General features: G+C 56.0%; 2 protein-coding genes across 3 annotated transcripts; one reads left to right on the top strand and one right to left on the bottom strand.

The window, feature by feature from the left end:
• Window positions 1-2981: 2981 nt before the first annotated feature.
• LOC111156550 (huntingtin interacting protein 1 related) lies at window positions 2982-32198 on the top strand. Of its 2 annotated transcripts, XM_022517525.1 has the most exons (32): window positions 2982-3155; window positions 16173-16236; window positions 16731-16873; window positions 17105-17161; window positions 18184-18264; window positions 18654-18730; window positions 18971-19032; window positions 20813-20953; window positions 21597-21654; window positions 21751-21826; window positions 21993-22133; window positions 22234-22295; window positions 22370-22442; window positions 22525-22708; window positions 22790-22878; window positions 22967-23083; window positions 23190-23291; window positions 23498-23692; window positions 24702-24849; window positions 24992-25078; window positions 25425-25532; window positions 25647-25783; window positions 25993-26103; window positions 26463-26521; window positions 26745-26775; window positions 26859-26921; window positions 27291-27391; window positions 27512-27617; window positions 27736-27859; window positions 27942-28003; window positions 28118-28324; window positions 28583-32198. In XM_022517525.1, the coding sequence occupies exons 1-32, from the start codon at window positions 3063-3065 to the stop codon at window positions 28628-28630; spliced, it is 3207 nt and encodes a 1068-aa protein (XP_022373233.1). In that variant the 5' UTR covers window positions 2982-3062; the 3' UTR covers window positions 28631-32198. The 2 variants fall into 2 exon arrangements, with proteins under 2 accessions (XP_022373233.1, XP_022373234.1); XM_022517526.1 differs by lacking the exons at window positions 27942-28003; window positions 28118-28324; window positions 28583-32198 and having other exon boundaries at window positions 27291-27405; window positions 27736-27802.
• LOC111156552 (VPS37B, ESCRT-I subunit) lies at window positions 31536-57230 on the bottom strand. The gene is made up of 4 exons (XM_022517527.1): window positions 57112-57230; window positions 35617-35788; window positions 34146-34228; window positions 31536-33352 (listed from the first exon to the last, which is right to left on the bottom strand). Exons 1-4 carry the CDS (start codon window positions 57220-57222, stop codon window positions 32855-32857), a joined length of 864 nt encoding a protein of 287 aa, XP_022373235.1. The 5' UTR covers window positions 57223-57230; the 3' UTR covers window positions 31536-32854.
• Between the last annotated feature and the right edge of the window lie 5881 nt (window positions 57231-63111).

Raw genomic sequence — 63111 nt, 5'->3', positions numbered from 1 at the left:
GAGTCAGCCCTCAGTCTGTCTGAAAGAGTTGCGAGATAAAACTGAGCTGCTATATTTTGTCATCGGCATTCTTCTGTCTTAAGAATGGTACTGTTGGGGCGCCTGGGTGGCTCAGTGGGTTGAAGCCTCTGCCTTCGGCTCAGGTCACGATCCCAGGGTCCTGGGATCGAGCCCCACATCGGGCTCTCTGCTCAACAGGGAGCCTGCTTCCTCCCTCTCTCTCTGCCTGCCTCTCTGCCTACTTGTGATCTCTGTCAAATAAATAAATAAAATCTTTAAAAAAAAAAAAGAATGGTACTGTAACTCCCCCACCAGAAATTATCTCAGCCATGGGAAGAGACTGGTGTAAGGGTGCTTTCAGAATTGGTAGACAGATCTTCTAAAGAGAAACAGAAATACCCCTAAAGAAAGAAATTCTGAATCCATATGTAAACACTGACAACAGTTTTACCTTAAAAGTTGTAGTAGAAAAGCCTGGTATTCGGAAGCTTTGTGGGGTAAGGTTTGTTCAGATGAAACCAGACGCATTAATCAGGACCACAGCAGACAAGGTAGGTTAAGAACCAGAGTGGTCTTTGAGAGGAGTTTATCAGATGAGGAGGGCACTTCAGTCAGTCCCATAAAGGATGATTTCTGGGTTCTCAGCCAAGTGCACACTTAGGACATCTAACAAAAAAAATAATTTGAGCCCACAGTAAGTACTGCTTTGCTGGCCACTGGAGACACAACAGTGAGCAAAGCAGACTGAATCCTTGTTTACAGTGAAGGAGACAGACCTTAATTAAATAATCACAAATAGGTCATGAAAAACTGGTTAAGTGCTATGAAATAAAGCTCGGAGCTACTGTGACAACATACATCAGGGGCATAGGTCAAAGGCGGAGGCTTCAGGGAAGGCTTCCCTGAACTAAAAGCTGAAAGATAAGTAGATGCTAACCAGCAAACAGGAAGAGGAAGAGCATTCCTCAGAATGGTAACAGCATACGCAAAGGCCCTGAGGTGGAAAGGAGCATGATACATTTTCAGACCTGATGGATGAGGATGGCGCAAGATGAAGCTGGACAGAGAGGTTGAGGCCAGTGATACACGTCAGCGAGGCAGTGTGGGCATGGCAGCTCCATCATCTAGTTAACCCAATGACGTAAATACTGTTCATCTTTCTTGGGTTTTCCTTTAAATGAGGTGTTCATAACCCAAATCCTCTGCCTTTGTAATAGCCTTTGGGAAGCATGAAACAGCCCCGGAGATAGACCAAAATGGCACCCTGATTCTGATGACATGGAGAATCTCAGCCCACCAGTGACAGAGTCAGTGCTAGAACTGGATCTCCTGCCTGGAGGTGGTACCAGCAGTGAACCTGGACAAATTCAGAGTGGGGAAGCTTACGTCCTCGTGTCCCGGCTGCTCGTTTTATAAAACTAAGCCATGTGTTGAAGTGTACTAAATTACAGCAGGTTATTTACTCACTTTTTCAACCTTGCATTTCACACATTTATTGAACATTGCTAATGTGCCAGGCACTCTGCTAGGCACGGAGATCATAAAACGGAGTAAGATGGTGTGGTCCTTGCCTCCAGGGGCTCAAAAGCTTCCATACAAGCAGATGCGTTCTAAGTCACTAGGGATATTTTAGCCAAGTGCTCTCGGACCCCAATAATCAACTATTATTAAAAAGAGAGGTAGTTGGTTGCTAATGTTAAGTCACCGGGGCAGATGTTCTCAACCCAGAGAGGTCGTTGCCTGGTTTGAATGAAGGTGCTGTGTTAAGTATGAAGTTCATGGGATAACTTGGTTTTGTTCAATATGGAAAAAGAGTCTGAGAAACAGCTGGTCTGGAGCCACCAAGCCACAGCTCTTGACCCGGGGGGCTGGGGATTAAAAATGAAACAATATATATGAAGGACTTAGCTCAGTGTCTGGCAAATAATAAGCAATCGATAAACATTAGCCATTGTTATTCTGGTAGAGAGATCTTTCGGGGATTGGAATTAGGTATAGCATGGTTAATTTCTTTTTGGTAGAGTCAAAAGAACCTGGTCAGATACAGCTTTTCAAGTATCCAGTGTCCATCTGGGGGCAAGACGAGATTAATCCATGAAGTTACAGAAGGGGAGACCATCTTCAGGCATCACACTTCCTCTTCAAGGGGGGTCTTTAGTACATGTATTGGGCAATTTCACACCTATATTTTGAGAGAAAAACTGAGGACAGCAAAAAAAATTATTTGATAGCATACATTTGGGAGAACTGTGATTATATATATATGTATATAAATATATAATATATAAAATATATAAAAATATATTTATATTTATAAATATAAAAAATATATAAAACATTATGTATTCTTTTCTTTTACTTCAGTCTTGTGACGGATAATTTAAAAAGGAAACCAATAATAACAATGTTTTTTAAAGACTCCCACGACCTCCTGCGGCGTCGTTAACGATACGCTTTGATGGCCCAGCCCTGTGTTGTGTTCAGCTGTGTGTGCAGGTTGTCCGGGCCCTGCCTGTCCTCTTTCCCCTCGCAGTGCCTCGGCTCTGGCAAGGTGTCCGCATGCGGAGCCTGCAGCCTCCGAAGATTCATCCCACCGCCCCGCGTGGAAGAGAGCTGCTGTTAGGTTAGAGATGCGCAAAGGGGACGGCTTACTTGTATTCATTTTCACACATAAACTAAGACTAAAAAGGAAAAAAAAAAAAGTCTAGTTGTGATTCTATTGTTCAAATTCATTGAGGCCAAGTTTTCTCCAGTTAGCCAGATCCTCCTCTGGTGTAGAAAGGACTTCGTGCGTCCGGGGTGTGGAGGTGGGCAAGAGACTTGGCCCAGGGAGGTAGGCAGAGGTGTGGAGGGGCTGGGAACCTCGGCCGGGGCTCCGCCCAGCGAGGGGCGGGCCCGGGGCGGGGGCGGGGCGGCCGAGGGGGAGGTTCCCCCCCGCCCCCGCGCGCAGGGGCGGGGCGGCCGGGCGCTGTGCGGCGGCCTCGCGGTGCCTAGGCTGGGGCGGGCAGCGGTGACGCTCAGTCGCGCGGAGCCGAGCCGGGAGCGCGAGCGGCTGCGGCAAGATGAACAGCATCAAGAGCGTGCCGGCGCGGGTGCTGAGCCGCAGGCCCGGCCATAGCCTGGAGGCCGAGCGCGAGCAGTTCGACAAGACCCAGGCGAGCGGCGGGGCCGCGGGCGGGCGGGGGGCGCCCCTCGGGGCCTGGCCGGCGCCCGCCTCCTCGGCTCCTGGGCTCCGGCCGCCACCGGCCACCTTGCGCCCGGGCCGCCGCCCCCCCGAGCCGCCCCGCGCGCAGGTGAACCGGAAGAGCGCGCGCGGGTGACGGGACCGAGAGGCCGCCGGGGGACTGAGGTGGCGGGGTGCCGGGGTGTGGGGGGAGGCGGGTGGCTTGGGAACGAGGCGACGGGCGACCCAGGTGGAGGGGACCGAGGTGACCCGGGAGCGAGGTGGAGGGGGAGCGAAGGTGGCCGGGAGGCCGAGGTGGATGGCGACCCAGGAGGAGGGGGCTGAGGTCGCCGGGAGGGGGCGAGGTGGCGGGCGACCCAGGCGGAGGGGACAGAGGTGGCCCGGGAGCGAGGTGGCGGGCGACCCAGGTGCGGGGCGGGGGAGGATGCAGTGATGAGCCAGGTGGGGTCAGGTGTGCCCGGGCCTAGGTGCGCCTCCCGGCGGGGCCTGCCTAGATTCCTCTGTCCCGGCCGCGCCGTCCCTCCCCGGCCCGAGCAGCCGGGCTCCTGCCACCACCTTCCAGGCCCTGCGAAAAACGCTCCCACCTCGGGGAAGCAGAGCGTTTCCTTGAAGGAAACTCCCAGTTTCCTCTTCGCCGGAGCTGTTTTCCAGGGCCGCACAATATCTTATTATACGCCGGGCGAAAAGTTTCACGTATGTAGCCAGACTCGTTTGCCTGAGCGCTGGCCCACGTATAAATAGGTTCACACCCCCTTATTAAACACGGGCGCTTGACAGACAGAAACTTCCTCGGGCTCCCTTCCTGCGCTTCCCACGCGCCTATCCTGGGAAGGTTATTTTGAAAATTCAGCAATGGCGCGGGTGTGTGTTGGTGCATGTGTTCCTGCCGAGAACACAGATCACAGTCGCCGCTCTGCCTCTAGTTTTCTGTTCCTTTTTATTTTACAACTATTAAGGTGTTCGTCTGCCTGGGGGGAGGGGAGAGCGCGCTCGGTTGTTTGCCAGAGTAGGTCACCCAAGACCGAAATAGCAGAACAATTTTACTTTAGAAATAAAGGAAGCCGAAAGGACCCCTCCTGTCTGAAGCGGAATGGTGGTGACATTTGTGGCGGCTTGCTGTAGCAAGTTCCTTCCCACCTGTCACTGCCCATAGCAGTGACTTCCGCGGTTGCTTTCAAACTGAGTTATCTACAATAGCTTTCATTTTGAAATAAGGAAAACTCAAGGGGACCTCTTAACCTTTGTACTTACCATTAGCAGTGAAAACGAAAATGAAATTTTGGAACACCGGGGCTTTATGAAAGCCAAGGGTTGGAACCAACCCACCTGAAAATTATTAATTTGTCCTCGTGATCCTCCTCATCTGGCCTATTTTCAGCTTGGATAGCCCATCATCAAAACAAATGTGGCATTTAATTTAAAGGCATTAATACATAATTAATTGTGGCAGGAGATTGCAAGGATGGAGAGGAAAATTTAGTTGGCAGAGAGAATCTGGGTGTTGTCAGAGCTTTATTCACTGTTTTTAGGGGGGGGTGTGTCCCTCCCCCCCCCCCCCCCCCCGCTTTTGAGGAGGTATAAAGAGGTCTGATTGATACATAGAGATGAAATTTAAAGGGCCCGTTTCACTAATCTTACTGTTCTATTATAAATCAAGGGCGACCTTCTTTAATATGAAAGACAAAGTATCTCTGATCTAGATCCATACATTTTAGTGGTTGGTTTGGTAAACAAACAGGTGTGGGGTTTTTTTTTTTTTGCTTGGTTTTGTTTTTCTAGTTGGGTTTTTCTACAGGGCTCAGAGGGTTACTTGATAATGAATAACTTTGTAACAGGTGAATCTCATAGGATTTACCATCCCTAACCGTCCCCCCCTTTTTTCTGGATAGATGGGGTTTGGGTTCAGCCTCTAGATTTGCTTGTCTTCAGAATGACTTATTGAGGGATGGAGGATAAAGATTTTGTACATCGTTAATATTTAATTAGCTCGCTCCCAGAAATATCTAGTGAGTTGCCAGTGAGGTCGCATTGGTGGAAAGGACCCAGAGAGCTGAGGCTGCTACTTACAGAAAATAGCACATCCAATTCTCGGACCCATCTTCCCTTCGGAATACACTGCTTCTGTCTTCACGTTGACTACTGTGCCCTGTGTTGCAGGCGGTGCACTTTGGCTTGCTTTAGAACTTGTCCTTGGTATCATTCAGCCTCGCCTTTCTCCTTGGGCTCCTGGATCCAGAGCTGGGGGAGTTGGGGGGGGGGAATACTTCCACATTAGTTTTCTCGGCAGGCCACACCCCGTTTTTGCAAAGGTCCATTCCTTACCCCAGTCAGGAGTGCTAAGGGAGAGCAGTCACGCTTCCTTTGTGTAACCGGTCCTTGGGATGGTTGCATGGTGTGTTTGTGTAATCCCAGAGGGGGCCTCTGGAAAGTTGGTCTGTTCTTCCCCACGACTTTGGTCCTTTTGGTGATAAAACCCCTTTTCAAAATGGAGATGACACAGTAGTGTTGACTTTTCATTGTTGTAACATTCTGAGTACAGAATGCTGTAGAATACATTATATTTGCATTTTGAACCCAAAACTAGCCATACCGTTAAAAAAAAGATGGTGTGTCATGGGAATGGCTTACAGGCAGGTGGACCTGAGTGCTGCTAGCCTGTGCCCTTGGGCAAGTTGCTTAACTCCTGAGTCTGTTTCCTCACCTGTAAAAACAGAGATTCATTCCACCTGCCCCCAATGGCTGCTCTGAGGTACAGAGAAACACTGTGTGACAGGCGGGCCCTCAAAGATGGCCCCATCCTAATTCCTGGAACCTGTGAATACTTTATCATACTTGGTAAGAAAATGCCAATCAGCTGACCTTAAAATAGGCCGATTCTCCTGGAAACGTCAGGTGGGCCCAGTGTATTCCTAGGGCCTTTAACCTGTGGTGAGGTCAGAGGAGTGGTCTGCAAGGAGGAACTGGCTTTGAGGTGGGAAAAGGGGCCCTTCAGCAAAGAAGGTGGACGTCCCGTAGACGGTGGAGAAGGCAAGGAATGGAGTTGTCCGTGGAGCCTCTAGAAAGACATGACGCACTGCTGGCACCTCCGGAAGACCGGTCTTGGGCTTCTGATCTCCGAACCGTAAGGTGATCGCAGTGTGTGTTGGTTGAAGGTGCTCAGTTTGAGGTGAGCTGTTGCAGCGGTCCTAGGCGGCTGATACACCCAGAGTACAAAACGCCCGGTCCGGTGCTCTGTGCTCTGCAGGTAGCCAGCCGTCGCTCTCCCTTCTTCCCCACCCCCCACAAGCTTTACCATCTGAGAGCTCTTTCCAGACTTCAACTAGAGCAGAGACCATCTTTGAGGCATATCACAGATGAGGACTCAGCAGATAGGAGTCGTGGAAATGCTGAATGTCAGACTTGCTTTTTCCTTATCTAGGAGTATTTGTGCTTCTCCGGCTCGGTTTCCTCTGCAAGATAGAGACACCGAACCCGAAAGCTTTTTTTTTTTTTTTTCAGGCCAGGACAGAGAGGGGGCTGCGCTGCTCAGGGAGCCAAGCCCAGTGGGCGGGCGCTCATTAGAGAGGCGAGACTACCCAGGTGTTAGGGGTTTTCCATTGAGGAGGACCCCCCCCCCCCCCCGTGCAGGGGTGAGGAGGGCAGAGCAGGTCGAAAACAGTTCATAGGGCCCGTTTTCCCGGTCAGTGACCCATCCCTTCAGCACCCTCCGGGGAATCGATATGTTCTGAAGAGTAATGTTTTTTGACGTCCGGGACTTGTCAGCGCTGGCTCACGTTAGAGCGACACTGGCCCGTAGAAACGGAACACACGGCTCATGTGTAATTTGAGATTTCCCTGTAGCCACAGGGCAAACACGCAGACACAGGTGGGGGTCATCCTAACCATGTATTTTGCTGACCCCAGCGTTCCCAAATTCTAACCCTTCAGTATGTAATCGCTGCAAAAATTAGTAATGGGATCTTCTACGTTTTTTTCCTCCTGAGTCTTCCATGTGTCATGTGTTTAACAAGCGTACATCTGTCTGGGCTCACGCATCAGGTGCGCGGAGCCCCGTGGCCCGCCTGGTGATAGAATCACCTGGGGGGTGTCTTTAACGTGTCCGAGTGAAGGTGCTGGAGATTAGGAGTGATTGGGCCTAGATAAGCCCCAGGCAGTGGTTTTTTGTTTGTTTTGTTGTTTGAGTCCCCTAACCAGGGAGTCTCCTTGAAGGCGCCCCACAGGACACAAACGTGTGTTTGGGACCTTGAGTTTGGGTTTGAGAACCATTCCCCCAAATTCAGTATTCCTTCCGACTCCCATATGTGACGTGCTGGCCCTTCTGCCCTGACTTCCTGTCCCGCGGGTGCCCGTCACCCTGTCCACAGAGTCTCCTCTGACCGGGTTTACCTACACCCACCTTTGTGTCTTCATTATTCCCTATAAACGCCGTGGTGTTCTAACACTCCCCAAGTCACCGACCCTTTCTGGGCATCCTGTAAATGTTTACCAAAAAAATTTCCCCTGGCCTCCGAGTTTGGGAAGAGACTGAAACCATGTGGTGGGCAGAGAGCACTCCCCACCCCCCAACCCCACTGGGTCCCCCCATGGTTGTGTGGGAGGGCATGAGGTCCCCACATTCAGGCATGGTACCTGGCACCTGGTACAGACCGGTTGGCTGAAGAACAGAGGTGAGCCAAGGCCCGAGTCACCTGGGGTGGGTCCTGGGTGGTGAGCTGTGCCCTTTCCACCGTGGTCACCGCCGTTTCCTGCCAGGGCACCAGACGCCCTTCACTTGGTGATGCCCAAGCAGGTGGCTGACTTCCTAACTCCCCAAGCCACCAGAATCCCCCAGAATCTTCCTCTGCTCTCTGGGTGTCAGGTGGCCGGTCGGCCTGGGTGGGGCTGGGGCTGCCAGTCCTGCCCTTCCCATCCTTGGTGTACGCTTGCCCCCCGGCACGTTCCTGAGGGTCGTTGGTTGCATGGCTGGCCTGGTGCTTTGGGCTGTGCCACAGGAAGGTAGAGACCACTCTTGTCCTCTCCAGGAGTTTCCGTCTCCATGAAGGAGATGAGAGAGGGGTGAGGGGGCCAGGGGTGCTGTGGCGGAGGAGGTCAGAGCCAGACTCCTGGGGAGGGGCTGTGAGGTTTTGCGGGACCGCCTAGTGCGGAGGAAACACTGGGTGTCGTTAGCTGTTGCCTTGTGTACGGAAAAGCAGGTTGGACGGAAAGAAATCGAAATCCTGTCCCTGTTGGATTCTGTCCCTGTGCGCCTAGTTTAGCTGTCTGTAAAGGGGAAGAAAGGGCGGTCTGGGAGAGAAGCAGGAAAGTGGGGGGACATCCCCTTCCTGGGAGGAGGAGCCCACAGGAGCTCATGCTCTCCAAGCACTCCCCCTTCTCCAGGGCTGCAGGCCCCTGCTTCCAGGGACACCCTAGGGAGGTTGGGGGGAAGCCAGCAGGTCACTTCTTGTCCCCAGCCCAGTGTCCCAGCCAGCCCCAGGCGGGTCCAGTTGTGAATGAAACCCAACTGGGCGCTCATTTGCTCCTTCCCACAGCTCGCAGTGGAAACTCTGGAGTCTAGGCCTGTTGGCCGAGGCTCAGGGAAACCCAGTCTGCTAACCTGAGACACTTGGCCCGAAGAGTAGAGATGCCTCTGCCAGCCGGGCCTCACTGTTGGCGGTGCCCTTCCCCTCCACTTGACTTCCAGGTGGACTCAGGTATCACCTCGTTTGTGAAGGCATCATCCCTTTCCCCCCGGTACACGGCAGCTGGTCCATTAGATGTGGCCATCTATGCGCTTGCGCATGGGGAAGGATGGCATTGCTTCTCGCTCTGAATCCCGAAGTCCTACTCCCTGAACCCCGAGATCCTCAGGATCTTGTTGGTCCTTCTGGTGCCTTAGCCCCTCGGAGCACATGGCTCGGGGGACACACTTTGTGGATGCCTTAGGGCTCGCGGCTCTCCCTCCTTGGACACAGCCACCTGGTGAGGCCTGGGAGACCCCCCCCCCCCACCAGCACCCACTGCAGAGAAGACTGAGCTCGTGAACAGAAGTTCAGGCCAGGCAGGATTGGTTTGTTTCTCTTTTTGAAATAATCACAATCCTCAGGCGGCAGTAGGTCCGTCTGCCCCGGGGGTGACTCAGCCCCTGACTTGTGGGACAGACAGGTCTGTGGAGTGATATCACCAGAGGGCCCCACTGGCTCCCTGTCTGTCCAGAAGCAGCCTGTGGAGGCGGGACTCGGGGGTGCGTCATCTTTGTCTCCGTGTGTCACCTGCAGAGGCCCGGGGAGAAGTGGCTTTGGGTCCGGCTGCCACGCGTTAGCTGCATCCTGGGGAAAGGCGGGATCCTTCCCTGGCTCCCGCCTGCCCTGCCACTGGACGGGGTGTAGGCGTCGACCAGTCCCCCCAGTTTCATAAACAGGATGGTGGCGGAGCCCAGGCTGAGTGTGGACTGGGGCGCACGCGTGGGGAGAGACGGCTGTGGAAGGAATTGGGGTAGGACCAGCCCTGCTCCGCTGACTTCCCGTCTGCGGAATCCGGGAGCTGCAGGGCACCTCCCCGCTTTGCATGTGACCGCATCCCAGCACCTCCTCAGCTTTAGAAATCCTGTGTTTGCTTCCAGCAGGGGCTGGCGAGATGGCAGCCGCTTTTGAGCGAGGTCTCTCTGTCCTTCACACATTGCTTTGGAAACGCTGCCTGTCGCTGTACCTCGGCTCTTTGAAGGACGTTTTTGTCCCCGTTGGGTGCCTCTGTTAAGTGTCCTGATAACGGCACAAGGAAGCTTAAGTCTGATTCACTTCAGGATTTTCAGAATAAAAAAATGTTTTATAGTTGCTTTTACTAGGTAACTAGTGGTTAAATTATTAGCTGGAAAAAAAGACACTCACGGCCTTGAATTTAACCAGAACGTATGTGTGAAAGAGCTTTTGTTCATTCAAGTGTTCACTCTGACTCATCCAATAAAGATTTATTGACTGCCAGGCACAGTTTGGGGACTGGAGACGCAGTGGGGAGCAGAAGACTCATAGGGTCCCTTGTACTGCGCACATCTGTTTGGGGGTCAAAGGTAGAAGCCGAGAGTAAGTGGCAAACAGATGGTTTTGGATCCTAAACGTTCTGGGAGGAGTGAACAGAGGATGCTCTCCGTCCTCCTGGGCGGGTGGGAAGACCCTCCGGGAGGGAACATTTCAGTTCAGAGCTGGGTGATGGGAGATGTGCCTGGAGGTGGGACCTGACTTGCCCTGTGAGGAAGGAAAGGGAGGAACATGTGGCTGGAACCCAGCGAGGTGTTGTGGACACGCGGCGTGCATGTTTGCGTTCTGGAGGACCCAGGGTTTTTCATTCCTGCTTCCCACACGAGGAAGCCTCTGTCTGGAAGGGGGAAGTTTCTGCAGCAGAGGCCGCCCGTGATCCGGGACGAGGCGCCTGGTGTCCGCAGGCTGGCGTGTGTGCTGTAACCTCGCTGATGGGGGATGGGTGAGAGGACCTGTCCTTGAGCCCCCGTGCAGGGACTCCTAACAGAGGGGTTTTTCGAATGTCTGGTCACCCAGAGGACAGCCGCTCACTTAGCTCCTTGCCAAGGGCTGTGGGTTTCCAGAACCATATACCGGGTGTTGGTGAGCATTGGGCTGAGAACCAGTGACTCCATGAGATGCCCATACTCTCGCTCTGTCCTCTCTGTCCTCCTCCCCCCTGCCCTGCCTGACTATGGGGCTCTTCCCAAACTTCCCAGGGCCCCCTTTGCTTTCTGTGAAGGCCCATGGCCGCCGGGGCAGGCACTGTGTTGCAGTGAGCAGCTGCCAAAGGCAACTTCCAGACTTGGTCGTCCGGCTTCGCTGACCAGGCCTGCGCCCTGAGGCCCTGCTCCTGCAGTCTGCACGGGGCACCCAGCCTCTTGGGTACCACCTGCTGTGGATCCAGCTGGGCCCGGCTGCCCTACGGGCCTTCTCTAGCCCACATCGGCACCTGCTGGGATGCCTTCAGGTGTGTGTCCCTGCCAGTTGCTCCTCCGGGGACGGTGCCATTGGTGGCTCTGGCCAGCCTGGTCCTTGGATGGTCTCCTCATGCTTCACTTTTCCTGGCTGCAGGACAGAAGCTGCCCTGGGAGAGAGCCAGGGTAAGTGGAGATGAAGGTCAGTCCAGAGTTGGATGCCCTTGTTCAGGGGAGTGGGGAGCCATGCCGAGGCCCATGAGCTTTGCCTCGCTGCCCCGGTGCTGTTCTTACCTGAGGTCAGAACGAATCCCTGATCCACAATGTGCTTCCTGACCTGGAGCCGGGCCAGGTCCTCCTGGAGCGGGGGCGGCCGAGGGGCTGATGGGTTCCTGCGGCAGGGCAAAGGAGGATGACCCAGCCTCCCTCCTCCCGGCCCCAGTGGTGGCGGAGAGGATGGCGTCCTGCGCAGGGCAGCTTCCCTGTCCTCGTGCTTGGGGGAGGGTGGAGTCAATATGCAAAGCACTTAGACCGGTGTCTGAGGGAGCAAGGCCTTGGTCAGCGTTTCATCATTATGACCTTGGGCGAGTGATTACCTTCCCTGAGCCTCCATTTCCTCATCTGCCTCCCCCTAGGGAGACTTTGGGGATTAAATGAGCAGTAGTGATGGAGTGCTTGACGTGCTGCTTGACCCGTGGCTGAACTTGATAGAAATCCTTTTATAATCAGGTTATGGAGCCCCGTTTGCCGCGGTTGTGGCTCGAAGCTTCCCCGTGCCTCCAATTCGGATGGTGTCTCCAGACCCTGCTGGAGCCTTCCATCCCTTGGCCTCTGGCCAACCCCAGCGCCTTTCTCACCTCTGTCCTTCAGAAAGTCAGGCCACTCCCCATCCGGGCACCGGGTGAAACAAAGTACAGACTCTTGGAGGTAGGGAGGTGGCTGCCCAGGGCCTGGGGTGTGGCCTTGTCGGCTTTTTCCAGTGCAGAAGGGGCGGCAGTGGCCCAAATGCCGTGAAGTGGTTTATTGTCTCACGCTCGCCACGTAGAGACCCGTCTCTGCAGACCCTCTGGCTCACATCGAAGTCCCCCTGGGCATTTCTGGGGTCTCACAGCTGCCCTGGCACTCCCCATTGTTGTTCTTGTCCTGTTTTCCTGCAGCGGGAGGAGCTGCCCCCCCCATCCTGACCATGGGAAGGTCCAGTGGGAACTGCCTCCCCTCTTCCCCAGGAGTCCCAAACTGGTCACCACCTGTCCTTCCTCCCACCCAGGACCCTTCTCTCCAGCTCTGGGTTTTCCACCCAGACACACAGGCCCGTCATCAGTCCATTCCACTCAGAGCTGCCTCTCTCCCTAGCGACTGAGCCTGCCAGCGGGGAGGGATTAATGGGCTGTTGTCAGAGCTGCTGGGGTAGTTCTGGCCTGGGGAGCTGTCCCAGGGCAGAAAGAAGCCTTTTTTCAGTCCGGCAGGCTGGAAAGCACCCTGATGGTGGTACTGGGCTCCCCTCTGACTCCCCCTTATCCTTCAGTAATGCCCCTGCCCCCGCCAGCCACCTGTCAGCCTGTTGTAAGGGCACCATGCTGTGTGGACCCAATCTGTGTTGCTGACTATCAGAGCTGCCTCAAGACTGTCCACTCTCAGTGCCGAGCTGTGTCACAGTCGCCCAGCATCGGTTCATCCCAGCACCAAAGAGAAGAACACTGACGCTCTCCCCACTCCTGCAGCCCACTCAGGACAAGCTAGAGCGTCCCCGGGGCCTGACATCCCCTCCTGGGACGAGGCTTGGCTGCCGAGCCTGGTAGGAAGAGCAGGGCCCTGTGGAGTGTGCACAGACGCCCTGTGTGTGAACACTGTGCCTCCTTGTGAGGCTTCCCGACCCACACATCTGCTGCCCTGCACACAACGGGGCCGTGTTCCCGCCCCAGGGGGGACCCTGTTCCTGCAGCCATCACGGGGAGCAGGCAGCCCGGGGAGGAAGGAGCTGCTGCTCAGATCCTGCCACAGACCCAAGTCCCCACATCTCACTGGGGCCCCGGAGCCTGCTCTCCATGTGCCAGGCACCATTTAGGGGCTGCGGGGTACAGCAGCTACCGGAGTCACCAGGGCCCTTCCCCCACGTTGTTGACCTTGGGGGTAGGGTGGATGACAGAACAGGGGCTGCCAAGTTGCCAAGTCCACGGAGAAGTTTTAATCAGGGAAGACTGCTCTAGGGTGGTAGCAGAGAGGGGGCCGAGGAGCAGAGACCCAGAGGGGGTAGCGGGGGAGGGGGCCGGTGCTTCTCTGCCTTTGGACCAGCGATGAAGTAGAGGCTGTGTTTAGTGACCTGTAGGTAAGGCTGGGGGCGGATGGCCTCACCCAGGCACCCCACCTTCAGCTCGGCCACACACTCTTGGCTCCTGCTGCCAGAGCTGCTTGTGGCCTCCTTCCTGCGCTCTCCTCTCGGCCTCCTCCCTGCTCAGAGGAAAAGGCGCCTTCCCCGCCACTCCCCTCCCTCCCTTACTGGGCCCTAGCCAGCCCATTCCTTTAGGGTGTGTCTTTGCATCTGCTCTCCAGCGGCAAGGCCCCGGAGGAGGAAGGGGGGCCTCCAGGAGGCAGAGCAGTAAATACCGAACCCCCTTGCTGGGGTCCGCTGCAGGACTCAGGCAGAAGACACCGCATGGGCCTCCCCATCCTGTTCTGCATGGGTAGCTTGGGCTCTTCTCTCGCCCGGAATCTTCCGGATCAGGCTGGACCAGGTGGCCGTCATCAGAAGAGCCAGCTCAGGTGTCAGGGCAGCTGGGGGATGGAGTTACATACCCCAGAGACAGTTCTCTCTGGCTGCTGGCTGCGGGGGAGGCCTGGCCCCCTCTGCCTGCCCCTCCCGGCTCTGTGCCTGCAGGGAAGGGAGTTGCCTGGGGCGCCGACGGCAGACTCGCTAATGACAGCAGTCTGCCGGACCTGGCCTAGCCCTTAGGAGCTGCTAGGACAGGACACCTAACCTCTCTGTACCTCGGTTTTCTCATCAGGAGAGTGGGCTTGTGGCCACTTCCTAGGGCTGCTGCTGGGGGCGTGTTGCCTGTGCCTGGCACGGGGTAGTCACCCAGGAAATGACAGTTGGGGATCATCACCGTCATCACTGCTGTTGGGGATGAGCTCTGCCCGCCAGGGGCGTGGTTATTACAGGGGGTGGGGACAAGTGAGGTCTGGGCTCCACCCCTCTCCCGCGGCTGCTCAGGGAGGCTGTGCTGGCGGAGGGTTGGCAAACATGGCCAAGGGAGCCTCCCTTGCTGAGCCTTCGGGAATAAAGAAGCCAGAGCCTGTCTGAGGTTCTCTGTGGACCGTGGGATGGGATGGCAGGAGTGGCCCCCAGGGGTCCGCTGTGGGGTCTGCTGCAGCCCCGGTACTCCTGTATCCCTGCGATGGGGCTACTGTGGGCGAGTGGGGGCGGAGGGGAGGGGGCGCTGTGCGGGGTTCCGAAGCCGCATGTCTGCTCAGAGAGGACTGCTTTCACTCCTGTAGGGTTGCTTTCTTCCTGACAGAGGAAGTCTCCCAGCCTTGCCAAGTAGCCCCAAGGTCGGCTCATAGTAGACCTGTTCGTGAGTGACATTGCCTCCTCACCAGGCCGGGCAGTTACACTGTGTAGGTGCTGGGGGCAGATTGCATGGCGGCTTCCAGGCTAAGAAGAGAGCATCAGGGCTGCTCCTTGGGGCTCCCTCTGCCCTGCCCCCTCCCCACTCCTGCCCCAGTCGGGCCAACATACACATGCGTGCTGTTGACCAGGCCCTGACCTGTAGGCTGGGGTCCTGGGCTGCAGGGTGGGTGCACACGGCACCCCCGACCCTTGCTCAGCCTGTCGCAGGTGTTGCATGGCCAGGGGGGCAGGCTGGGGTGGGCCCCAGTGATAGGACCCATGGGGGATGGGAGTGCCGGCTGGGCTGGAATTGCGTCTGCCTTTGCCAAGAACCTACTCTCCCTTCCACCAGTGGCCCGGGCAGCTCCCCTCCATCCACACAGGCTTGTGTCCCCGCCCCATGCCAGGCAGGTGCCCAGAGGCTTATCTGCTTGCCCACAGGTGGAGAAATAAAATAAAAATAAAAAAATAAAAACACAGCCTCGGGTCAGCCCAGGGCCGGCTCTGGTTCCTGGGTGAGTAGGGCCAGAGAGGGCAGTGGGCGCCGGGGACCTTTGGCGAGGGAGCAGCCCCATCCAGGAAGCCATTTAGCTGAGGGGGAGGAGACGGGACCCGGCAGGTGGAGGTGGGTGAGGACCTCTGCTGGGAATGAGTTGGCTGCCTGCTCAGGGCCCAGGTGGGGCCTGTAAGTATGGTAGTGGATGCCCCCGCTTCCCGCCGCCCCCAGTCGGGCCTCCGTCGCTGTCTGCTTCAGGGCGCGTGCTGAGTCCTCACCCAGGAGGGAGGTGGCCTGTGTGGCAGACGGGCCGCAGGACTTGGGTTTGGCCTGGTTCTCCATGGGGTGGTTATGTGGCCTTGCCCCCCAGTAATGTGGGGGGTGGGAGTCTGACACCTGTCTTCATGGAGTGTCCTAAGGGCTCGGGAGGGACCGGGTGGAGGCTGACTGGATGCTGCCCTGGGGCCGCAAGGGGTGGGGGGCGCTCACCTTCTGGGAGGAGCTAAACGCACGCAGGTGCCCTCCCAAGTGAGCCTCCTGCGGCTACCAGCTGGCTTCTGTCCTTGCTTCCCAGCCCCCTGGAGGCTCCTAATGGCTTTTTGGCACCAGCTCTTGGCTCCCTTTGAGCTGCACATAACAAATGAAAGAAAAGTCTTCCGGGGAGCCTGGGTGGCTCAGTCGGTTAAATGTCCGCCTTCAGCTCAGGTCATGATCCAGGGGTCCTGGGATCGAGTCTGTGCTCCTTGCTCAGCCGGGAGCCTGCTTCTCCCTCTCCCTCTGCCCCTCCCCCTGCTTATACTCATTCTTTCTCAGTAAATACATAAGTTCACAAAAATAAGTCTTCTGAGCTCTGGTTACCTTAGGTTGAGAGAATGGCCATTTCCTCTGCTTTCCACTGGCCGAAGAATCTGTCCTATGTGCCTTCTGGGGAAGTCATCCTGGTGGGTCTCTGACCTCTGCCTCCTCTGTCCCCTCCCAGGCCATCAGCATCAGCAAAGCCATCAACACCCAGGAGGCCCCCGTGAAGGAGAAGCATGCCCGGCGTATCCTTCCCTGCCTCCAGCGGCCGTTGTCCCTCTGGCCGGGGGAGGGGCGGACAGTGTGAGGCAGGCGTGGGTCCACCCTGCATGGTCTCTGGACTTGGTGGGAAGTGAGTTGGGGGCAGGGGGCGCTGCCGGTGGCCGGCCCCCAGAGCTTTGTCTGGTGTGCTCTCGTGGAGACAGAGGCCTGGACCAGACTTGCTCTGCTTCCTGCACATTCTGAATCCCATCTGGGAAACACCATTTATCGTGGGCTGTAGGGCCTGGTTAAATTCCTGAGGCTTGACCTTGCCCATTTTCTTGACCTTGGCAGAAAACCATAGCTTTCGGTGAACTCTGGCAGACACGCAAAGAGGCAGATGTGGGGAGAAGCTGCCGAGTGGCTGTGGTGAGGGGCTAGCCTTCCTCCTGCATCACCGAGCTGTGCTCGCTGGGCATCCCCCAGCCTTCCCCACACTTGAGTCTCTGCCTCCTGCACTTGACCTTAACCCTGGTAGGCATCATTCTGGGCACTCACCATGAGAAGGGGGCCTTCACCTTCTGGTCCTACGCCATTGGTCTGCCACTCCCCAGTAGCTCCATCCTCAGCTGGAAGTTCTGCCACGTCCTCCACAAGGTGCTCCGAGACGGACACCCGAATGTGAGTAGCCACTGTCCGCTGGTCCCGGGGCGGTGGGGCGCGGGGGTCAGGTCTCCTGGGCCCCCCATCTGCTGCTGCCTGAACAGGCCGGCACTCCAGGGAGGCGGAACAGTGTCCCTTTGAAGGCCCGTCCTTCCCCGCTCTCAGAGGGCCAGCTAGCATGGGGTGGGGGGGTTCCTCTGTCGGGACCCCGCCCGTGCAGGACTGGCCTCCTCCTCCCTCGTGCCGCAGGTGCTGCAAGACTGCCAGCGTCATCGGAGCAACATTCGGGAGATCGGCGATCTGTGGGTAGGTGGGGGAGCGCGCGGGGGCCTGAGCACCTTCCCTGGGGCACCGTCCAGAGAGTCCGGCCTCCATCCTGCTTGGGGTTCCGTCCCCTGCACGTGGGGCCAAGCGAATGGACGCTCCCCGCAGATGGGCGTCCCTTCCCTCCTGTCCCTTGAGCGGCAGTTACGGTGCCCCTGGGGCGACCGTGTGAAAGGGAAATGTCGTAGGGGGAGCCTCGCCTACCTGCCGGGCCCTCCTGCCACACACACACACTCACCAGCCCTGCGGCCCCCCGGAGCTGGGAAATGTGGCGACGCCCGAGTCTGAGTGTCTGACTGGCGGTTACGGCCAGCGCCGGGGGTGCAGACTCCTTGTCCCCCACCAAGACTGGCTGTGTTAGAGTCTCAGGATTGGGAATTGGGTTCAGAAAAACCCCCAGGAGAGTCCTCACAGTAACTGAGAGCCCAGGAGCTCGCACCGTAAGATCCACTCCCAGACCCTCAGGGAATCGGGACCGGGTGTGAATGGCCATGTTCCATGATGTCCCTTGAGGTAAAGAAAACAGTGTCTGTGGTGCTGTTTGCGGACACGGGCCCAGCCGGTGTGAACACAGGAAACACGGTGTGGGAGGTGACGGGGAGGCAGCCGGGAGGATATGTGCATGGCCCCGGCAGAATGGGCCTCCCTGACCGCCACCAGTGTTTTAATGAAGTGTCCCAGCTCAGAGCTGGCCTGCTGCCCTGGACAGAGAGCCCTCCTCAACGAGAGTTTCTTTGGCAAGAAGGACTAGGAGTAAGATTTCTTAAAAAAATTAAAGAGCTGGAGACAAAGAGGAGGGTCGGTGGAGGTCCTTAGGCGGGGCGGGCCGTACCCGCGCGGGCATGTCCCGTCTGTGCGGTGGGTGAAGGAAGGACACCAAGCCGGCTCCCTTTCCCCTCCCACCTCCACAGTCTCGCTTGCCCCAAAGCGTGTCCAGGTCCTGTAGGATTTGTGGGCACATTCTGGGGGCAACAGGGCCTCACCCTGGCTTCCTCCCTCTGCAGGGACATTTGCATGACCGCTACGGGCAGCTGGTGAATGTTTACACTAAACTCCTGCTGACCAAAATCTCCTTCCACCTCAAGGTAGTTTCCTCGGGAGTTGTGGGGCTGGAGGGGGGGACCCTGGGCTTTGATCTCTGAGATGTCCCTGGAAGCAGGATCCCCTACATCCCGGTCTTGACCTGAGGAGAAACATGGGGTGCCCGGGGTGCCGCGAGAGTCCGCACACCTTGGGGCATTTCCCACCGATGCTGGAGGTGTCAGCCTTGCCCTGGGCTCTGGACAGTCTCCTGCCCTGGCTGGACGGCCCCTGCTTCCCTTCCTGGTCTCCCCAGTCACCCACGGCCCAGGGTGCCCTCAGCCAGTGCCCAGGGCAGATGGGGACCTCTCCGGCCTCCTGTCCTCGGAAGCCAGAACCAGCTCTGGGCTGGGCTCTGCCTGGGCCTCACCTGAGTGGGGTGTCCTCTTTGTAGCACCCCCAGTTTCCCGCAGGCCTGGAGGTGACAGACGAGGTGCTGGAGAAGACAGCTGGGACTGACGTTAACAACATGTGAGTCCCACGGGTGGGTGCTCCGCAGTGGGCAGCTGGGGCAGGGGTCCCGAGCCTCGGAGCTCTGAGGCTGAACCAGAGGCCTGGGGTTTCCTTGGAATCGGGCGTCCTGGGCTGAGGGATGGCTGTCCCTGCAGAGGTGTGTGGGTCAACTGTGCTCCCTCCTCCCACCTGGGGGGGCGGGTTTCATGGGGCGAGTCCCCAGCCCCTCCGTTCAGGCCCCCACTTTCCCCTTTGTAGCTTCCAGCTCACCGTGGAGATGTTTGACTATATGGACTGCGAGCTGCGGCTTTCTGAATCAGGTACGCCAGGCGAGGGGCACGCCCAGCCCGCCCAGGTCCAGTGTGCTTGCTCAGGGCCCACAGCCGGATGAGAACTGAGCCCCGCCAACTAGCCGTGCCCTAGGCTGGCCGCGCCCCTGCCAGGAGTGCGTAACGGGGCCCCCAGGAGCCCCCAGGACACAGAGGCAGTCAGTGCCCCTGCAGGGTGCGAGGCCCCAGGGTGTGTCTGGGTCACGTCACAGTGTGGCTTCCAGTTCCTGAGCCAGGCTCCCCCCTTCCCCCGGCCTCTGGCATCTGCAGAACCCACCCAGGAGAGAGCTGCTTTGGGTCATCTTGCCTGTTTGCTGCTATAAAAGGGCTGTGAGTCATGTCGGACTTCCCAGCCCAGGGACCCAGCCAGCGGACAGGAAACCTCCGAGGGCTCCCCCTCTCAGGGCCACAGACGCAGTTGTTCTGGGCGGCAGCGTCAGGATGGCCTGTTGGGTGACTCAGGGCTCTTTGTAGGAGAAGGAGGAGCACATGCCTTTTTAAGGGAAAATCAGGACTTAGAGATGGGTCTGGGCTCAGAGCTGCACCCAGGGGAGCCCAGGTCCTGCCGGGGAGCATGGCTGCCAGCCCGTGAGCGGCAGAGATGGGCCGTGCCTCTCACAGCCGTCCCCATGAGGGAAGGTAGAGAAAACCCCCAGGCAGGTCCCCCACCCCTGGGGACACTGATGTCTTGAGGAAGCTCCAAGGAAAGGGGTACCCCTAGTAGTCCACCGGCCGGCGTCTCCCCCAGGAAAGGGTGCCAGGGCGTTCCCCACCATGCCGTTTTAACGGAACCATCCTGAATGCCCCTCAGTGGAGAAATGGATGGCTTTGTCCTTATACGAACCCGAAATGGTATTTCAGGTGTGTCTCGGTTTTTACGGGAACGTGTATGTGACTTGACACACGAAGGTTTAGGAAGGAGAAGGACTGTCCTTCGCTGGTTGAAGAACTCCTCCCTTCCCTCCCGGGCATTCTTGTGTCACTGTGGAGGTTTGCAAATGGTCCCACTCTAGGCCAGGTGGGCAGAGGACCCCAGAGCTTGGGGCCCAGCATTCTGGAAGAGTCCTGGTGTCTGTGTCGTGTGTGGGCCTCCCTGGTGTGTGGTCTCTCCATTGTTGTTTCTCTCTGGGCTCTGGCGAAGAGACCGAGTGCGGTGGGGGCAGCTTCGTGTTTGTCCCTTTCCCTCCCACTTGGCTGATGCAATGAAAAGCTTGATTGTCCCGGGACGGGGGAGACTGACCCTGGGTGCAAATGAGGTTTTGGGGTCACTTGGGGTTTGTGGAACTGACCTCTCTCTCGACTGCCGTTAAGAGGAGGCACTTGGCCGTACAGCCTTCAGCCGCCTCCTTTCCCTGACCTTGAGGCCCATGGGCACACGATCACCTGAGTCCCCCGTCGCCCAAGCCCCTTGGCTAGGACACGCTATGTCGGCGCTGTCGGGGACATGCCAGCCACGCTGTGTTCTGTTTGCTCAAAGCTGCTGTCGCCCTAGGCAGTGGGGGCTCTGGGGCTCCCTCCGGGGCGGCCACAGCACCAGGGGCTCCCATACTAGCAGTGGAGAGCGTTTTGGTGTCCAAGGACCCCGGGCAGAGCCGTCCTGCCCAGCCAGGACTGGCGTGGCAGGAACCCGGGCTGCCGCCCGCCGGGTGGTTCTGACGATGCGCGGAGACGATGGCGTGCGGCCCGCACTCTGCCGCCGTTTCCACCGTGGCCGTCCCGGCATCTGCACGGCTCCCCACGCGCACGCTCCTCCCTCCACCTCTGTTGGCAGTGTTCCGGCAGCTCAACACGGCCATTGCTGTGTCCCAGATGTCCTCGGGCCAGTGCCGCCTGGCGCCCCTCATCCAGGTCATCCAGGACTGCAGCCACCTCTACCACTACACCGTGAAGCTCCTGTTCAAGCTGCACGCCTGTGAGTCCCCCCCGCCCCCCCGCAGCCGACCGGGAGCCTCCCCTGCCCCCCAGGTTCAGCCAGGGGCACACAGGGCTGCGCTTGGGCAGCTTAGGCAGCGGACGTGTATTGCAGCAGAGACGAAAATCGAGACATGTTAGACATATTTACTAATTAAGTGTAGCAATAATACATTCATTATCCGTGAACAGAACAGCACAGCTGTGACAGGAAATCACTGTTTTCCAGCACAAGGATTTAGCGCAGAGAGGGGCGCGCTTCTCCGCAGGGGCGGCCGCAAGTGGTGCCGCACGTCCTCTGGGGGCTGGCGTGGCAGGCCCAAGGGGGCCCGTGTCTCCCGCTTCATGTTCATAGGGGCTTGGCCCGGGTGGACCCTCCGAGGTGGTCTCGGTCCCCACATCCCACTCAGAACCCCCGGCCCCGGGGGTGTGAGCTCTCGGCGCGCTCTCCGCCCAGGCTCGAGTCCCGAAGCGACCCTGCGGCGCGCCCGCCGGCCAGCCCGGTCAGAATGCCGACGGTCACGCGCCCCTTGCCTCTGTCGGAGTTCACGTTCCTCTCTGCCGGGTTCTAGAAGGTGGCGGAACAGGGTGGGCACGGGAACAGGGGGTCGAGGGGAAGTCCCGTCAAACATCACTGCCCTCAGGTCTCCCGGCTGACACCCTGCAAGGCCACAGGGACCGGTTCCACGAGCAGTTTCACAGGTACAGCCCGGGCAGGGGGAGGCTCTGGGGCCTCGGGAGTCGGGGCTGCCCAGCCAGGCCTGGCTCCACCGTGACCTCCCTTCCCCTGCCTCACAGCCTCAGAAACTTCTTCCGCAGAGCCTCGGACATGCTCTACTTCAAGCGGCTCATCCAGATCCCGCGGCTGCCTGAGGTACCCGCGCTCCCCCAGGCTGCAGCCTTGCTCCCTCCCTGGGCGCTCGGAGGACCCCGGGTACCTGGTGGGGCCCCGTGGGCTCTGGGGACAACCGAGGGGGCTTTCTGCGGGGCCTCCTGCGGGGCTGCGAGCAGCTCCCGCACATCGACCCCCCACACACCAGGGACCGCCCAACTTCCTGCGGGCCTCGGCCCTGGCTGAGCACATCAAGCCGGTGGTGGTGATCCCCGAGGAGGCCCCCGAGGACGAGGAGCCGGAGAATCTCATCGAGATCAGCATGGGGCCCCCGGCTGGGGAGCCTGCGGTGAGGCCCCCTCTGTCTAATGCCCTCTGCCCCTGCCCTTGCCTCCCCTGGCCTGGTGGGCCTCGGGGGCTGGCAGTGCGTCACCGTGTTTGTGTGGCAGGTGGTGGCTGACCTCTTCGACCAGACGTTTGGACCCCCCAATGGCTCCTTGAAGGACGATCGGTGAGGGCCCTGGCGCCGCCTGCGGTGGGGGCCCGGCGGGGTCAGGGCTGAGCTTGAAGGCCGTCTGTCCCCAGGGACGTGCAGATCGAGAGCCTGAAGAGGGAGGTGGAGATGCTCCGCGGGGAGCTGGAGAAGATCAAGCTGGAGGTGAGCGCGCGGCTGGCGGTGTGCCCCCCCTTCCCTGCCCCCGCCGGCAGCGCCCCCACGAGGCCGGCCCTCTGCTGTGCAGGCCCAGCGCTACGTCTCGCAGCTGAAGGGCCAGGTGAACGCGTTGGAGGCCGAGCTGGAGGAGCAGCGGAAGCAGAAGCAGAAGGCGCTGGTGGACAACGAGCAGCTCCGCCACGAGCTGGCCCAGCTGCGGGCCGCCCAGCGGGAAGGCGAGCGCAACCAGGGCCTGCGCGAGGAGGCCGAGAGTGCGTGAGCGGCGCGGGGCTCGGGGCGCCGGCGGGGGGCGGCGGGGGGGCGGGGACCACAGCCTCTCGTGTCCCCTGCAGAGAAGGCCAGCACCATCGAGGCGCGCTACCACAAGCTCAAGGAGAAGCACAGCGAGCTCATCGGCACGCACGCCGAGCTGCTCAGGAAGGTCGGTGGGGGCGTGGGCGGGGCGGGTCACAGGACTGCGTGCGGCCCCCAGCGGTGCCCGAGCAGGCGTCTGTCCCCTGCCCCTGCAGAACGCGGACACGGCCAAGCAGCTGACGGTGACGCAGCAGAGCCAGGAGGAGGTGGCACGGGTGAAGGAGCAGCTGGCTTTCCAGATGGAGCAAGTGAAACGGGAGTCAGAGATGAAGGTGTGCGCGTGTGTGAGCAGGCGCCCCCCGCCCCCCATCACCCCCATGCGCCCCCCATCACCCCCATGCGCCCCCCTGCCCCCCGTGACCCGCTGTTCTGTCCCAGCTGGAGGAGCAGAGTGACCTGCTGGAGAAGCTCAAGGAGGAGCTGGAGGCCAAGGCCAGAGAGCTGGTGCGCGCGCAGGAGGCGCTGACCCGCACGGAGCAGGTATGGCTGCTGGCGGGGGGGCCTGGCGGGAGCCGGCAAGACAGGGTTAGGGTCCTCCTTCCCGTGAACGGGGCCCTTGGCAGTCGTGGGGTGCAGCTCTGACCCAGCCCCGGGGGCACGCAGGAGTTCTCCGCCTGGGAGAGCCGTCTGTGGGGACGCGGGGCAGGGGAGCCCCGGGAGCCCCGCCCACGTGCCGGTGCTCGCAGAGCGGGTCGGAGCTGAGCTCGAGGCTGGACGCGCTGAGCGCGGAGAAGGCGGCTCTGAGCAGCGTAGTGCGGCAGCGGGACGCGGACCTGCAGGCGGCCCAGGGCCTGGCGCGCGAGAAGGAGGCGGCGCTGAGCCGGGAGCAGCAGCGCAGCGCGCAGGAGACGGCTCAGCTGCGGGGACAGCTGGCGGATAAGGTAACGGCGCCCCTGAACTGCGGGGCTGAGGCCCCTCCGCCGGCTCCTGTCCCGCCCCTCCAGCAGGGGAGGGCACCGGTCCGTGGGTCCGCGGGTCCGCGGGTCCACCTGTCGTTGCAGAGCGCTCTGACTGCTCCACAAGGAAACTCTTGCCCGGAAGCAGTTAGTCCCCACCCGCCTGTGCCAGCCCTGCCCGGGTGCGCGCTGCCCTGCTGTCTCCAGAATGACCCATCCCAGACCTCACGCACAGATGCGCCCCCACAGTGGGGCCGGTCCCTCGCGCTGAGCACTGTTTGCCAGGTTCCCCCGAGAGTCGTGGCGCAGTAACATCCACCCCGGGGACAGACCGCATGCTGTCTGTCCATCCGTTGAGTATCTGGCTTGTTTCTGCTCTTTGGCTGTTGGTGATGTCACCAGGCTGTACTGTTCCCTTCCCGCTGGGAACGTGCGGTTTTCCATTTCCCTGTGTCCCTTGCAGCACGCGCTGCTCTGGTCTTCACTTTGGTGGCCCTAGCACTGTCCCTAAGGCTCAGTAACTGAATATCTTTGGTGTGTTCGTTGCCTTTTGTGTATCTTGGAAGAATGGTTTGTTCAGACCCTTTGCCTCTTTTTTTTTTTTTTTTTTTTTTTTATTTTTTTTTTTTACAGAGAGAAATCACAAGTAGGCAGAGAGGCAGGCAGAGAGAGAGGAGGAAGCAGGCTCCCCGCGGAGCAGAGTGCCCGATGCGGGGCTCCATCCCAGGACCCTGAGATCATGACCCGAGCCGAAGGCAGAGGCTTTAACCCAATGAGCCACCCAGGCGCCCCCTTTTGCCTCTTTTTTAATTGGGGCGTCTGTCCGTCTACTGCTGAGCTGTCCGTCCGGCTCCCGCAGGAGCCGCCCCAGCGCTGGGCCGAGCGTTGGCTCTCTGCAGGCCTCCCTCCCCAGGGCCGTCTGCCCGCACCCTGCCTGCTGCGTGGCGCACACCCTGCAGCGGGGGCTCTGAGCGGCCTCCCCCTCTGGCTCCAGGAAAGTCAGGAGCAGGAGCTGCAGCGGAGGCTCCTGGATGAGCAGTTCGCGGTGCTGCGGGGCACTGCGGCCGAGGCCGAGCGGATCCTGCAGGACGCCGTGGCCAAGCTGGATGACCCTCTGCACCTGCGCTGCACCAGCTCGCCAGGTGGGGCCGCGGGGCTGCCCTTGGGGCCGCCTTCCTTGCCTGGAAGGATGCTCGGCGACCCTGAGAGGCGAGAAGCAGAGCAGCAGGGCAGTGGGGGGCCCCAGGCAGGCTCTGCCCCTTATCGCTTCCCCTCTGCTTGCAGACTACCTGGTGAGCCGGGCCCAGGCCGCCCTGGACGCCGTGAGTGCCCTAGAGAAGGGCCATGCCCAGTACCTGGTCTCCAGGTCAGGTAAGCGTGGTGGTAGAGGACAGAGGTGGACAGAGGCTGCTGGCCCGGTGTGCCCATTCTGCTGGCCGCAGCTGCCCCTGCCACTGGGGAGTTTTCCAGAACCATGCCCCCACCGCGCCCACCAGGAGCCCGTCCTGCCCGCTCTACTGGCCTGGGGTCACTCGGCTGTGGCTGCTGTCTAGCTGCTTGACCTTGGTCCCTCCGAGCCTGCCTTGTCACATCCATAAACTGGGGGCCCTGGCGCCTGGTGGGCTTTGGGGCCGAAGACCCAAGCAGCCCGCCATGGGGTCCAGTCCCAGCTTCGCTCCACGGCGGTGGCATTAGCGTTTTGTCTCCCCTCCCCCAGACGCCTCTGTGCTGGTGGCAGCCCTGACCCAGTTCTCCTACCTGGCTGCGGACACCATTGTCAACGGCAGTGCCACCTCCCACCTGGCCCCTACTGACCCTGCAGACCGTAAGTGGGCCCCCCGGGACGTGGGGGCCTTCCCGGGGGTCCTGGCGTCAGACCCAGCGCAGGGGCTGCTACCAGGGCTCCCCAGTGCGGGCCCTGACGGACCTCTCTCCGCAGGCCTGGTGGACACGTGCAGGGAGTGCGGGGCCCGCGCTCTGGAGCTCCTGGGGCAGCTGCAGGAGCAGCAGACTCTGCACCAGGCCCAGCCGAGCCTGGTGCGACGCCCCCTGCAGGGCATCCTGCAGCTGGGCCAGGTGAGGGCTGCAGCCATGGCCCTGGGCCTGGGCTGGGGCCCCGATTTCCCTGCACTTCCCTTTAGTTTTGGTGCTCGTATGCAGAGCCGGCCGCTGGGGGACACCGGGCACGGACAGCGTCCCCGCCTCCCAGCCCGCTGCTGCCCCAGCCTCTTCCGGACTCCTCCGTGGGGCCTGCCCCCTTGACTCCTCCGCGCTCTCTTCCTCAGGAGCTGAAGCCCAAGAGCCTGGATGTGCGTCAGGAGGAGCTTGGGGCCATGGTGGACAAGGAGATGGCGGCCACGTCTACGGCCATCGAAGATGCTGTGCGGAGGATTGAGGTGACGCCTGGGGTGCAGGGGCTCCTCTGGGTCCTGCAGGAGCCTTGGGGGCTGGGCTGGGCTGAACGCAGGCTCTGCCCACCTCCGCGCCCCTCGCCTCTCTGCAAGGGGCAGATGGTGTCTGCACTCACAGCTGGGAGGGTGGGGAGGTCACCCCACTTTTCTGCCTCGATCCGCACCCTGCCCCCCACCCACACCCCCACCCTTGTACCCCTTGCCCTGTCTCCCTGTGGCCTCCCCGGCTCAGTGGCTTTTTGGCGGTGGTTGGGGATGAGGGGGTTGGCTTGTCCAGCACGGCATCCCCCTTCCTCCCGCACTGCCCTCTTCCCAGCGTGCTCACAGCTCTGTCACTGGTGTAGGACATGATGAACCAGGCCCGCCACGCCAGCTCCGGGGTGAAGCTGGAGGTGAATGAAAGGTGAGCCCTGCTCATGCCCCCCTCAGCCCCCCAGGTTCCCGGCTGTGCCGTCCAGCCTGCCCAGCTCTCTAGAAAGGCCTGGGAACAAGCAGGCACATCCCCCTGCCATGGGAGCCCCCCGGGGCTGAGCACCCATGTCGGGGCCCGGTAGTCGTTCACCAGAGGGCCGACTCCCTGGGGCCACACTGAAGATTCTTCTCTCCCCCCCATTTGTTCCCCTCAGGATCCTCAATTCCTGCACAGACCTGATGAAGGTGAGTGGCTGGCCGGGACCCCAGGCTGGACTGTGTGCCTGGGAAAGTCAGCGCAGCCATGAGCTGTGTTCTGGTCTTGGCAGGCCATCCGGCTCTTGGTGACAACATCCACCAGCCTGCAGAAGGAAATTGTGGAGAGCGGCCGGGTGAGTGAGGTCCCCCTCTGGTCTGCCCGTGCACCCCTGGATGGGCCAGGTGGGGTCCTTCCCTGTCAGGCCAGATTCCTGAAAGGGCCATGACCTCCGAGCCCTCTTCATCCCAGGCCACAACCCTCTTGGCTTCAGGGGATCTCTGGGCTCCTTTGGGCAGGAGCTCCTGGACCTGTGCAGTGATGAACCCCCCCCCCAAGAATGCACCCAGTGCCCCCCCCCCCCCCCCCCCCCCCCCCCCCCCCCCCGCCATGGCCCCTGGACGTCCTCTTGTGGTGGAGGTGAAGGCAGAGCGGCCGTGGGGATCCGTGGCCACCTGTGACATCGCTAACTGGTCCCTCTGCCCTGCCTTCCTGTCGCCACTAGGGGGCAGCCACGCAGCAGGAGTTTTATGCCAAGAACTCTAGGTGGACGGAAGGCCTCATCTCCGCCTCCAAGGCCGTGGGCTGGGGAGCCACGCAGCTGGTGTATGTCACCCCAGGTGGGGGGCAGCAGGGCGTGTGGTGCTCAGGGTCTGGGGAGGGAGTGTGGCGGTGGCCCGGTGGCTGCAGGGTCGGAGACCCAGGCCTGCCCGGCTCTGTCCGCAGGGAGTCGGCGGACAGGGTGGTGCTCCACACGGGCAAGTACGAAGAGCTCATCGTCTGCTCCCACGAGATCGCGGCCAGCACGGCCCAGCTCGTGGCAGCTTCCAAGGTGAGGCGCAGTGCGTGGCGGCCTCTCGCCTCTGGTCTGGGCTGTGGCCAACGTGTCCCCGTGTGCCAGAAAGCCTCTGTGCGGGGGCCTGAGCATGACCTGCCCCCCACGCCCCCAGGTGAAGGCAGACAAGCACAGCCCCCACCTGAGCCGCCTCCAGGAGTGCTCCCGCGCCGTCAACGAGATGGCCGCCAACGTGGTGGCCTCCAGCAAGTCTGGCCAGGAGCAGATCGAAGAGAGAGGTGCGTGTGGGCCCTGGTAGTAGCTGGGGTGGGGGCAGGCGCACAGACACTCACCCCTGCCCCCCGCCTGCTCTGACCACAGACACGATGGACTTCTCTGGCCTGTCCCTCATCAAGCTTAAGAAGCAGGAGATGGAGTCCCAGGTGAGTGTCTGCCCCTGTTCGGGGGCTGAACTCTGGGCAGGCGGGGGGCTGAACTCTGGGCAGGCGGGTGGCCCAGGCCGTGAGGCCATCCTGAGCGGGCTTGCGGGGCTGCAGGTCCGTGTCCTGGAGCTGGAGAAGACACTGGAGGCCGAGCGTGTGCGGCTGGGAGAGCTGCGGAAGCAGCACTACGTGTTGGCTGGTGCCGTGGGGACGCCCAGCGACGAGGATCCCGGCCGACCCAGTGCTGCCCCCCGCAGCGGGGCCTCCAAGAAGCCACCCCTGGCTCAGAAGCCCAGCGTGGCCCCCCGGCAGGACCACCAGGTGCCGGCGTCAGCGCCCGGGCAGGGCAGGGTCCTGGGCTGTGGTCTCTGTCTCTGCTCCCCAGTCTGCAGGGCACAGGGCCTTGGGGAAGTTGGGAACCTCTGACTGGGAGGAGCCAGTAACATGGGGAGGATGGTGGCAAGGGGAAGAGGGAGGCTGGGAGGCTGGTTCAAGGGACAGACGCAGGGGGCAAAGGGGAGGCAGGGTGTGTGGGGGCCTGGCCACGTCCACTGAGCCCCTCACCTCTGACTCCCGCAGCTCGACAAAAAGGACGGCGTCTACCCGGCTCAGCTCGTAAACTACTAGGCTCCCGAAGGATCCCGGTGGGGAGGCTAGCGGGCAGACCTGGGCCTTGTGTGGCCGCCCCGAATTGGCTCAGGAGCCTCCAAGGGGTGCAGCCCCCTGCCCCATGGCCAAGTTCAATGTCCCCGAGGCCCCCAGCCCTGGCTGAACCCACAGGATCAGAGATCGCGGCGGTTCTCTGGGACGTGAGTCTTCCAGCAGCGGGCACTCGTGGGACCAGCCGGAACCGAGCAGGCCTGAGCCACGGGCCTTCAGGAAATATATGGAACATTTGTAATTTTCAGAGTTAGAGCTTTCCTTCATGAGTCTGGATTCACTCTGGGGAGCAGGGCCCCTGGAGAGGGTGTCTGGGCAGGACCTCCCCTGCCTTTTGAACTCCAGGTCTGAGGTTACTAATGAATAACAAATCCCTGTTGGCTGCCGGGGCCTGGGCAAGATGTCACCTATCTGTGGCCTTCCTGGGGCACGGAGTCCTTGCAGACGGGCCCGGGGTGGTCTTGGACAAAGCAGCCCTGGTTCGGGGTGCCTCCCTGTGAGGCATCAGGGGCGGAGACAGAGGATGGCCCTTATCGGGGGTGGCCGGCCGGGCAGTGCAGCGCGGCACAGGTGCTGTGCTGCTGTCACTCCCGGAATCTCTTCTCCCACCTGTGGTGACCATCCTGTTCCTGGTTTTCATGCCCCTTCTTCTGCCCTAGAGGCCCTGTTCTGCGGGTTGCCCATCGCCTACCCCCTCCTCACCTCTACCCTCCTCTCAGTCTAGCCCGCCCTCCTGAAGGCCTCCCCAGCTCAGACACCAAAAGTCTGGGAACTAGGACGCCTGCGGGCCATTCTCTAAGCCAGAGGCACCTTGTGTCCCTAGGAAGCCTCCCCACCCCAACCCTCCACCCCCTGCTCCCAGCCGGGCTAGTGGCAGTCCCACTTGGAGGATTTGTAAGAATGTGTGTTCTTTGAGCCCCCACCCTGACTCCAGGGAGGCGCTGAGAGAAAAGGACCAGCACCGCGGGCCCCAGAAGCTTCCCTGTCCCCCCTGCCTCCCAGCGGTCCAATCCCAGCCATGTTCTGGAGGGGGGCACAAGGTCCAGCTTTTCTGCGTGCCTTTAGTATTTCCTTGTTGGAAGAGTCAGATGGGCAATAAAACGCACGTGGACCGTTGCCACCGCCCTCTGGTGAGGGGCCGCCACGCCTGGGCTGTTCATTTCTTTGGAGCCTGAATGTGTGACACGGGTTGGGAGACCATTAGCTTCTGCAGGGGACAGAGCGCCTGGAACCACGGAAGAGCTGCTTCTGGTTCTGCCAAGAAGTGCCCTGGCCTGCGTCCTGGGAGGTTTGGGACTTAAGGTCCCGGGACGGACGCCGGTGTGGTGAGTCGTTGGCTGGGGGCTTCCCGCTCCGGCCTCCCCGCCCCCTCAGCCCGCTCAGAAACCAGGCTGTTTTGTGAAGGGGAGGAGTGACCACGGAGTCCTGGCAGTTAAGAATGTCCCCCAGCTGGGGGCAGTGGCGGTGACCCTGAGTCCTCACTGGTCAGGGCTTGACCGGCGCAACCACACCGAGCCTTCCCCGAGAACCTACCTGGCCTCCGGGCTCCCAAGAGCACAGCTGGCTGTGCGGCCCCGCTTTCCCTGGGGATGCGGACGGCTCCCGGCCAGGCAGGCTGGCCTCGGCGCGCTGCCCGCAGAGTGCGCGCCCCCTTGCCCCGCAGGCCCCAGCCCTTGTGGAAGCGCCATCGTGCAGGTCGGGGAGACAAGAGCCCCACTCCCTGGGCCTGGCTTTCCCATGGGGTGAAGTGGGGCCCCGCCTCGCTCCAGCCTGGTTGGGAGGTCGGGGTGGGGCTGTCGAAGTGCTCTGAAACTCCCCGAACAGAACGGTGGGGCCGGAGCCTGGTTCTCATTGGTAAGGGAAAAGCGCTTCAGAACGACGTCAACGCAAGGGGCTCGGCTCCGCGGCACACAAACCGGTGCAGACAGCCCCGCGTGGACCACACTCGCTCCGGATCCGGAGAACTGCTAGCCCGACTCGACGCAAACCTGCCCCTGGAAGCCGTGGGGCCGGACCTCTGCAACCCCCACCCCCACCGTGCCCCCCGACCTCCTAAGCACAGGGGCCCCGAGTGGGGAGGTGAGGATCAAACAAAGCTGGGCTGGCGAGAAGCCACCGAGCACACAGCCCCGTCTAGCAAGTGCCCCCCACAGAAGGCTACAAATCGAGTTCGAAGCTTCCTAAGCAGCCACCAGGGAAAGAGCAACTGTCAGACACAAATTCCCAAAAGAGCAAACGGATTCCTCAGGCAGAGCCTTCCTCTTCCTCCCAGGACCACCCCAGCAGTGTCCCTCACATGTCCTCCTGGAGCATGGAGGAGCAGGGGCTGGCAGCACTCCTGTTCTGGGGGACGCAGTGAGGAAAGTCCCTCCCAGGGCACCACAGCCCCCAGGGGGGTGGGGGGGGGCGCTGAGGGGCTGGCGGGGTGCAGCCCTGGAGGCAGGGTCCCTCTCCCAGCCTCGAGAGGGAAGCAGCACCTACCTCCACCTGGGACCGTTGGGGGGGCTCTGGGCTCCAGAACAAAAGGTCCCCTATCCAATTCGGTCATTTGAAACAGTCAAGGGCCTGAGTGTCCCCGAGCAGTGCCGTCTGTGCTGGTGATCCGCAGGACAGGGCCTGAGAGACTGAACCCGGAAGCCCGGGGCAGAGTGCGGACCCTGTGGACCCGCTCTCCCCCCTTTCCTCCTGGCTGGGGGATTGCGCAGCAGCACAAAACGCACTCCGAGTGCTAGGGCCCAGTCCAAGCAGACACGCAAACCCTTGAGGCGGCTTCCCGGCTTTGACACAAAGTCCACCTCCCTCTCGGAACTGATCACGGAGCGTCTAGAACCAAATACACCACGAACAGCCCCAAGTAACGAAATGCCAGGACCGTTGTTGATTCTGTTTATTACGAGGGTCCTCCAGCCTTACAGCCCCGGCCCGGCAGCGCCGTCCCCACATCCACAGCGAGGTCACCGGGCAGGGCGGTAAACCGGCCCCTGGCGTTACAGTGACAATGTAGGGTGTCCCTGCCAGGGGAACCGAAGACCAAGCGTGGTGGCCTCACCCCAGGCCTGCCGGGACAGACCTGCGCCGCCGTTCCGCTACCTGGGCCGGTGAGACCCCAAAGGGCCGGGAAGAGCGTGGGGTGCGGCAGAGCGGGAATTTGTTGGCACCATCCGATGATCTGGGCGCAGCAGAGACGCTGCTGGGGTCCCTCTGTCCCCCTCCTGCCCGGAGGCCCCCGCCGAGGAAGAGATTGGCTACAGGACCCTGGTCCACCGTGGGACAGGCTGCTTCCGCCGGCAGTGCCCCGACCAAGCCTCTCGGGGAGCAAAGCCACTCGTGGGAGCTGCCCCTCCGCCTGCCCAGCCTGGGGGCCTGCAGGGGAGCCGGGGCCGGCCCCTCACTGGCACCAGGGGGAAACTAAGGCACAGCACAGGCACCCACAGGTGTGACCATACACTGCTCGTAAAAAAGGAAATGGCATTCACTTCTGTACTTCACTCTGCTCAAAACAATATGTGCATTTTTATAAAGTTTCCCTGAATGGTCTTGTGTCCAAAAAGTTTTCTTTGCCAATATAAAACAGGAAAATTACAGACATAGTAAAAATACCAGGGGAGTATTTCTTTGTAGAAACCGTCCGGGGTGGCCGCGGCAGGGGAGAGGGGGAGCAGGGCTCATCGCCGTGCAAGGCCCAGCTCAGACCCATCTCCTCCGGCCTGGCTGCCACACGGGGCTTCAAAGGACTGGCCACCCCTGCCCCCCAGATTCAGTAAGCACCTTCCAGGCAGCCCACCTGGCCCACCCTGACCAGGGACTGTGGCGTGTAGTGGGCGAGCCCGTGTGGCCCAGTCTTTCGCAAACGAAGCAGAAACGATGGAACATGCTCATTAAATGAACCCACGAGGGGAGGACCACGGTTCCAGGTGGGGAGGGAGGGCGCTCTTCCCCCAGACGGAGAAGTCCGTCAACGTTACAAGACTTAGAAATCACACCGAAAACAAACCCACGCGACCGCGGCGGAGGCCTTGCACACACAACCCCCGGGTACCAAACCGGGTCCTACGGCTACTTACCGCTGACCTACTAGTTCTAAAATCAAATGGGTGCGCTGGCCCAGGGCACCAGCACCCTGGTCCTCACAGCCTGTGCGTGCAGAGGCCCGGCCGGCAGGTGCGGCCTCCCAGGCAGGACGGGGGAGGCTCACTGGAGGATGAAGCCGGGCTGGTGTGGCGGCAGCCGCGGCGGGGGTCTCTGGGGGAGAGCGGGCGGGTATGGAGACACGAACTGCATGGAGAATCCTTGCTGGGGGGGCAGGCCCACGCGGGGGGGCAGGGGCGGGCACTGGGATCCCGGGTACGGGAGCGCCTGTCCTGAGCCCATGGCGGCGGTAAATGGCGTGGCCAAGCGTCCTGCAGGCACCGGAGGCGGAGGCGGGGGGATGCGCCGAGGTAACATGGAGGGGGGCCCACTGGCCTCTGAGGTAGGGTAGGGCAGGGGGGCGGCGGGCACCGGCTCGGGCACCCTGGGCAGCAGCGGGGCCGGCGCAGAGGCCTGCGGAAGTCTCTGCCCCTTCAGCACCAGCTCCTGGAGCTTCTCGATTTTCACTCTTCGCGTGTGGGCCAGTTTCCGCTGGCTCTGATAGACATCGATGAAGGAGTCCAAAGGAAGCTCTCCGTCCAGAAACTTCTCTGCCATGTTCTGAAAGTGGCAGGAGAACAGATTACGGGGACAGGTCAGCCCCCAGGGAAGGAAGCTCCCTTCACCGCCCAGGGAGAGGCAGCACCCAGCCTCCTTCCATCCCGTCCCCCACTTATCCCACCCGCCACGCGCTCCCCACTGCAGACCGCAGACCTCAGAGGAGGCCCCCACCCGCCGCAGAGAGAAGGGGAAAGAGGCAGCTGGTCCAGGCCGCCTGCCGCGCCCCATGAGCTGCACACGGCTGCAGGCCCAAGGGGGAGCCAGCCTCAGAGGAAGCGGGCTCAGCCCCGAGCTGCTGGGCTTCTGCTGGGCTTCGAGGCGCAGAGGAAACCACCCCACCCGCTTCCCACGCTCTCACCGAGCAGCCGGAGCCGCATCCTTCCTCCCGCCAGCTGCTCCCTCACAGACACGCCCCCAACGGGCTCAGGGGGCCAAAGCAGGCTCGTCCCCACCAGGGCCCCCACCCAAGCCCAGCGGTGAACTCGACCATGCGGCCGAACCTTGCTACGATTGTGCAACGTTTGACCCTTACTCAGGCCGTATCTCTTAGTGAGGCTCCAACCCTGAGCGCTCCACGGCCGCACAGACTCCGCCCCGCGCGCGGATCGGAGCCCCCGGTCCTTGGCAGCCCTGGCCAGCGCGGACTCGCAGGACGGTGCACACCCGCCGCTGGAGCACCGGACCCACTACCGCCCCCTGGCTGCGGAGCAACGGGCCGCCCACCGGCTCCCAAAGTGGCCCAGACCCTGGCAACTGTGCTCTGGGGCCCCGCGCCCACACTGGCTGGCTTTACCTCGGTGTCTTCCTCAATCTTGGCCCCTTCGGCCTGCAGGAGCGCCAGCAGCGTCTCCAGGGAAGCGCTGCTAGACTGCTGGTCTGGAAGAAGCAAGAGGCATGATGAGAGGAGGGGGCGGCCGGGCCACAGCCCCTCAAGCCGCTCTAGAACACCCCCAGACTCCGTGCCACCCTCCTCTCAAAGAGGGGCGCGTTTTAACTGGGAAGGTAGCAGCCGGCTTTCCAGGAAGCAAGGCCTTAAAATCCAGGAGGAAGGAGCACACAGGACAAAGCAGGACAGACTCAGGGCTGCGCCACGCATCCCACACCCCATGTCACCGTCACCGGCCCTACAGAGGCTTGTCACCCAACATGTGAGATGACCGGAACCGCCCCACACAGATCTCGGCTGTATTCATTTCTGAGTGGTAACGTACATCGACCAGGAGGAATTTAAGCCCAGGACCTCAGTTTTCTCAAGTGTATAAACCCCAAGCACCACCGCCCAGATCAGGATACAGAACACGCACAAAGGCTCCCCAGGCCCGCTCCCAGAGACCGCCCCTGAGGCAGCCCCGATGCCCGGCCCTGCCTGGCTGGGAGGCTCACGGGAGCACATCACCCAGGGCGAGCTCTGTGCTGGCTCCGGTCCCCCCCCACCGCAGACCTGACAGCCCCTCGCCTCCCTCAGTGTCCACTGTGCGGAGACCAGACTCACGGACCCAGCCTTCTGCACACGGACATGCAGGCGGTTTCCACACTCGGCCGTTACCAACAAAGCTACCACGAGCACCCTCGGGCCCATCCGTCTCTGCCGGCGGCACACCCGGGGCGGACTGGCTGGATCAGAGTGAGCACAGGGCGCCTTCAGGTAGGTCCTGCCAAACCACTTTTCCCAAGGTGCTTTTTACCGATCTACATCACAACGCACGTCCTCCAGCCAGGGAAGAACCCCTCTGTCGGGCCTGCCTCCGAGCTTGCACTGGGGTGGCACAGCGCTGGGGGCGACCCCGTACCAGGCCTCCCGTCCGCCTCACTGGAGGGCGGGCTTTTACCCCTCCTTCCCCGCAGCGGCCCGGAAAGCCACGCAGAGCCCGCGCGACCCCATACTCTGTTCCTACAGCTCCGTCATGACCGTCAATCGAAGTGTGACGTTACGATGACACGTCCCCACGAGGAGTACATCTGAACATTAACCCTGTGTTAGTGTTAGTGGGCCTGGCCCACAGGAGAGACCGCGCTCTCCTGATGATTCAGAACATGACTTTTCTGGGCTGTTTGCACAAGGTGAAATTTTGTCTGAAAAGTGGCTAAGTCTCTTCTCTAAGCAGGCAGAATGATTCTGTAAGTTAACTTTCTCTGTGGCATGACCCAGGGTCTCGACCTGGAACTTTCCCGCGGGGACGCTGCTCTCCCCGCGACCCAACAGCTTGCAAACGTGCCCTTCCCTCCACTCTTCATTCTTGCAAGGATCACCCTGGAAAAGTTACCTAATTTGGTCTTCTTTATCTGATAGGCTTCAAAGAGAACCTGGAGTTCCTGGTATTTTTGGGTCAAACGTGCTTTCAGGGCGTCGAGCTGGGGCTGGTACAGGAGGTTTTCTTCCGCCAGGCTCCGGTTGCCGGCGAGCGTCATTTCTTTGTTGAGCTGAACATTCTGCGTCTGCAAGGAACACGGCACGATGAGAACCAATGGGTGTCAGCTCACAGACCCGTCCCCCGGGGCTCCCCACACCCCCCCACCCCACACACAGCTGCCACATGCTTCCCGCGGCCTGGCGCCCGGCCAAGACCCTGAGACCGCATGCGGGCCACTCCGGGCCCAGACTCCAGCCCCTCTGGGTTTCCAGCATGGACGCAGCTCCCTGTTCTCAAGAGCAAAGCCACTTCCGTTCCGACAACTCGCAGACGGGCGGCCGTGTGACTTGCCCAGGCTCTCTGCTCCGCTAGCGGCGCGGGGGCTGGGATGCCTTCCTCCTCCCTGCGCTTGCAGGACTCAACAGCTGTGCACATTCAGGGCGAGATCAGTTCCAAACCCGCTTCTGCAGCTCCACAGGAAGTCAGGGAATCACGTTTAACAGCAGAGAACCAGCCGGCATGATGTCAATCCAGGCCCAGTCATCAGGCTCAGAGATCAAACACGAAAGCCTGACACCCCCGGGGATGAATTCCGCTTACAGTGACCCTGCTCGCTCTCCCACGCCCACCTCTGGCTCCTCCTCGACTGGGAGGACGGCGGGAGTCCTCCCGGCTCCAGATCCAAGGCTGGGGCGGATCTGCCTGTCCGGCGTGACTTGGGAGGAAGCCGTGGCGCCCCAGACCACAAGGGTGAGGGAAAGTGGACGGGTCTGAGACAAGGTGAAGCATTTCTAACAAAACTCAGCAACGCTATGCTCAAAGAAAACCCCAAACACAGGGTCCGCCACCCGTGCTGGCTGGCGACTGGCCTCCGCCACCACTGCCTGCCTCGGCAGCCGCACTGCGCGGACCTGAGGCCTCCACGGAGCACCGTCCTGCCCCGCTGTGCTCGTAGCTTCCCAGCAGCCCGAAGCCGTTACCTCGTTTCCCCCTGATATCTGCTGCCACCGCACCCAGGCTATTTTCGCCGACTTCCTTCCTCCTGAGAGTCTGGGTGCAGATTTCCCACTGCGTGGCCTCCCGCTCCCGCCAAGCCCACCCAGGGTGCCAGGCCTGCTCCCGAAGCGGTCTGCACCCGCGCACCCATTGCACACGCGCCCTGGCCCCCGGTCCCCACAGCAGACACGGGGTACCTTCCACACCCAGGAGCTGGGCCAGGGCCCTAAAAATTTGGCTTGCCTTAAAACGGGATTTAAATTAAGGATTTAAATTAAGACAGAAACTTGAGCCTCTAGCTCACCGCTACAACGTGAGTGCAGCAGAAACACCCTCCTCCTGCTGCTTCCAGCCGGCAGGGAGAGTCGGGGCCCTCGTGTAGCGCAGAGTGCCGGGAGCTGCTGCGCGAGAGGCTCTCCTTCTACTGTTAAGCCAGCTGGGAGAACAAACAAGCATAAACCTTGTCTAGTCCACTCAAGACCACAGCTCAGCAACTGCTTTTAAAACTAAACATGCAGGGGCGCCTGGGTGGCTCAGTGGGTTAAGCCGCTGCCTTCGGCTCAGGTCATGATCTCAGGGTCCTGGGATGGAGCCCCGCATCGGGCTCTCTGCTCAGCAGAGCCTGCATCACCCCTCTCTCTGTCAAATAAATAAAATCTTAAAAAAAAAAAAAAAACTAAAAACTAAACTAAACATGTAACTATCATGCGACCCAGAAACTGTACTCCTGGGCATTCACCCCTGGGGAAATGAAAACTTATGTTTACACAAAACCCTGCACGCAAATGTTCAACACGGCTTCATTTGTGACAGCCCAAACCCCGAAACCAGGCAGCCGTCGTCCACCGGGGGACAGACGGCAGCACCAAGCGCGCCCCATCCACGCCACGGAACACCGTCAGTCCTAAGGAAGGACGCCTGACACACATGGCAACTTGCAGGAGGCGCCAGGGAACCAAGCTGAGAGCGGAAAGCCAGCACGGGGGTCACACGCTCGAGGAGCCGGTGTACACCACGCTCCTGAGGGGGCAGTGGCAGAAATGGAGACAGCTGAGTGGTCGGGCAAGGACCTCAGGAAGAAGGCTCACGGGCACGGGATCTGCTCTCCCGGATCCGGACAGGGTCAATGCCACGGCTGTGAGGCTGTGGCACACGGGATCACTTTAGTTTCTTACAATCGCTTGTGAATCTACAACTACCTCAAAATTTAAATTCTAAATCAAGAAGCTGCTGAGTTTCTCTACAGCCCACCCCCTGGCACACCAGTCTCATCTGACAGCTGAGAAGGGGCAAGTTTTCAAGGCCACAGTCAGGCCCCAGCTGCCAGCACTCCAGCATTCAGACTCGATCTTCAGCCTTTGTTCAATAAACGCTGGCTGGGCAACAACTACTTGCCGAGCCGAAGGAGGCGCAGAGCACTGAGAGGAAGACGACGCTCCTACTGAGGCCTACAGACTCAGTCGTCACAACTGGAATGGACCTCAGCGGACCTTAGCCCGGTTAAACGGAACGGACCTTAGCACGCCCTCACTGCTGGGGTGCAGGGGACCTGGTCCCCACCTGCCCACCAGCCCTTCCCTCCACCGCCTCCGGAGCTCAGGTCTGCTCATCCCACAGGCTCCTTCTCGCGGGGCCCCACACCCATGTCGTCACTGCCACTGGCGACAATCGGCAAACAGGAAATTTGTGTCCCTGCTCACGGTCTCCCTCACCGAATGCTAACACAGGCAGGGTCTCGGTGTGCCAAACACCTCCCGGGGGTCACACAGTAGGGCTCTGCTGAGTCAGAGATCCTTCCCTAACCCCAAAGCTGGTCACTCAAGGCCAGGTCCGGCAAATAAGATGGACCATATACCGTGGAAGGGGGGACAAAGCTGTGTAGGACAAGCACCCAATGCCCCAAACCCTTGATGCAGACAGGCCCCCTGATCAAGGCCTCGAGACCGAGGCTGGGGCGGGGCGGTTCTCACACTGGATCTGAGGCTAATTCTGGAAGCAGGGTTTCCATCTTCAGCAGAGGCATGGCTGTGAGCAAAGATCTCTGTAGGGACCACGGAAAGGCGCTCGCATCCCAAAGCGCCTGCCTCCAACATGTGGTTAAAGGACTGCTCTTGCGCAGTGCTCCCCCGCGGCGGCCGGACCTGAGAACCACCGGAGGGGAGGGGTGCTGGCTGGCTCAGACCAACCCCGAGTCAGCCGAATCCTCCAGAAGGCCCAGGCCTGGGTCCGGCTATGCACGCCGCTCTGGTCTCCGTGTATAACACAGCTACAAAGAAATCTTATTCTCGTAGGGTCTCGAACAGGTCAAAAGCACATCTCCCGTGTGTTAGGAAGTCCTAGAAGAGAGCAGCCCAAAGCTGCACGGCTAGGATCGAAGGGCGCTCTGCTTGCACAGGACGCATGAAGGCTGGTGTAAGCCGCCAGCCAGCAAGGGCCCAATCAAAGGACAAGTGACACCCGTCACAGGCCATCATTTGTTTACAGCCTTTGGGTGTTCAGATATTTTTACGTCAGTAAATACCGGTAAGTTCTGAGTGGCTACCCAGAGCACATCCATGGCTCTCTCCAGGGGACAAGGCCAGGACAGCTTAGAAGCCCCTGCTAAAGCCAGCCCAGCCCCGAGAGCCTCAGAACACGCCCGGAATGCAGGATTCATGCAGAAACAGACTCTTTGCTCCGGAACACTCCTTTCTGCCGCTCAGATTGGAAATGGGGAGGAAAGAGCCAGTCTTGTTCCATCATTTGCAAAGCAAAGGCGACCTGGCTGGAACGGCCTTGGCCCTCTCCGTGGGGACGGCACAAGCACGCTCAGCAAGGCCAAGCGACAGCCGCCGTGGGCGACACCCAGCCCAGCCCCACACCTCCCATAAGACCGAGCCCAGCCTGGGCGCCTGACTGGATCCGGGCCGTGAACCTGAGAACGCCTGTGGGGTCACCACGGTGCAGGAGGCCGGTCACAGGGCCACCAGACCCCGGGGACAGAAAACCGTGCTGCTGACCTCTCCATGGTTCTCATGAGCCTTTTTGTCAACCACAGAGAAACCCTTTCAGGAAGCAGCCCCGCTGTGGTAAGGACACGTTTTTAAATCACGGACTCCAGTTTCCTTTTCTGCTCCTAATCCCAGAAAAACAAGATGCAGGATTGTAGCCGGCGGAGCAGCACCCCAGTTCTCTCCTCCCTTCCACCTCTCCCCCTCCACGAGCGGTCTGGACTGATGTTCACGCCAAGTTAACAACAGCAACCTCTCAACGATTTTCTTTTTTAAACTTTCCTATTTCTCCTTGTACATGGTGCCTAATTCACTACAAGCATGCATGAGTTTACAGGAAGAAAGCTGTTTTTAAAACAACCTGTTAGTACTAGAACCAGAAGAGCAGAGGCTCTAGAAAAATAAGCTGTTTCAAATTAAAAAAAAAAAAAGGGTGACACAGGTGAAGGGGATTAAGAGATACAGACTTGAGTTCCACATTTGTGTTGGAGGCAGAGAGTACAGCAGAGGGAACACAGTGATACTGTAACAACGCGGGAAGGGGACAGATGGGGACCACGCTTATCCTGGTGGCTGAATCATCTGCACACGCGTCCGAGCACTACGTGCTCCGCCTGAAACGGATGACGTTACAGGGCAGCAACAGACAAAAATAAGGACCGTCGACCACATATCACACACATCACACACACACACACACTCTCCCTCTCTCTCCCACTTCAGAAAAAGAAAACCGGGTGCCTGGTGGCTCAGTCGTTAGGCGGCTGCCTTCGGCTCAGGTCGTGATCCCAGGGTCCTGGGATCGAGTCCCACATCGGGCTCCCTGCTCGGTGGGAAGCCTGCTTCTCCCTGTCCCACTGCCCCTGCTTGTGTTCCCTCTCTCGCTGTGTCTCTCTGTCAAATACATAAATAAAATCTTTAAGAAAAAAGAAAGAAGGAGAAAGAAAACGAGGTATTTTAGACATGCTCGTCCAGGCAGAAACGTGAAGACCCCTTTGTCTCCGGCGATGCTCACGTTAATCCAGGAAGGTCCCGCAGCCCGCACGTGCTACCTCACACGCAGGCCGTTCTGTCTGAATCTGGGCTGGGGAAGTGTAGTCAGAAATAAAGTTGGTGTGGAAGAGACCGTATCAACCGTCCTCTGGGTCACACGCGCAACGGTCACCGCTGCGAGGCACAGGGACGGAAGCCGCCGGCGCCCTGCCAGCCGGCGCTGGGTCGGAGGTCTGAGCTCTGCGGAGGTCTCCCAAACCAGACGCTTCCACAGTGTACCGTGGTTTGGCAGCGAACTGTAGGAGGAGACTCAGGACGACGGCGACTGCTCTGAAGCAAGACTGCCCACCACTGCAGAGAAACCGGCGACACGGAACACACGCGGGGACACCTCAGCCGGGAGCTGGCTTCACACAGCGCCGGCCTCTGCAGTGGCAACTCAGCCCTCCCCCGCCGGGAAAGCAGGTGGGAACGGGCGGCCGAGGGCACCACGGGACTGCAGTTTTAAAACGCTCGCAACTAGCAGGACCTCGGGGACGGCTTGCAACGGCCACAGCAAGATGCTCCAGCACAGTGGTGCGCGGGCTGCGCGGGTTCATGCGTTCATTCGTCAGGAAATACCAGTGAAGCACCTGCTCCCAGGTTCTGGGGAGCCCCTTACCAGAACGGTCTGTCCTGACCCTGAGGGTAGGTGGGCCCTGAGCGTCACGCTGCCCAACTCCAGGGGGCGCCAGACCCTGCGCACTGCAGCCCTGAACACAGACTGCATTTGCTCTTCAAATAAAGGGCTCAAAAGAGAAAAGAACAACAAAAGTCCAAATAGATATGAACTCAAAGACTTAAGTTACTGGTGATGTGAAAACTTCATGTTTCAACAGCATTTGCTAACATTTATTGAGCACCTACTGCATGCCTGGCATTGTGCCACCTTCTTTCTCTTCATGCATTTAAGCCCCTCAGCGAAGGGAAGGCCGGTCTGCCCCCATTTTACCCAGGAAAGAAACACAATCTCAGGGAGGTCTGAGAGAGCGGCAGAGTCTGGCGCGCCCGTGGGTGAGCAGAGGCACGAGGTGCAGTGTCAGGACACTCTCCCAGGGACGTTTTCTGCAGATTATGCCCCACGTGACCCGTAGCATCTCCCAGCCACGCACAGAGCTGATGTACTCTCATTTCTCTATTTTCAAGTTCTCGGGTTCACTCATCTGAATATCTTTTTTTTTTTTTTTTAAAGATTTTATTTATTTGTCAGAGAGAGAGAGGGAGAGAGAGCGAGCACAGGCAGACAGAATGGCAGGCAGAGGCAGAGGGAGAAGCAGGCTCCCTGCAGAGCAAGGAGCCCGGTGTGGGACTCGATCCCAGGACGCTGGGATCATGACCTGAGCCGAAGGCAGCTGCTTAACCAACTGAGCCACCCAGGCGTCCCTCATCTGAATATCTTTTACTTACCTTTTTATTGAGGATATTTTCAAACACGAAGGGAAAGTAGAGAGAGGAGTGTAGCGAGCCTGTGAACCTCGTCCCGGGTATGACAGCTACTGACGTGCGCCCGCCTGCTTCACTGAGCTACTCCCCGCTTTAAGATTTTATTTACTTATTTGGCAGAGAGAGAGAGCACAAGTAGGGGGAGCAGCAGAGGGAGAGGGAGAAGCGGGTTCCCCGCTGAGCAGGGAGCCCGATGTGGGGCTCGATCCCAGGACCCCGGGATCATGACCTGAGCCACCAGGCGCCCCCCTACTTTTTTCCTCAAGTATTTTAAAGCAAATTTCAGGCATCTTATCATTTCACCCTAACTTCAGTGTGTATCTTTAATACGGAAGAACTTTCTAACGATAATGCCATAATCACACAAAAGTTAACAATAACTCTCTGATTTCAACTTATGCATGTGTTGCTTGGAGCCCTTGTGTAAGGAGCTTCTGCCTCATCTAGCTGACCATCTGAAACCGTTTCCACAGGAAAAGCAGGAGGACTGTTTATTTCCACCACAACCTCCCCCCAGCCTTAAAGCAACTTTTAGAAGCCTGAGTTAATGATGAAGCAACCTCTGATAATGACTAATAAGCTTTCCGGGGGAGGATCTTTATTAAGTAATAGGTTTGTATTTTTTACAGGTTTCAGTTAATTGCAGTTAGTGATCCTCCTGACGCTCGAACTGCACTGCCGGTGGGAGACACTCCAGCTGGGTCCCCAGGGGCTGGACAGCTGCCCCGCTCTCTAGCAGAACAAGGGGTCTCAGACCCGTGTGTACATTTGCTGCCCCCAATCTGGACCAGCCCCTCTCAAAGAAATGCTAGCTCCTTTTGGTGGGAAATTCATTTTGATTTTCGTATTTTCCTCTCCAGATAAAATTAAATCGAAAGCTATCCATAATATAAAGATAAGGGGGAAAACAAAACTTAACTTTTGTACTTCCTGCCAGGAGAAAACGTTCAGTTGCATTCAGACTACGCACAAGCTTACGGATCAGATGACCAAAAGGCTGGCGTGCGTTCAGCCAGGTTAATCTCTCCTTTTATTGTGCTACCCTTGATCTAGATCACCAATTAATCTCAGGGTAAAATCACCAAGATCACATGCAATTTCAGTGCGGGCTTTACTGTTAGAGCTTAGGTTATTAGAAAGCCCAGCTTCATCTTCCGATCATTCAGTGAAGACCTTGCCAGCGACAAAGTCCTCGCTCTCCCGTCTTCCAAATACATTCAGGCTTTCGAGAGCCCGTAATCCAAGCCCACAGGACCTCAGAGCTGTGCTGCGAACGTAGCTTAATTCAATCCGAAATTAAATGAGAAAACCTAACAGCTGAGAGCTGGACTGTTTAACATGTTAACAAAATTATAAAGATCTGAAAACTCAAAAATACAGTGAAAGGACTATAGAACATTATGAAAGTTCCCTAAAATACAACCACCTCGTGGGTTGTGTGAAACCATCTCCAAGGCTACAGCCTACTTGGGAGAGAAAATTTACTGGCTGCTTACCTAATGTTCCACCAAAACAACCCGCTCAACACCGCGAGTGTGCTAGATTAATAAAGGTTGCTATTTTTGATCGAAGGTGTCAAAATCCGTGAGATGAAACTTGCTGCCCTCAGAAAGTAGCATGCAACCAGACGGAGACAGGAATGATCCCTTCCATATGGACCCGGCTCTCCTCTTTAAAATTAGAATGTCACTGCCTTCGAGTGCAACTAACCATAGAAATGCAAAAGGCTATGTTGGAAAATAAATGGACTAGCCCCAGAGAAGAATTAGTTTTCCAGTTCTGGCAGGTTCAACATACCAGGGCGCTATTGTTTTCCTAGAAGACTTATTCCTAACATTCACAGGGGGCGGGACCTCCCTACTTCCTGGACTTCCTGGGTAATGATGTCAACAAGAAAGAAATATAGGTGTGACCAGTTCTGATAACTTGTCACCTGTCAGAATATGTTACTTTCTTAGGATCGTGACCTTGTAATTCCTGAGTACTCTGGGGAGAGGGAGGAACAGAAGGCAGGACAGGAACACCCAAACCAATCAACGTGTTAACTGCCTTTGTCCCTGTCTCCTAAAGGCAAGGGGCTTGTCACACTTGGTCCTACCGAATCAATGTCGGCTAGGGAGCCAGGGAAGCCATCCAGAAGCACTCAGTCCATATTTTCTTTTCAAAGATTTTATTTATTTATTTGACAGAGAGAAATCACAAGTAGGCAGAGAGAGAGGAAGGGAAGCAGGCTCCCTGCTGAGTGGACAGCCCAAGGCAGGGCTCCATTCCAGGACCCTGAGACCGTGACCTGAGCCGAAGGCAGAGGCTCTAACCCACTGAGCCCCCCAGGCGCCCCGCCCTCAGTCCATATTATCAGAACCAATCAGCTGTTGGTCAGCTGAGCGGTTTGGTTAAAGCCGTAAATCAGTAAACACACAAAATTTTAAAGATATATATCTGTCCACTTCTTCATTCAAGGCAAAGCTCTTTTCCTAGAGAAAGGGTCTACTAGCTCGAGTTCCAGAAATTCTTTTTCATCCAGACCACACCCTTTGATGTGGAGGGTTTAAGCACTGGCCATGCCAGACAAGTGCAGAATCCTGGAAATCCGTTTCCCCGCAGCCTGGTCCATCCTAAGTCACTAACAAGTCTGTCTCTAGGGCCTCGCTCTGTTAACTCTTCAAAGCACTCAACTCCACCTTCTCTCCCTGCCTTTTCATCTATGGCTCATCAGTTATCGCAGTATTTAATGAAATTAAGTTAATTACTGTAAGAAAACCAGAATAGAGGGGTGCCTGGGTGGCTCAGTGGGTTAAGCATCTGCCTTTGGCTCAGGTCATGATCTCAGGGTCCTGGGATCAAGCTCCGCATTGGGCTCTCTGCTCGGCGGGGAGCCTGCTTCCCCCTCTCTCTGCCTGCCTCTCTGCCTACTTGTGATCTCTGTGTGTCAAATAAATAAAATCTTAAAAAGAAAAGAAAAGAAAACCAGAATAGAAAGGTCCTCAACTCTCAATAAGCATACAGCCGCAGTGTGGGAGCAGAAATGTCCAGACAGCTGATCATGATCATGGGGGGGGCATCAATCACTATGTCCGATGGAGGGAAATGCCAATAACGGGGACGCTCTGGTTAAGTGAAGGGATTAATAGCTTCTACTGTAATTTTAAATCCAAATCACTCCTACCCTTCCCCAAAAGAAAGCCTATGAAAGACAGACCTAAGTTCTGGGGTTTTTTTGTGGGTTTCTTTGTGTTGTTATTTCTTAAGATTTTATGTGACAGGGAGAGAGAGAGAGGGAGAGAGAGCGCACACAAGCAGGGGGAGTGACAGACAGAGAGGGAGAAGCAGGCTCCTTGCTCAGCGGGAGCCTGATGGTACGGGATCTGCAGGGCTCCATCCCAGGACCCTGGGATCATGACCTGAGCCAAAGGCAGGCACTTAACCAACTGAGCCACCCAGGCGCCCTATAAATTCTGCTTTTCTTGTTAGCAGTTTCAGACCAGGGCAAACCACCAAAGCAATCATTCGTTTAGTAAGAGCTCAAGGGTTTTTTCCCTTTTCTCGATTTCTTTTTAACCACAATTTACAAGAAATGAATGTATGAGAATTTTCTAGGATAGTCTTTACGCAGGTGCAAATACAAAAATGCCTAACCAGGCAGAGCCTAGATTATGTGTATTAAGAATACATCATTTGACGATTTTTGCTTTTACACTTAAAATACATCATGATATAAACTTTCCAACACCTGAGTCAAGAATTCAGTTTAGTGGATAAAACTTACTCTCACATGACTAAAATTATTCATCTTCTCTTCAGTATGAGAAAATACTATTCTAATAGTGGGATTTTTTTTTTTTTTTTTAAGTCCAGGGGTAGAGAAAGGGATCAAAGAAGAATCAGTTACCCTGAAATTATTCTACTTAAATTTCATAACAAAAAAGACCTGCAATGTTATCTCCTGTAGGGAATTTGATGTTCTAACTAAAAACAAAAACAAAAAACAAAAAACAAAAAAAAAAACCCCAAAAAACTGCCTACTTAAGACTTAAAATATCAACTTAAAAAAATGATCGGGGCGCCTGGGTGGCTCAGTGGGTTAAAGCCTCTGCCTTCAGCTCAGGTCATGATCTCAGGGTCCTGGGATCCAGCCCCACATCAGGCTCTCTGCTCCGCAGGGCGCCTGCTTCCTCCTCTCTCTCTGCCTGCCTCTCTGCCTACTTGTGATCTCTGTCAAATAAATAAAAATCTTAAAAAAAAAAAAAAAAAATGATTAACAGATTTATGTTCAAAGAGGTTAATCACGGGGCGCCTGGGTGGCTCAGTGGGTTAAGCCGCTGCCTTCGGCTCAGGTCGTGATCTCAGAGTCCTGGGATCGAGCCCCGCATCGGGCTCTCTGCTCTCTAGGGGAGCCTGCTTCCTCCTCTCTCTCTGCCTGCTTCCTCCTCTCTCTCTGCCTGCTTGTGATCTCTCTGTCAAAAAAAAAAAAAAAAAAAAAAAATCTTCAAAGAGGTTAATCACAATATAATGTAGGATAGCAAAAAGAAAAGAAAGAAAGAGCACCTAATATCCAATAAGGGAATGGTCACATAAATTAGGACATATCCACATGATCAAGTATCAAGCAGCCATTAAACACACGGTCATGGGGACCTGGTGGCTCAGTCAGTTAAGTGTCTAACTTCGGCTCTGGCCATGGTCTCAGGGTCCTGGGATTACGTGTGCTCTCGCTCAAATAAAATCTTAAAAACAAAGCAAAACAAAACAACAACAACAAAAAAACAGTCATATAATATTCTGATAAAAAATAAGAAAATGAGGCCCCTGGCTGTCTCAGTTGGTAGAGCACGTAAGTCTTGACCTCAGGGTCATGAGTTCAAGCCCTACACTGGGTACTTAAAAAAACAATGAAAAAGAAAAAAGGGCATAAAAATAAGAAAATGCCCAGAGTATAACTTTAGGTTAAAACACACACATACCCCAAACAAAAAACTCTCTATACAGAATAATCCCAGTGGGAGAAAAGTAGGAAACAAAACAAAACCAAAAAACCCATATAAAATGTCAATAGTATTTCTCTCTGGGTGGTATTACACGTGATTATGTTTTTCTTCCTTATAATTTTCTGCATTTTAAAAATTTTCTGTAATAAACACAAAACACATTTTTAAAGATTTAATCACCTGGAATCAGAAACGTGAACGACTACATACTCAAGACAACTAAAATAAGCTCCCGTCTGCCGTACACCCCTGCGCTCTCCCGCGGGGTGTGTGAAAGCCCGCCCACCCGGAGGACACAGAGCCAGCGCTGTGAATACCAAGCAACTCCAGCTCCCGTGTGAAGCGGCAGTCCCCGTGGGCACTGGGAGCAGATGGCACACTTATCCCCTACAGAAGCACTTGCCACGGCGAGCCCCAGGGAAGCTGTCCCACGAAGTTCCACGAGCAAGTCTGGGAAACGCTGCGCGGTCTGGCCCTCTGGGGCTTCACCACACACCCGGGCAGTAAGGACCAAACAAAGCAAAGCAAAACCGAAACCTCTTAGCCCTGGTTTTCCAAACGGATTCACCATGGAACTCCTCTCCATGCAACCACCACGACGTGCACAGACTCGAGGACGGCCAAGGAAGTGCCACCCCGAAGCCAACAGCCGCAGCACCTTATGAAAACGGCCCCGGGGCCCCGGGCTGAGCAGCTTGCTCGTGGTTAATCCTCCTGCCGGACATTTAGGAAGGGTAACGGTGCCCAGGGTTTCCTAGCAACCCAAATCCCATCTTGAGCCAATAGGCTTAAGAACTGACCTTATATTTTTCATGAGGCTTTTTATAGCTTTTGCCTCCTCTTTACCATTTATTTCCGGAGGGTGTTACCGGCTCTGTTCGTTTTTCCCTATACCCTTCAAAAATCCGCCACTGACAGAGAAACCATATGACCAAATGTGTTCCTGTTTGAATTAGGTACAAAACAAGACTCCCAGGCCCTCCGAGGAGCCTGGTGTGAGCCCCCGAGTCGGTGATTTGGGCTGTCCCGAAGCGCTCTGGTATAAACCAGCTCTCAGCCTTCCAGCTGATCTCCCTGCTGTCTGGTCTTCTCCCCTCAAATCCACCCCCGCCTCCACCATCAGGGCTGCTGGAACCATCCATTTAAGTCCCAACTATGACCACAGCACTCCCGTGGCTCCCTCTGCCAAGAGGATCAAGCCACCTGGTCTCACAGGCCTCTCTGGCCTCTTCCCCGACCCTGACCTTCCAGCGCGGCTGGAATAGTCCTGTTGCGCACCCCTCTCCAGCCTTTTCCTCTGTCTGTGCCAGGTGTCTGCCCCCACGCCTGGAAGGCCTTCTCCCTCATTACCTGTTCACTCTCCCTCTGAGTCACAGCTCACGAGTCATCTCCTCCAGGAAACATTCTCTACGGATCCCCCCACCCCCACAAAGGCCCGTTGGGTCCCCTCCCACTAGTGTCCCATCACCACTGTTTCACCCACCCAATGTCTGGGAAGACTGACTTTTGCACGCTGCGCAATCCTAAAAGAGGAAAGTGAAGTGCCTTCGTGGCTTCCCATCCCCAAGGTGCTCCGTAAAGGCTGAGTAATGAGTGAACCGGCTCGGCGCAGCTGCGCTCACGCTAATGACAGCTGCGGTCTGATGGCAGGCGGCCATCCGCGCTCCCTCTGTCCCTCTGCCACCCCAGGCACCGGGCAACGGACAGGAATAGAACCTCGAGGTGCCACTCTTGGTGGCACCAGCTTTGGTGATAATGAAAGATCAGACTCGAAGGAAACATTAACCATGACACTGCTTGTACTACAACAAGCCAGTCCAATAGCTGCTTTTCACAGCAACTCCTCGGCAGAGTAATGAACAATATTCCTCATAATTCTGTGAGAAATGCTTTCTTTTGCAACACAATCTGTGACAACCCAGCCCCGTCCGCCTCCCTGCTCTCATCCTTTCCCTAGGAACCAACTCTACGAACAACTCTCCTGCCTTCCACCCCTCGGTAAGAGAGTTCTCCCTAATAATGACGGAATCTGAAAAACCCACACAGCAGAGGGGGAAACAAACCAACTCTCGTCTCGGCACGTTCAGAGTCCGTGATTACATACGTGAGCAGCGGCTGACACACAGCGCGTTTACAGAAAACCCTGCACTGCACATTGGGCATAATCCCCACAGCAACATTCTGCTACAAATACTGTGAAAAAGCCAAATACAGATCTTCCTTCATTGACAATGGAGTTATATCCTGATAAACCCATCATAAAAAATATTAAGTCATCCAAAGGGGCACGTGCACCTGAATGTTTATAGCAGCAATGTCCACGACAGCCAAACTATGGAAAGAACCTAGATGTCCATCAACAGATGAATGGATAAAGAAGATGTGGATACACACAATGGAATACTATGCAGCCATCAAAAGAAATGAAATCTTGCCATTTGCAATGACGTGGATGGAACTAGAGGGTATTATGCTTAGTGAAATAAGTCAATCAGAGAAAGACATTTATCATATGATCTCCCTGATATGAGGAAGTTGAGAGGCAACATGGGGGGTTTGGGGGGCAGGAAAAGAATAAATGAAGCAAGATGGGATCGGGAGGGAGACAAACCATAAGAGACTCTCAATGTCACAAAACAGACTGAGGGTTGCCAGTGGGAGGGGGGTAGGGAGAGGGTGGTTGCGTTATGGACAACGGGGAGGGTATGTGCTATGGTGAGTGCTGTGAAGTGTGTAAACCTGACGACTCACAGACCTGTACCCCTGGGGCTAATACATTATGTGTTAATAAAAAAATTTTTTAAATATATCACAAAGTCAAAAATGTATTTAATACGTCTAATCTAGCAAATACACCATACTTATCCTAGACCACCTTAATTGTGCTCAGAACGCTGACGTGAGCAAAACCACCTATGACAAAGCCTTTTTAAGATTTTATTATTTTTTAAATTTAAGTAAGCTCCACGCCCAACATGGGGCTTGAACTCACAACCCTGAGACCAAGAGTCGCATGCTCTACCGACTGACCCAAACAGGCACCCACACACGAGCCTGTTTTATAAGGAAGTGTTGGCGATCCCATGTAACTTCCTGACTACTGCGCTGAGAGTGACAGACAGAAGGCCGTGCAGGCGCGGTCAGCGTACTGGTAGTGGACCCCCGTGATCACGTGGCTGATGGGGGTGGGGCAGCCACTGCCCAGCATCACAGGAGAGGACGGGACAATGGATCGTGAGCCAGCAACAAGACAAACTCAAAATTCCAAGTACGGGGGCACCTGGGTGGCTCAGTGGGTTGAGCCTCTGCCTTCGGCTCAGGTCATGATCTCAGGGTCCTAGGTTCCGAGCCCCACATCGGGCTCTCTGCTGTGGGGAGCCTGCTTCCCCCTCTCTCTGCCTGCCTCTCTGCCTACTTGTGATCTGTCTGTCAAATTAATAAATAAAATCTTTAAAAAAAATTCCAATACGCTTCCTACCGAATGCATATCACTTTCATACCCTCGTCAAGTCCAGCAGTCGCCAGGCTGAGCCAGCGCGAGGCAGGGTTGTGTACAAACAACCGCGCTGACTTAGCTCGAGAGCACATCGGTTCTGCTTGACAGATGAGGCTCAAACAGTTCTGTCTGCTTCCAGGTTCCTCTTTCGACTGGTCTGATACGGTCGGTACAAACACTGTAACAGGATGCCCGCCTGCCCATAAAACACCAGCCTCGTTTCTCCCTGGGCTTCTCCCAGCCCGAAAGTTACTCCTGGTGGACTTTCAAACTTTTACATTCTTCCTGAAGGAAGCGGGCCCCAAACCCGTATGTCCGCTGGCCGCTCCCCAGCTCTAGAGCTGTATTTCCAGCTGCTGCCAGAGGCGACACGACCCGGTGCTCGAGCCCCGCACTCTCGGGCCGCAGGGTCTCAGGAAGCCCTTGCCCCTGACCCCCCCTTACTCGTGTCCACCTGCAGCCAGTTAGCTCCACTCACCGGGCAGCACCTACATGCCAAGGACACAAAGACACACAGGATGAAATGGAGCCCCCAGACCAGCCAGGGACATAAGGAAGTCAATGTGACAAAATGTGTGACGAGCGCCATGGAAGAGGCATACGAAGGAGCGAAGAGACGGTGCCATGCGTCTGTAACTGAGGAGGCAGGGGGAGCGCGTGGGGGGCAAAGCTGGTGAGGCAGGAATCCGGCCTTCCAGAGCCCCAGCTCCAACCCTGGCTTCTTCTTTCCTGAACTTCCACTTCCAAGCGGCCTTTCCCGAACCTTCCTGCACTCACCCCGCCCATACTCTACTGCCAAGCCAGCCTCCTGAAGTGCACGTCTGATCACAGCACTCTTGGGCTCCGCAAAGTCATGGAAACTCACTGCTACCAAACTACGGGCCTCCCACCCCCACCCCCCGCCGGCCCACCGCCCCCACCATCTCCCTGATGGCGGGAGACCTCATCTGGCAGAGGAGATGCAACTCACCACTTAGGAAGCCTGTCCCGTGCTTTCCTGCTGTCACTTCCTCCTGATCCCCCGTATTTCTCCCTCAGAACCCGACTTAGAGAAGTAAATACCTAACTCAAGACCCTGGCAGGGGTGGACGGGGCTGCCATGCCCGGGATGGAGCACAGAGGAGGCTTTCGCCGGGCTGACAGCGCCGACCCCCTACGCTGGCTGCCGGTACAGAGACGCCCCTTACGTTACTCTACGCCCGCGCAGAGGTGTTACTGGATCTGACCGTTTACCTTCTTAAATCTTACCCACCTATCGAAATCCATCTCTTGCACTAGGGAGCTAACTACTGGAGCCAGAGAACCTCTTCACTCGCCCTTCAATATCATCTACAATTCACATGGGACCCTTCTTCTTAGGCTTTTTAAAAAATTGTGATAAAATATAAAATATACCATTTTAGCCATTTTCAAGTGCCGCTTTTAGGTATGTCCACGCTGCTGGGCTGCCACCATCGTCGTCCATCGTCATCGCGCTTATCTTCTGGAACTCAAACTCCCCACCGCTCATTCTCTCTTGTGCTGTATCTGTGTACTCGGTTTCTTCCCCAAATTATAATACGGGGATTGTGATGCCCTACTCATGTTTCCATCTTTAAAATGCCTCCCATGCAGTAAGTGCCCCACAGCTGTGGAACTGAAGTGCGATCTTCTTGAAATGGCAGCAAGAATATGAAGCCTTTTCGTTTTAGCAGTAACAGCTGATAACAACTTCCTGAGAGCCCACTGTGCTGGGTGCCGTACTAAGCATCTTAAACACTCATTTCATCCACCCAACCAACCCGATAAAGTAGGTCACTGCTGCCATCCCTTTTATTTGCAATGCGGATACTCCACTTGGGAAGACAGTCCCTGCCCAAGGTCCGCAGCTAGTATTGAAAGTCAGTCCTGCACTATACCACACCCACAGTCCTTTCAATCTAGGCACAGGTAGGACAGAGCAATTACCTAAGTGATTTCACCTAAGCCAGCCAGTCTAAGAATTCTGAATCTTATTTGTTTTGTTTTTTTTATTTTTTTAAAAGAGGTTATTTATTTATTTGACAGAGAGAGACACAGAGAGAGAGGGAACATAAGCAGGGGGAGTGGGAGAGGGAGAAGCAGGCCTCCCGCCCAGCAGGGAGACCGATTCGGGGCTCATCCCAGGACCCTGGGATCATGACCTGAGCTGAAGGCAGACACTTAACGACTGAGCCACCCAGGCACCTCCTGAATCTCTCTCAAGAGGGCTAGCCTGTACAGATGCCCCCTCTGTGCCAAGTACTACCTTCACCTGCCATTCCACTGGGCCTCACAACACCCACATAGTTAATACCCTCACTTGACAGTGGAGGAACCAAGCACAGAGGGTTTAAGTAACTGAAAGATCATCACACAACTCTCAGCTATGCTGTTTCCATAAAACCTTTTTTTTTTTTTAGACTTTGTTTATTTGAGAGGGAGAGTGTACCCAAGTGGAGGGGAGGGGCAGAGAGAGAGGGAGAAGCAGGCTTCCCGCTGAGTGGGGGACCCTGGGATCACAACCTGAGCTGTAGGCAGACGCTTAACTGACTGAGACACCCAGGTGCCCCTCCACAAAATTGTAATGCCTCCTTTAAAAACACTGAATTTCAGAAAACAATCTCAGGCACAGTAATTTTTTACTCAAGAGTGAAAATAATAAGTCGATGGAAGAGAAGACTCAAATGTAAAAGTTGCAGCCTTTCCACACAATGACTGCACAACGTGAACAGAAACTCTAGTAGCAGATACTCCAAGAGTTTAAATCTTCACTTCCAAAAACCAGTCCCACCAGCGCTCGGTGTGTTGAGGAAACAGTCCCTGGGTTTAAAGCAAGGTCAGTACTTTTCAATGAGCCATTATGATTCACGCAGGAGCTTTGCAACCCCACACAAATCACACCAGAACACGCCTTAGGGAAACAGCTTCTCCCAGACCAGACTCTTTCCACAAAACAATCTGTTTTTCAGCCCCTCAGCGTTTCTGCATGTGGCATGTTCACTTGCCAAAGGAACACAGATCCTGGTTTTGAACCTTAGTTAGGTGGAATTATTAACGCCAACCAATCAACATTTCCTCAGAAGGCACACCGAGTGACCCAAGGAGGTGCGGTTTAGCTGCCTAATCCCCTAAACGACAGTTCCTTTTAAGGGAGTGCCCTGTAAGTCCAACTGGGTTAATGTGGACAGAGAGAGAAAGGCACATTCCACTGCCATGTAAAAATAACTTTAAATAAAAATAAAATGTGTGCATATGAAACGTCAGCCCACAGGAAAGGAAAGAGCAAAGATCACTGGGGATGGTATTACATTTAGGGAACTGCATAATGGACAGGAGGAACAGGAAAAGATAAACACAGGGACACTGGAAAGGAGACCGTCTATAGCTCCGACATGATTTTAATGTCTTGAGCTGTGCTAAAGTGCACACACCCCAATTAAAACAATGTAAGGGAAGTATAATGCCCAGCCGTGCTCAGACCTAACAGTGAATGCCTTCGAAACCCAGCCATGCTGCCAGTCGCCACAAAATATCCCCTCAGGCTTGAAGAAGTCTTACTCTACAATTTAAAACACTTCCTTCTGCCAATTAAAAAAAAAAAAAAAAAAAAGCCCTTGGTTCAGATTAAGAGATTGTACGCTTGAAAAAGGCCTGTTCCATTCACGGTCTCTTCCTAGACCTACTGGGATACATAACCATTTTGATGACAGAAAGGTAAGACGTTTCTTAAGCTACTGGCAAATAAAAATTTACTTAACATTCTTGAACTAAGACCCTATTAACTTGTCAGGATGATCTTCTATATTAATGGCTGTCAGCACCTTTCTAAAACAATGAATTAGCTGATTATTAGTGACTACAGTTACTCTTTATTGAGCACTAACTACATGCTGTGTTAACGTGCACTATCTCCCATAATCCCCACGTCAACTCTATTAGCCCTCTCCCAAAAGATGCTCAGAGAGATGGATTAACTTGCCTGAAATCACACAGCTGGGAAGTGGCCATGTCCAGCCTAGAATATTTGATTCCAAAGTCTGTAAATTCCCTTTGGTCAGGAGAGGACAGTTCACAGAGTATTTTCTTCTGTGTCTCACAACCACCCCGAAAAAAAAGCCAATAAGCCAATGCATAACGCTAATTCCTGAGTCAAAGTACCATGGCCAAAATTTTAGTTATTCATGTTATACCTGTTCCTTACAGGAACATGCCACATGTGACCACACGAACAGGATTTGCTAAGTGTGACCGTAGCTAGCTGAACTGCTTGGCTGACGTTTGGTCTTCTGGATCAGTTTCCTTGTTTTTAAAAGCACTACACCCCGAAGAAAAACTGCTGCTGCGTAAGTTAACTTGAATTATGTGATTATGAGGTCTGATCAAGTGCAGTTATTTATATAGGATATTCTGGTAGGATGGTTACCTCTACTTAAAAAAAAAAAAAGCCCATCAAAAATGTTCTGCTGGATTAATTTGCCTTTCCCTTTATATAATAATCTCCAGTTTCTTGAGTAGAGGAAACAAGTGATGCTCTCCCTAACAGCCTCGGAGTCAGGAGAATTACTCGACTCCCTCCACAATCTTCCCTCCGCTACAAGGCCGTTTATTTCTATTACGGTAGAATATAATCAATCTAACTACACCAATATAAATACAGTATTCTGTCCTTACTGAAACAGAAGAGTCCCACAGCAAAATAACTTGTAGGTGGTATTACACATTACAAAAACATACCTGTCATTTTATTATTAAACTAGAAAGATGCCTGCTGACATACAAAAAAAGGTCTCCCAGGAACTGAAAAGCAGAGAAACTAGGCAAAGACTTTACTTCTTTAGAGACATGAAACTCTTTCAGTCAAGAAAAATGGATTTTGTCACTTATTATTCTCTAAAATGGAAAGTGCCACATGGAGACCATAAATGAGGGAAACTGCATCTCGGAGCAATGTTCTATGTGCCAAGTTACAAAGCCCATGAATACAAGGGGTGTATTAATGGAGAGACTGATACCATCTTACTACAGTGGCCTCTCTGTAGCTCAGGACAATAATCTGTTGAGGGTTTTCCAGTGATTTTGAATGTGCAACCTCCATACAAGCCTCCTTTTAAGGAAGCTGGCTCAGTGCTGAACAATCCCTCTTCGGAAAGAAAGCCAAAAGCCCCCACTCAGGCTTCTGGGTGAGAGGCTCAGCCCTGTAGGCGTGGGAAGGCTCAGACTTTGTAGACAAAGAAGGAGGAGTGGTAAATGGGCTGGGGAGAGCTGGAATCAGCCTGTGTCCACCTGCCTGGACGAGAGCCCCAGACCCACAGGATGGGACATTCAGAGAAAGAGTCCAAAAGGGCTGGGAAAAGGAGAGACACACATTGCAAATCCAAGCGTGAAGCCAGTTGCCCTGGAGAGCAAACCACGCCGCAAGAGATGCAGTGAGATAACCAGAAACAGGGTGGCATATGCCTTTCGGAGGCTGGGAAGGACCTCCACTACTGAAGAGGCGGGGATTGGCTGTCAGCCCCCCAACCCCTGGTTTATCTTCTCCCAAAAAAATAGCTCCAGGAACTCTCATGGGCCCCAGCAGGGTAACACACTGGGGCAAAGCCACCACACTAGATTCCCATATTCACTTCTTTCACAGGAAGGGGCAACTTTATGGAGAAAGGGATTCCTGCTCCCAACCACCAGACCAAGGAGAACCACCTAGGACGGCTCTGCTAGGGCCACTTCCAAATGAAGGCGGACCCCATACGAACCCTCCAACACTCGGGAACTCTTAGATACCCGGACCCCTCAAATCTTAACCTAGCTAAGACCATGGCCTCGTGCCTCCCACAACCTCAGAGACCCTTCCCAATCCTAAAGTCCATCTCAGAACTACTGTCCAGACTCAGCTACAGAGCCTCAGCCCCCTCAAACCCATCCTGGAAATGGCAAGCCGGCTAGTCCGCTCACCCCCTGAAAACCTATTCACAGACCCCAGTTCCTGCTGCAGTCCGCCTGTACCTCTCAACCCTCTCGTCAAACCCCCGAACCCCTCCCCAGACCTAGTCCTCGGCCCCCTCCCTCCAGTCTCAGTCACCCCTTAGTCCTCCACGACAGTCCCCTCTACCTTCTATAACCCAGTCTCATCCCCCTAATTCCCTCCTCATCCCACCAGACTCAGCCACGGCCCCCTGAGTGCCCAAATGCCCGCTGCCGACTCTCCCAGCCTCGGCGCCTCAAAGCCTCGCCCCGAACCCGGTCAGCCCTCGAGCCCCGTCTCAGGACGCTTTCCCCCGCTCGGCCCCAGCTCCGTCCCCTCACCCCGACCCCGTCTCCAGCCCTCCCATTCCTCGTCGCAGACCCTTCGACCCAACTTGAGGCACTGCGATCGCCCCCCCCCCTCGGGCCACCTCCAGCCCGCCGCGGGCCCCCGACCCCGCACGCCCCTCCTTGAGGCGCCGCCGCCGCGCGCCCCTGCCCAGCTCACCTCCTCCATCTTCTGCACCATCTCCGTCAGCTGTCCCTCGTCCTCCAGCAGCTCGTTGAGCTGCATCAGCGACAGCCCGGCAAACCGGGCTTCGCTCCCAGCGCCCGCCATCCCCGCGTCTCAGCCGCCGCTGCAGCTCCGGCCGCCAGGCTCCGCCGACCGGAAGCGCCGCCCTCAAGGCCCGCCCCCGGCGGGGGGGCACGTGACGCCAGCTCAGGAGCATGACGTCATCACCGCGCGGGCGGGCGGACGTGACGTAAAGGCGGGGCCCGGGGCGAGACGCAAAGCTGGGCTGAGCCCAGAAAGGTTGGGGGTTTCTAGAGGGCGAGAAAGGAGCTGTGGATGAATTTGTGACGCAGCGAGAAGCAGTAATGATGTCACGGCGGCGCAGGAGAAGGCGTAGTGATGACATAGAGCCTTTTTCCTCAAGGAAAAGAACTGTCTAGATCCAAAGAAAGCAGGCAACGGGAAAGAAGTTACTGCAGCCTAAGCCTAGCCTGCCTTGGGGAATCCCAAAAGGGCATTTTTATGGGGAAGCAACTTTAGATGCCTTCGGTTCCTCAGAACTGTGCAGCTGCCACGTCATTTCTTGAGCAAAGATTGAGACCTTTTACGTGGATTAAGCTTTGGACATACAGTTCTGAACAAAACAAGAAACACCCCTGCCCAGTGGAGCCAACAGCCTGACAAGGGAAGCAAACGAGAAACAAGTCAAAAGGCTACCACCTGGGAGAGTGCGAAGAAGGACGTGGATGCTGAAGTAAGAAAATAGAAAACCTTAGAGATAGTAAAATATGGCGCACTCAGAAGGGGAGAGCCAAGGAGATCTAAAGGATGAGAAAGGAGGAACCAGCCACCATTCCTGTAGGAAGTCCAATGCGGCAAGAGAAGCATGTGCAAAGGCCCTGTCGGGACTAAGCTTAGTACACACAAGGAAGGAATCCTCAGAAAAGCAGTAGGACCAGAGCATCATGAGCAGAAATCTGTTCATGTGACCCCTTTGCACCAAGTCTGAGGAAGACACCTAGGCAACCAGATGGGCTAAGCTGTGCTCTTTCAGAAACAACACAATTTGGGGTACAATTATTCAGTCTCCCTAGCCATCTAGAAGTCTCTTGAGATCCAGGAGCCCGTGAACTCATTATCCTTCTTTAATCTCTGTGACCGTTCTAGTTGGAAGAAACCTAAAGTCTGAGGTTAACCACTACAGCCTCCTAATTTTACACATTAAGAAACTGAGGCTTTGGGAGAAGAACATTTTTGGGTTTTCCCAAAATCCAGTGATTGGCAGGCCTCCTGGCTCCCAGTCTGGCATGCACGAGGCTGGCATCACACCCCATTGACCTCACGCATAACTCAGTACTGAACACAGTTGAGGCATTCAGTAAATGCTTATTGGCCGACTGATGAGCTTTGTGTATGAAGATGATGCTTCTGCTCTAACATCTGTAGAACATAAGGTCTGAGTTGTCCGCCCATACATTAGGCTGGGCTCCACTGACCCTATTCTCACAGTCTCTCCAGCCCCTAGTGACACAGGGCACACCCTTTTAGAAAAGTTAGAAGTATTTCATATTATCTGTAAGCAAAAGGTTTTACTGAGTTCAAGAGGAGCACTCGATAGTTTTCTTCTTTTGAGCTTGTTATACTTGGTTCCAAAACGTGGCCTTGAGGAGGGAAGTCCACAGTAAAGAGGAAGGGAATGTAAAAAGTCAAGTTAGGGTCAGGGTACTAGCTCAGTGTTTTTTCTTTTCTCTCCAGGAAAAAAGAGTAGACCTGTCAAGTTGGCAATAACTGTTGTATTTCCAGGAAAGTCTCACCCATGAGGGTTAAGAGGTTACCCAGAAATTTCTCACAATCCTCACAGAAGGAGAGAATAAGGTTAAGCAACAGAGGCCTCCAGAATATAGAGGGATGAAGGGATTCCGTCAAGAACATACACCAAGGGGCGCCTGGGTGGCTCAGTTGTTAACCGTCTGCCTTCAGCTTGTGTGGTGATCCCAGGGTCCTGGGATCGAACCCTGCATGGGGCTCCCTGCTCAGCAGGAAGCCTGCTTCTCCCTCTCCCACTGACCCATGCTTGTGTTGTCCCTTTCGCTGTGTCTCTGTCAAATAAATAAAAATCTTTAAAGAAAAAAATACACTGAGAACACACCGACTTCTGAATGTCACTTTTTTATACTGTATCAAGATTAGAATGCTCAGCTGAAACATTCACATCTCAGCCCTGTTTTTTGTTTGTTGAAGGTTTAGAGAGAGCATGCACCTGTGGGTGGGGGTGGGGGGAGGGCCAAAGGGAGAGGGAGAGTGAATCTTAAGCAGGCTCCTTGCCCAGCCTGGAACCTGACATGGGGCTCGGTCTCACGACCCTGAGAACACGACCTGACCCAAATCAAGAGTCAAACCTTTAACTGACTGAGCCACCACAGCGCCCCTTCCCTGGTTCTTTTATAACTCTTCTCAAACCGGTTTTCTGCCACAGACCTATTTGAGTCAAAGATGATTTCCTTTGCCAAAGAGGGCAAACCATACAAACATCTGGTTTCCTGCTGCTCTAAAAACTTCTTGTCACTTTTAAAAATGGCTGAAAGGAGAAAAGGAACATCAGAAAATCCTTACATCACTGTCAAACCGGTCCATTTAATGTGTGGGTGGACTTGCCCATTTTCCTCCTTTTGGCGGACTGATATTTGGGTTTCTCTACACACCTACAACTGCCTACAGTATCCGTGGGTTAACTACGATTTTGTTCTAGCAAACCAAGAGCAATGTATGCGTGTGCCAGCGCCGCTCTCTCAATGGGAGCATTGTTACTGCCGGAGAAATGAATCTCCTGTTTCACAACATCAGGAGTCGTCTGGAAAGCAGAGTTAAAGTAACCTTCACATAGCTGGACCTTAGAATCGTCTAGCCTTGAGATGAGAAGGTTTTCTCTTCAACAGAGGTTAGTAGACTTCTACATATTTTCGGTTGGAAGAGCTGGAGAAAGACGCGCTGACCTGATGAGGGCACACATAGCATATTCTGGGCAGCTGTGTGTGAGCAGGGCAGGGACTACCCCCCAAGGCAACAGGTGATGGCTGTCACCCTCCTCAGGATGAGTGGCATGACATCACCGTGATCTACTAAGTGCCCAACGTGACCTCAGCACCAGTCAACGAGGAAAAAAAAAAAAAAATCACCCCAGACACAGCCCCTGCTTTGGTGAGAGATCTAAAGATATAAGCAGTATTTTTAAAGTTATTTTTAAAGGTTGATATTTTTGTGTGTTATAAAGGTGGAGGGTGAAAAGAGGTTGGTTATTTTGATGGGAGGTTTGGCTCTTCTGGTTTTTTATTTTCCTTCCCCCCTCTTATTTTTTGCTCCCATGTGGAGTTTAATAAACTATTTCGGGCATGCACTAAGAGAGAAAAGGGGAGACAGGGAGGGAGAACGAAAATAAAATGAACATTCATAATGACCAGGTTAAGAGACATCACAGACACAACTGAAACCCCTGTGTATCTTTTCTCCTCGATCCTATTTCTTTATCTGCTTTGCCAGAGGGTAAGTACTAGTCTATTATTTCACCTTGTATGTATCGATCCATGAACTTCATAAAAAAATTTACATATGTACAGGTACCTTTCTGCTACTATTTTTTTAAATATTATTTATTGGACAGAGACAGATCACAAGTAGGCAGAGAGGCAGGCAGGGGTGGGGGGAGGGGAGCAGGCTCCCCGCTGAGCAGAGAGCCTGATGTGGGGCTCCATCCCAGGACACTGAGATCACGACCTGAGCTGAAGGCAGAGGCTTAACATACTGAGTCACCCAGGCACCTGCTACTATTTTAAAGTCAACATTAAATTGGAGATGGATCCTTGCTAGTTTATATAGCTTGAAACTTTTTTTCCACTGCATATGGCATCCCATTATGTACATTTATGACAGTTTATGAAATCCTTTTCTCTGCTGTTGAGGGGGTGTGGTCATAAAGTATTCACATCTTCACTTTTAACTGGATATTGCCAGATTGTTCTCCAAAGAGGCTGTTCCAAAAGTTTTTGGGTGTGTGTGATAAAATACATGTAATATAAAATGTATCATTCTAACCATATATGAGTACAGAGTTAAGTACACTCACTATCACCACCACCACCATCTATCCCCAGAACTGAAAACTCTGAACTCCTTAAGCACTTCCTGTCTCCCGCTTCCTGTCGCCCACTAGCCCCTGGTGGCCACTGTCCTTCTTCCTAGCTCTAGGAGCTCGACGACACTAGGTGCCTCACATATGTTGTCCTACAGTATCAGTCCTTTTGTGACTGGTTTATTTCACTCAACTGAAGGTCTTCAAGGTTCACCCATGTCCTAACAGGTCTCAATGTTATTCCTTTTAGAAGTGGAGTCTTCCGTTGTATGCACATACCATTGTTTATCCACTCATCTGTTGACCGCCTGGGCTCTTCCCACCGTTGGCTGTTGTGAGCAATCCAGCCAGGAACACTGGTGTACATGAGAGTAGCTGTTGGAGTCCTTGCTTTCAGTCCTTTTGGGTGTATATTCAGAAGTGAAATTGCGGGGTTATGTAGGATTTTTTAACTTTTTGAGGAACCGCCAGGCTGTCTTTGGTGATTACACTATTTTACATTTCCAGCAGCCACACAAAATGATTCCTTTTTCTTCATATCCACACCAAACTTGTTTTTTTTTTTTGGGGGGGGGTGGAAGTAGGTGGGTAATAGCCATCCTGGGTTGTTGCCATTGCTGTTAACGAGGGTTTCTTCTGTCAAAAGGATGACATCGCTTCATTTCATACTCCGCACAGGTCAGTGGCAAGAGGTACGAAAAGTTCCAGAAACCAGTACTGATTATCTATAAGAACTTACCTTTCTCTATTCCTACAACCCAGGAAGATAGAGTTTGGGATGTGCAGAAAATAGACTGTTTCTATATATAAACGAGTGAGTAATTGTTCCTGCAACAAAGGTCTTCTTAGATTAAGACCCAGAAGAAGGAATGGGAAGCAGATGGCTAGAACATCAGAGAGCACCTGGGACAGCCACCCTCTGAGTAGCCCTTTCTTAGATCACACCAGGGTCGGTCTGTTTCATCCACAGACAATGCACTTCTAAGGGGAGGTTTCCACGGTACCCTCTCCTTCTCACGTGACCAGCTCTGGGGGGAATGTGGCGGTCCTATCATGCAGACATTTAGGCAGCTGACGCAGAAGGGCACATCAAGGGAGCCATCCCCAGTCGAGTCTCAGGTGATCTCAGTCCTGGCCAACAGCTCGACTGAGACCTCCTAACGGCCAGAACCACTCCGCTAAGCTGCTCCCGTATTCCTGACACCCAAACACTACGGGATAATACATGTTTGTTAAACTGCTAAGTTTGGGTTACACAGCAACAGGTGACTAATGCACCATCTATACCATGGCCATAAGAGAGAAGAATAAGTGGCCATTGTTAGGGTAACTTTTTTTTTTTTAAGATTTTATTTATTTATTTATTTGACAGATAGATCACAAGTAGGCAGAGAGGTAGGCAGAGAGAGAGGGGAAGCAGACTCCCTGTTGAGCAGAGAACCCGATGTGGGGCTCGATCCCAGGACCCTGGGATCATGACCTGAGCTGAAGGCAGAGGCTTTAACCCACTGAGCCACCCAGGCGCCCCTATTAGGATAACTTAAATGGGGTGTGTGGGTGGCTCAGTTAAGCACCTGCGTTCCGCTCAGGTCCTGGGATCGAGCCCCGCTTCAGGCTCCCTGCTTGGCCGGGAGCCAGCTCCTCCCTCTCCCTCTCCGCCAAATAAATAAAATCTTAAACAGTAACAAAAAGATAATTTAAATGACCAAGGAATGGTGAACTAAATCATGGTAAATCCGCTTCATGGTATATCTTCCAGTCATTCAAGTAAGAGTATGAAGCAATACGGAGACTCCAATATGAATTCATACTGAGGGACAAAAGCAAAATACAAAGTATGCCGACGCGGTGATGGTGACCGTGAACAA

Source organism: Enhydra lutris, unplaced genomic scaffold, assembly GCF_002288905.1.
Source record: "Enhydra lutris kenyoni isolate GAN:26980312 unplaced genomic scaffold, ASM228890v2 scaffoldscaffold46, whole genome shotgun sequence".
Taxonomy (NCBI): Eukaryota; Metazoa; Chordata; class Mammalia; order Carnivora; family Mustelidae; genus Enhydra; species Enhydra lutris.
This window is presented reverse-complemented; position numbering and strand designations above follow the sequence as displayed.

What these genes read in the sequence shown, in the direction of transcription:
- LOC111156550 (XM_022517525.1), top strand. Translation starts at nt 3,063, where the DNA reads ATGAACAGCATCAAGAGCGTGCCGGCGCGGGTGCTGAGCCGCAGGCCC. An exon ending in CCCTACTGACCCTGCAGACC is followed by an intron (nt 25,533 to 25,646) that starts GTAAGTGGGCCC and finishes CTCTCTCCGCAG; the next exon opens with GCCTGGTGGACACGTGCAGG. An exon ending in ATGCTGTGCGGAGGATTGAG is followed by an intron (nt 26,104 to 26,462) that starts GTGACGCCTGGG and finishes TCACTGGTGTAG; the next exon opens with GACATGATGAACCAGGCCCG.
- LOC111156552 (XM_022517527.1), bottom strand. Translation starts at nt 57,222, where the DNA reads ATGGCGGGCGCTGGGAGCGAAGCCCGGTTTGCCGGGCTGTCGCTGATG. An exon ending in TGGTGCAGAAGATGGAGGAG is followed by an intron (nt 35,789 to 57,111) that starts GTGAGCTGGGCA and finishes TGTTCCTTGCAG; the next exon opens with ACGCAGAATGTTCAGCTCAA. An exon ending in GATAAAGAAGACCAAATTAG is followed by an intron (nt 34,229 to 35,616) that starts GTAACTTTTCCA and finishes TGCTTCTTCCAG; the next exon opens with ACCAGCAGTCTAGCAGCGCT.